The following is a 72,089-nucleotide window of genomic DNA, read 5'->3' on the forward strand; positions in this document are numbered from 1 at the left end:
AGGGACCTGTTGGAGTGAGTCCAGAGGAGGCCACCAAGTTGATCAGAGGGATGGAGCACCTCTCCTATGAGCAAAGGCTAAGAGAATTGGGAGTGCTGAGCCTGGAAAAGAGAAAGGTTCAGGATGACCTAATTGCAGCCTTCCAGTACCTGAAAGATAGATAGAGACTTTTTTTAAGAGCATGTAGTGACAGGACAAGTTAGAATGTCTTAAAACTGAGTAGGTTTCAATCACATTACAGGAAGAAATTCTTTGCTCTGAGGGTGGTGAGGCACTGGAACAGTTTGCCCAGGGAAGCTGTGGATGCCCTGCCCCTGGAAGTGTTCAAGGGCAGGCTGGGGCTGGCCCCCCAGGATGGGCCTCTGAGAAAACCTGGTCTAGTGAAAGTTGTTTCTGCCCATGACAGGGGGGTTGAATCTGGATGATTTTTAAGGTCCCTCCAAACCAAGCTACTCTACGATTCTGTGATACGCAAAATGCTGCAAGCCATCCCTTTGTACCAGGTACCAGAGCAGCTAATGAAAAATTAACATGTATTAGAACATAAATAAACATACATAAATAACAGCATACAGGAGTATGACTACACATAGTTTGTCCAATTTCACTATCACTCAGTGTGTAATTAACTGATGTTGGCATGTATTGGTTTACCAGCGAGAACTGTTCCGTCGTTTCTCCAGTTTTGTCCTCATTCACTTTGAGATAGTGTTCCTCCAAACAGATATGAATTTCCAGGTGTCTTGAGTGGGCAAACTGTCCGGTAAAAATTACAACTACTTCTCTTCCTTTAAAAATGGAAAGAGGCAGCAGAAGGAATCTTCCAGCACTGACACGGAGCAGAAGTAAGATGTGAGGTGCTAAAAGCTTTGATAAAGCAGGACTTTTGGCACGGTAGTATGTAAGTCCAGCCATGTAAATCCCTGAGACAGTGTCTAGGCTAGGGGTGGAGTTCAAACTGACAGGAAACACAATTGTGATCGGAGGCAACTAGAAAAAACACATTCAGGAAGTGTTAGAGTAGGATATTTACTAAGGAAATAGGCGGTTGTTTAAATATTTTAATATCACAAATCCTTATCTTAAACAACAGATTCAGCAAAATGAGTAAGGTGTCCCATTAAATGCATCAGCCTCAGCCTATCCCTGCCTTTGTGGATAGATTTTCTTGTATTTTTTTCCCCCCCGTTTGTATAAAATAAGTAAATGAATGGAGGGAAAAAAAAAGAGGAAGAAACCACGAAATTTCTGAGACCAGAGCCTATAGAACAAGTAGAATCCAGAACATATAGAGAGACAGTATGTGTCTTAGCTAAAGCCGGTGTGACTGAGACCATGTGTGGGATGTTAGATCCAAAATGCTACAATATGTGTTGCTGCTGGCTGCTGAACATGTAGTTCTGCTTTTAAAAATTCTAGTATCGATTTCAAAGTTGGCTCGGTTTAAAACAATGTCTACAATGTTTTTTACAAAATTGGTTTCTTGATTTTTTTGGTAGGGGTCTGAAAAGTTTATTTCTTAGTCTAGATTCAAAAACTGAGGTTAGAAATCTGCTATAAAGACAATCATTTCCCCCTAAATTTCTTGCAAAGTGCATTACAGAAAAGCTTCAACTGAAAAAAAAGTCTTCTCAGCATTTTGTTTGCAGAGTACATAGAAAAGGAAGCTGGTACGTGTGTAATATGTAACTGCTTATGGGTAAGTTCCTACTTTGGGAAACTCAGACCAAATTTGATAATTTGAATGAAGAAGTTCACTTTACGCAAAAAAACCTCAAACCTAAAATTTCGTCAAGATGATAATCTTTGATATCATAGAATCACAGAAAGGTTTGAATTGGGAGGGACCTTAAAGATCATTCAGCTCCAGCTGCACTACCATGGGCAAGAACACTTTTTATCAGACCAAGTTGCTCAATATCTGAAATATGGGGAACGTTGAGCAAAGGAAGCAGCATTAATATTGTCAACTTTGACATAAAATGATAGATTTCATTGCTGCATTTCATAGAATTTGTATGAATTCAACAGGGTTTTTTTGCTCAAGAGTTAGCAAAGCAAGCAGGATGTTTGAGTAAAGATTAGTTTTGCAAATCGAATAATGGGATTAACTGTCTTTTAAATCAGTGGAGCATCTTGATGCTGTGAAGTGAAAATGATTACTTACTTAAAATAAATATGAAGTGGAAGAGCACTGCTCTGAACACTTCTGACACCCCAGAATTGAAGTGGTCATTGAGGGAGGCTTTGAGTAACCTTTCTGTCCTCAGTTATCAGGTGCAGTTGGCAAGAAATCTCATGCTGCCTCAGGTGCCCTGAACAACTGTGTGACAGTCATCATCCAATAAATGTGTCAAAGATCTGGTCTGCAGTTATTTCTATGCACAGAAGTGTGGGAAAAACATCCCAGTAAGGGATAAGTGAACTCAAACCCACTGGAACATGCTTTCTGAAAAGGATGCAGAGCTGTGCTCACTTGAAAGCAGTGGTGTGTTGAGGCCATGATGTTGCTAGTGTGAAATCTAGTTGCCTCCAACTCTCAAGGGAGAAGTTGCATCAAATGGAGGTGGGCTTTTGTTATCGTGACATAGCAGCCATCCATAGTGACAATTACCAGTGGACCATTTAGCCGTGTAGCCATTGATGCTGCACAGAGAACATCACACCATGAAACAAGAGGCCTCACTACGAGCTGTTTTTTCCAGCCTGGCAGTTTGTCCTGCAAGATAGGGAAATACTGTCTATTGGCCCAGAACACGCTGAGGCCAGGTGCATCCTCTGTCTGCCCAGAGTGATAAATGGGCCTTGTCAAGAGTGTTTATTTGGTCCAGGTGTTACAAATGGGCTTACTTTGCAGGAGGGGAGGAGAGGGCTCATGCCTCTCTCTCTGTGTAATGTTCCTGGAACATTCTATGTTTTATGTCAGAGGAGAGGTTAAGTTTCAGTTTGCTGGCTAAAATGGGTTCCTGCCTGCTAAGAGACTCTTTAATTCTCTCTTTATACCAAAGATAAGTAAGTCTTTATCTGTGCTTCTCGTTCTGATGATAAAGGCTGATATGGAGGGAGGTGCAGACTTAGGACTTAGTCTTTTCTGGGTTGCTGATGGGCTGATGCACTAATTGTTATGAAGAGTCTCTTTTGCAATGCAGTCTGTCTTTTATGATGTGCATGTCCCCATAAAATCTAGGCAGGAAGAGCTGGTGCAATTGTTGGACAACAGTATTTTTTAAAAGAAACATTCCTTTCCTAACAAAAGGGCTTTTAAATTAAAAATTCTTTACTGTGAGGATTATGAGGCGCTTGAACGGGTTGCCCAGAGAAGTTGTGGATGCCCCATCCCTGACAGAGTTCAAGGCCAGGCAGGGTGGGCCTCTGAGCAACTTGGTCTGGTGAAAGGTGTTTCTGCCCATAACAGGGGAGTTGGAACTATGTGGTCTTTAAGGTCCCTTCTAACCTGAACAATGCTATGTTTCTGTAATTCTCATTGTTAGATAGATTTTAAGAAACTGACCCTTAGTGCTGGCAGTCTGGCTGTGTGAGCTAGTAGCACATCTTCCTTTCAAAAAACAAAAATGCCTGGCCTTTCTTCCATACCTCTGTGGGTGTGAATTCTGAGTGTAATTGCCAGTAGGAGATGAGCCATTGGTGCTTAGTGTGTCTATAGCAGAACATTTTCCTGGTCTGTGCTCCTGGCAGAAGATTTTCGAAAAATAAGGTAACATGGTATGGTTTTATAGACTACAAAAAATGGCACTGAGAAGGCTTGGCCAGTTTTGTAGAAGCTTGCCTGTTCTAGAGTATGAAAGGCAAGTTATTTTTGTTTCTGCAATAATTTCTGTACTTTATACATAAAGCAGGATACTGCAGACTGTTTCAGATGACAAAATAACCTTGATCTGAAAGAGGAACCTGCCTAATTTTGCCAGTCTGACTCATGGCACCAGTCCATTGAGGCATCTATTCAGCAAAGATTTTAGCTATTCTAAAGATAGACCAATAAATTTCTGAAAATGGGGTCCAAGTGTTCTTGGCTTGTTTGCTTAACAATAAGTGAAGGCTAATATTCATGACTGAGATACTGAGATAATTTCTACATCTGTAGCCTCTAGACTTGGGACTAAGTAGAGACAGACCTGCAAAAAAGAAGGGGAGGTCATACCTTAATAATAGCTTTGGAAATGCCAGCCTGCAACCATTAGTGGTTTTAAAAAAGTTAAATGAAGATACTGGAATGTAAGGTAAACCTATCTTTCAGGTCTGCCAACTAGTAAAACCACAGTGAACTTTATCTGAACTTTTAAATGAAATGTGGCATTTTGATTTAGTCCTGTAAGGCTATAAAACTTTGAGACTGTTGTAATAATGCTGAATTCCTCCTGTGGTTTGTTTTCTTTTGTTTTGTCTTTTGGTTTTTTTTCTTTATGGTTGAAGCTTTTCTTTCACCTTCTGTTTGATTGTAGAACTTCCTTTTAGAACTCATGACAATTTAATTCTGAGATGTCTTGTTTACCAGCAAATTTGCTAAAAATGTCACAAGGAGGGGAAAACAAAGTTATGGATTCTGGATCCATCCACACTTGGACCCTGATCCTTCTGAGTGAAGCCAGCCTTTCTCAGTTCTCACGGTAATGAAAATTCACAGTATAATTGGCCCTGTGCCGAAGACACTATTTTGTGTATGTTTAGAAATTGGACAGATATTCCAGGTTTTGTCTTCCTGGAAAAAGAGGAATATTTTGAATCACCATTGTTGATACAATACTGATAGATCTCCTTTGTCTGGCAACTTCTTTCTGAGTTGTGAAAAACAATAGACAGTTGTGAACCTTGAAAGAAGATTTTGGAGTTATTTGGGGGCAGGAGGAAATTTAGTGATGGTTAGATGTGTCTTTGTTTTACTGTGCTGTCACTGTCTTATCCATAACTGTTTTGTTCATGCTGGCTCTGTAAAAACTCTTCTGCAAAAATGAAAATATATTCCACTTGGAAACATGCTGTGCTGTCATACTTAATGGCACTGTAACTTTGAACCAATATGCAGGCCATTCACTAGGCAGTTCAAGCTCTTTTTAGTAATTTTAGTGATTTCTTTCAGGAAGGGTGATAATTTTCTTTTTTGCCCTTCACGTATTTTCACTGACTTTATAAGTTCATTTCACAGCTCCCTCTGTGCAGTCGTAGTAGGGTCTGTGGTGTGTGAAGGAGTTTTATTTTTTACTGTAGCTGTGGAAAGGAAATATATATTTGAAACAAAATCGGTAACATGTATATAAGTATATATATATGCAAGGCTTTTGTAACTGCACCCCAGCACAGGTTGGGTTTTTTTGGGTTTTGTTTGTTTTTTATTTTGCCAGCATTGGGAAGAAACAATTATACCTGTACTATTCTGCAGTCACTACAGAGCCACAGCTGATCTTGGCGAAGGTCTGTCTGTGCCCAAAGCAGTTAAAAAGTTTGTTCACATCTTGTCACAGCAGGAAAATGGGAGATTAGACAGGAGTCTGCCTGCAGTATCTTGAATGATTTCCTTCAGACATAGCTCATCCCAGTGGTTCCATTATTTATAGGGTAGTTTAATAGGGACTAATCCCAGTTGAGTACTTTGTCCAAAAGGGAGCAGGCTTCCCCATACAAGTGATGCCACCCATTTTAAGTCTGAAATTCCTGCTTTGACGAGAGACATGGTTAGCGAGAGGCAGTGTTTGCATGTGTGACAGTGTAAGAATGGAAAAGGAGGTAAGGGAATGACTAATAGAGCATGATGGATGATGCAGGAAAACTAACAGAGCATGATTAAGGATGTAGAAAAAAAATGTTCATGTTTCTGTGTAAGTGGTTTTGGTTTTTCTTCTTCTAAAAGCAAAAAGAAAGATTGTTTTGTTTTAGGTTGTTTGGTTGTTTGTTTTTGTTTTTAATATGTGTGAAAATCATAGGGTTTGTACTTCCAGGGAAAGAATTATTGTAACCCATAAACACCTGCCTTTTCTTTTTTCTTTCACGGTAGCATTCTGAGCTTTTTAAAAGATCAAGGCAGAAAAACCTTATTAGAAGAAAGCTACGACATGTGAAAAGATTACTAAAGTCATGACAGTCCTAAAAGAAAGGTACTGTATAAGAGAGACAATAGATTTCTAGCATCAGTGAGGAAAGCTTTTTTAGTGATGAATGCTCCTCCATGAGCTCAGTAGAGAAGCTTATACAGAAAAGCCCTGAATAGAACAGAAATGCTGTGGTGCTTTTTCTAAGCATCTGTTTGCCTTGTAATAGGGCAGTAATTGTGTTGACAGGTCAAGTAGTTTTTCCTCAGGAAATATTTCAATAGCTAGAGTGCCTGGAGTAGTCTGATGATACCAGGATGTCAGATGCAATTTAGAGTAAATGAGGGCATTTCTGGCATGTTTCAGTGGAGAAAAAACCATCTGTCTATCTGTCCTCAGTATTGATTAAGATGACTTAAGAAAGTAAATCTGTAGGAAAATATTTTTCAAATCACAGTTTTTTGAAGCTAGTAATAATTTTAGGTGCGTTTGTGATATTTCTTTTCATTTCTTTTCATGAATGACTCCTTGATACAGGAGGGGAAATAAATGGTGTTTTCCCTAAACCTAGTAGATGAAATACCAGTGCCACCTGTTTAGTAGGCAATTTTTTACTTATAAATGCTGAGGATTTACGGGAACAAGGGCAAACACTGTTTTCTCTTAAGTTCAGAAAGATGCTACCTAGGCCACTAACTTTCATAATAATGATAAAACAGGAACCTATTACAGATTGGACTATCCCAAAGCTCACTGATCATATTGTTAGATCCAGGTTTTGAATTCCCCATCAGAAAAATACTGTGGGCCCAAAGCTAACACATTCCCTATTTATCCCAGACAGATTTTAATTAAGCTATGTTTATGGTACAGAATATATCTCGGTGTTTAAAAACCCTAGCTGGAACACTATTGTCATCCTAAAAGCATCACATTAAATCAAAACTATGTGAAAGAAAGAAAATGCTTCTGAAACTGAACTGTAACAAAGTAAAATATGGAACTTGGTGCCCAAGACAAGTATTTTTACTAGATAGACGCGCTAAGGAAAGAGCCCAGTGTTGAAGAGATAGTAAAAATGAAACTTGCTAAGAACTAACACATGCTTCATGTGTCTGTCATCACTGGCCAGGAGCATAATAGGAAAGTCTTTAGAGACGAAAGAAGGCATGCTTTTGGAGTTTGAAGTACAAGGCAAAAAACAGTGCAGCATAGCTTAGATCGTAGGTGAAAGGTTGCAGAATTCAGAGATCAGTGTTTGATGGCATGAGGAAAACTTTCTGTGGAGAAGCTGGAGAAAACATGTGGAGGAGGCCCAAGCGTGAGTGATGGAAATGTTGCTGTAGGCTGTAAGCTGATTAGAGACACCGTAGGTGCAGACTGAGATGAAGTGCCCTAAGCATCAGTACTCAACAAAGGCAGTTCCCTGAGGAAGGTCAGCAACTCAAAGAAATGTGTCACTTTTCCCTTTTAGACAGTACTACACTACATCTCCTTCTGTGTGATGAATGGAACATTGTTTGGACATGTCTGCAAAAGTTGAAAAAATCACCAGTATTACCAGTTGAATTACACAGGCTTTTAAATGTTTTTCAGTAGGTCAGAAAGTTCACTCTAGTGTCCTGATCAAACTCTACTTTGTTATAATTACTAGATAAAATTATATTCTGCTTCATTTCCTGCCCTAATGACTTCTACACACTTGCTGTGTTCTTCCTTTGTTTCTGCATAATTTGCTCATAAAAACTCCTAAGGTCTGGATAGAAATTAAATCTTCATGTTTATGCAGAAGGGTAAAGGAGACATTTAAAGGTAATCTGATGTTCCAATTAAGACCACCATTCTGCTGCCTACACACATTGGAAGGTGATTTTAAAAGTGCAAAAATGAGAATAGAACAGTAATTCAAATCCATTTTCTTTGTTAAACTTCTTCAAATTTGGTTTCTTTAAAAGTGGTGCAGTAACAATGGATTTATAATACTTTGATGGTAATTATGTCAAAGTGTACATCAGTTTGGAGTATATCTTTAAGATTCTCCTTAAACTCTGAAACCACTAAAATATTTGATATAGTACATCAAGTCACCATCAAATGTGTATTTCTAATTCTATGCATGCTGAATTTCTCTTAGCTTTCAGGTGTGTTACATAAGTTGAAAATGTAGAGAAGAACCTTAAAAAAACTTGTACTGCTTTTCTCAGAGGCACACATCTTTATTTCAAGAATCCTAATTAAATAGGAACTTAAGAAAAATGCAGATTCATATCATTCTTTTATTATTAATGTTTTTCTGTGTATAACTAGAAAACTGTTGATGTTCTGTGGGTTCTTAAACTATTACCCTGTTCTAGAACTAATTGTTTTAGTAAGCATATTTTCATCATTTGTATCTGTCTAGTGAGTCTTATACATATGTAGGCACACAAAAGACATTTGCTTTAAACCTTGCTTCTTTACTTTCATACCCTGCTCACAGAATTCTGCTTTGAAAAACAAGAAAAGATAAAAAAATAACTGTTCAAATAAGGAACATTTTTTGTAACACTGCTTCACCACTCATGGCTTTTGATCTGTCATATTTCAGTCATTTTACCCATGGAGGAGTAAACTAATCAATCATAAATCCCTAAGTCTCCCTCCACATTGCTGTTTGGTCTTTTTAGAAAGATTCATACTCCTATTCATATTTTTTTTTTTTGTTAGAGTGGAGATCAGTACCTCACTAATATTATACTCTTTGGTAGGCAAACTTTCAATACAGCAATTACTCTCCCTTTATCCTCGTCTAAATGTGAGATTAAATAGAATTAAGCTGAGGGTAGTAGTATGGCTAGCACAGGTTTTTTCTAACACCTTCCAGGTGAGTTTTCCTGAGTTTTGCTCATCTGTTTTGAGAGAATGCTTCGCTTCCTACTATGCATGAATCGTGTGAGAAACTAAACGCTCATGGTATGTCTGGAGTACCCTGCTGAGGTGATGAGGAAGCTGCCTGAGGGGAAGTGGGTACCTAATTTTCTTATGTATTTGCGTAATATTTTTTCTTTCATGTAGGATCAGCCTGATATTTGCATGTTTTTGTAGCTTCCTTAAAAGTCAAATTAACGACTAGGGGGAGAGTTGCACTTACGACCCTCTTTTGCTGTTATGCTCAAGCTCCTCTCTTGGGTAGCCAGCCGCACTTCCTTCAGCACTCTTAAGTGTAAAGCCTTAAATTCAGCCTTTAGGGGTCCTAATCTCCGTTTTACAGCTTTATGTTTGTAACTCCACTGGCTGGAAAAACACAGCACTACCTGTGCACCTGGAAAAACTTAGAGGAGGAGAAGACTCTGAATTCAAACATTTTCTTCTGGTCCATTACTGATCCTAGAAGGGTATTACACTCCCAGAAAGAAGGCAAGATTTTGAAATTCAGACCAAAGAGAACAGCCATCTAAAATTCAGAAAGAAGATTTTAACCATTATATAAAGTTTGTGTGTTTATTTGGCTCTGTGCATGGCCAGATGTTGCATCAGTCTAAACATTTCCTGCCATTGCTAAACACTGAATATTCTTCACATATAAGAGCGTGGGGTAGAGAAACTTTGCTTGAAATCTACCAACTGTAACCTGTTTTGCCTGTTGGCAATGTAGGTCATTGTTTGCTGAAACAGTAATAAATAATTCATGAAATCTAAGAGATCATAAGAATCCTGCTGCTGTTCTTTCCATAATTGAGAAATATTCTTCATATTTTAGAAACTTCCTGTATAGCAGGCCCTCTCATTCTGAATATTTAAGACAGTCCCTCACTAATTCCATCACTGACATTTGATCTAAATTGCAATCAGTGGATTTTTTTTCCCCTTCTCTTTTAAGAACTTTTTCTGGGCAAATCATCCTGAAGCTTCTGTAGAAAATACTGAGATTAATCTGAGACAAAACAATACTCTGAGGAGTAGCCTGATCTGAAATACATGGTAGACAAAGCAAATTTAAATTTTGGTAGCCATAAAGGTTTTTGTAGCCAGGGATGATGAGTTTATCCCCTCTAACCCTGTCCCCCACCCCACTTTTATTTTATTAGCTGTTATTTTCATTCTTAAGTTCTTTATCTTTTTTAGATCCTAACATTATTTTAAGTCTGAAACTAGAAGTATGGCAAAAATGAACTTTAATAGAATACATTCATGAAAATAAATTTGTACAGATGAAGAGTGTGGTGGTATTTTTCAGTTTGATATTTGTTCACTACATTACTGAGGTGTTTTGAGCAGGCACTGCAGTGCAGTACCATTCTTGGCATGAGATGCATTATGGTATTATTTTGTCCTTCTCTCCAAGTGGTACAGTGCTGGTGAAGAGCCAGTGTCGATCAGTCATGCATCCAAATTCTTGCCTTACTAAAAACCTAGTAGTAAATCAGTTTTCTTCCATCTTTCATGAAAGTGGTATTGAAGACTTGGTGCCTGCCTTCAGGACCACTTTGCTAGAGGTGGGTGATGTATGTTCATCTCCTAACCAGCAGTATATGTGATGCATAGTGGAGTGAAAAAAAATTACATGGGAGCATGTGAGGGAAACAAGCAAGCAGGAGTGAAAGAAACAGGAACTAGAGCATTCAAAACATACATATTTGTAAAGACTTTCAGAGTAATAGAATCAAAGAGTCATAGAAACATTTAAGTTGGAGAAGAACTTTTGAGATTGAGTCCAACTGTAAACCTGACACTTCCCAATCCACTACAAAACCATGTCCCTAACCACCAGTCTGTAGGTCTTTAAATTCCTTAAGGGATGGTAACTTAACCACTTCCCTGGGCAACCTGTTCCAGTACTTGTTAACCTCCTCAGTGAAGAAATATTTGCTGGTATCCAATCTAAACCTCCCCAGTACTACTTGAGGCCTTTTCCTCTCATTGTCTCACGCAGGAAGAGACTGACTGCAGCCCTGCCTGGGGTGTCTGGCCCATGCCGCTGTTCCTTGCAGCAGAGTTGTTCTCCCCTGTGCCTTCCTAGGTGCCTGATGCTGTCCTGCCAGGAGAGATACACATGTGATAGACTCTGGCAAGACGTGAGGAGGGCCTGGGGGAAGAGCCTGTATACCCACAACCCTAAGCCCCCATACCATTTGCCAATCACCACCAGGTTAGGGCAGTGTACCTGCAGGAGGCGGCCAGAGAAGAAAGAGGAATGTTCTGGGGGTATTCCCTGCTACCAGAGCACTGGCACTCTTGCACCCACTGTCACAGGACAGGCTCCTGTGGAACCCACAGCACTGGGCAGGGGAAGGGAAGCACCAGCAAGGGCTGCCCATGTGCAGTGCCCCGACCTGCTGCTGTCCCCTGTGCGAAAGCTGATAGAGCAAGCCGGGCATCCTGATGGTGTGTGCACCTGCAGGGGCCCTGGCCAAAGTGTGGGCAGCCAGACCCTGCTGAAAAACATCATGGTCACAGGCTGTCACAGCCCTTCTGTGGTGACATCACAAGGGTGAGAGACACCAGCTAGCCAGGAAGGCAGATGATCCAAAAAGGGGCAAACTCTGCTCCACAGGATGTTTCCCCTTATTGAGCTTCATTAAATTCCTTTCATTTGAATGTTTTAGCCTTTTCAGGTCCCTTTGAATGGCATCACAGCCCTGTGATGTTTTAGCTACTGCTGTGTTTTGTATTATTTGTGAACTTGTTGGGACTATGCTCTCCCCACTGTCCAGTGCCTCAATAAAAATCTTAAATATTGACCCCAATCCTGACCCTGGGTTACAACACTATTAACTGGCCTCCAAATGGACATTGTACTATCAATTGCAATCCTCTGGTGCTGCATTGGGTTACTGGATGAACCTATTCCATTTGAGGAAAGCTTTGTCTGGTACAGTCAGAAAGGTCATTTTGCATAGTATTTCATGCGGAATCAATGCTTGGTGGTGACCTACTAAGGACCACATTCTGCCCCTTCAGATACGGCTTCCTTTTGCAATTAACAAGTGCAGGTTGTGTTACTAGATTGGTATGGGAACTTAAACCACTAACTTTTAGTTGCAGATCACAAGAGTAATAAGTAACATGCTGCACAAAGCTCTATTTTGTAGGGTTACAATATCTTTGCAACTTCGGTATCTCCCTTATTTGCGAAGGTGGGAGAAAACCAGAAGATCTGCACAGCGTGTGGTTTGTCATGACTGTGCCCTGTCTAGTTTTCTATACTGTGAGCCTTGTTGATTTGTGTTCCTCTCACTCTTTTCCTCCCCACACCAAACCTGCCCGTATTCACAGCCGTAGCACAGGTGTTTCTCTACTGTTTTTTGACAAAAGCACAAGTGATAGCAGATCAGCTATGATTCACTGATGGATCATAGATGAGCTAAGCAGTAGGCACAAACAGCCTACTGCAGGACTGCCAGGGAAGGTGTCAGTCCAAAGTGCTGTGTGCCAAAAGGCCCTACATTAAGACTCCCACTCCTTAGTTACACCTTTGCATTATAGACCCTCCCTTTTTACATAGTTATCCATAAAGTCTTCTACTCTTTACCTCCATTGCATACTTTGGCCAGCTACAAGACAAATGGGCTGTTAACTCTGTTCCCACACAACCTGAATTGTTTAATGTTGATTCCACAGATTGCTTCCCTAAAATCATGCTTCATTTTATTGTGAAGGGCTCATATTTTAATTCCTATGTGCTTTACAGCAATAGAAGCAGAAACTGATCCTTTTGTCCACTTCTAGCCAAGATGCTGGGAAGTGGGAAAAGAGCTGCTGGGATTTAGACAGACAATGTCTAACAAGATAAAAATAAAAATGCGATCTTCAGTTTAAAATAATTTCTTAAATTGTCAACATATGTATCACCAACAAATGCATTACCAAAATAGCCTCAAGCTATGCCAGGGGAGGTTCAGGTTGGACATCAGGAGGAATTTCCTTGCAGAAAGGGTTATTAAACATTGGAATGCTTTGCCCAAGGAGGTGACAGAGTCACCATCCCTGGAGGTGTTCAAGAAACAACTGGACAGAGCACTTAGTGCACTGGTCTTGTAGGCAAGGTAGTGATTGTTTGAAGTCTGGACTCAGTGACCTTAGAGGTTTTTTCCAGCCTAAATCATTCTGTGATTCTGTGAACATACTGCGTGTGAACTGCCATCTTACTGGTTTATCCTAATTTTTCTACTGATATTCATGTCTCTGTCTTTGTATTTTCAGATATAGTATTCTAGGTTTGCTACTTGGAGAAGAAAAGCCATGGCTTCCAGCACATCAAACCCTGCAAACCATTTGCCATACTTCTTTGGTAATATCACACGTGAAGATGCCGAGGAGTATCTGATGCAGGGAGGAGCAAGTGATGGACTATATTTGCTCCGCCAAAGCCGAAATTACCTGGGGGGCTTTGCCTTATCCTTGGCCCATGGAAGGAAGGTTCACCACTATACAATCGAGAGGGAGCTGAGTGGCTCATATGCTATCACAGGAGGCAAGTCGCACGCCAGTCCTGCTGAACTCATTAACTATCACTCAGAGGAGGCGGATGGCCTCATCTGTCTACTGAGAAAACCTTTCAATCGGCCACCAGGCGTCGAACCCAAAACAGGACCCTTTGAAGATTTGAAAGAGAACCTCATCAGAGAGTATGTCAAGCAAACATGGAATTTGCAGGTAAAACCAGACTGATCTTGCCATAAAGTAGTCTTTGATCTAGGAGAAAAAGAGAATGCAGTGTTTCTTTGCAGATATTGCTGCTGCTAGGTAGTGTTTTTTCACAATGAAATCATAGCGGTTTGAGTTTTAACAGTGAGGGTTTTTTCTCCACAGTACATGCAGTAACTTGGCGACAAGTTTAGCTTTCCTGAAATTTAAATCTTTAGAATTTCTACCATGTCTTGGGCTAGCATAATCTTTATCTACCTCTGCACTAACATATGTCATCGGATTTGGACCAAAAATTAATACATGTAATGAACAAGATCAGAAATTGTTTGTTTCATTGCTTTTAATTCTGATTTTTTATAGATTCATATGCAGGCAGGCATGGTGACGTGATGACTTGTTTTACATCTTACTCTTTTAGCTGACCTTGTTTCTGTGCTGCTAATTTAGATTATGTCCAAAACAGAACTTGTTCCTGAAGCAGGCCAGTTTCTGCATAGCAGAGCACTGCCTATACACCTTCAGTGCTGCACAGGTCAAGCAGGAATTTTCCATACGGAGGACAAGAGGTTGGATTTTTTCCTGAGAATGACTATGAAGAAGCCAGTCTTAACATGGAAACACGAGTATAGGAGACTGCAAAAGGAGTATTATTTCACCTTGAGATGCCATGAGTTACCTTTATGAACTCAAGAAGTTAACACAAGATTTTTAATCTCATTTGCTGCTAGCAAATAACGCTATGAATTCTGCACTGTAAAGTATATGGAGCCATCCCCAAATTGGGAAAGCCTGAAACTTACACAACATTTCTATAACTGCTGATGCTCACAGTATCTTTTCTGATCAGTCTGAGCTCAATCTAGAGGGAAGCTGATGAACTTTAGTTAAAAACTGGTGAAACTAGTGAGGAATGCCCTCAGATTCTGGGCCCAATTTAGAAGTGGTAGGTTGAAGACAGGGTTAGAAGTGTCTAAGTTAATATTACTCTAAATAATTCACACTAAAATGGGGACTGTTCTGTCTGGGAAAATTTGCATTGATGTCTTCGACATAGACATGCTGCAACAGTGCAAAGCATGTTTGTTTATTTTAGTACACTGCCATAGGATATGTAATTTGGAGGTACGTTTGAAATCTCAGACGATACTAACTCTATTTAGCTATGTCTCATTAGCATAATAATATAACTTTATTTTAAGTTTAAATAGTGATATATCAGTGTTTTTATTTGCTGGTTAATTTTCCTTCTTTTTCTTAGACGTAAAGGGAGAACCCTCATTTTGTGATGTTTAGATTACCATATGTTAGTTTCTGGTTTAAAATCTTGTCAGCTACTGGGCCTTTTCTTCACTTGCAACAAGTATGTGCAGATTTTGGATGTCCCAAAAGCAGTCCCAAAAGACTCTGCTTTTATTGCAGAAGATAGTTTAACTGTTTCACCATCTTTTTACCGCTGTCTAGGGGCATGCTCTTGAACAAGCCATCATTAGTCAGAAGCCTCAGCTGGAGAAGCTGATTGCCACTACAGCCCATGAGAAGATGCCATGGTTCCATGGGAGGATTTCTCGGGAGGAGTCAGAACACCGTATCCTCATTGGGTCAAGAAACAATGGAAAATTTCTGTGAGTGCATTCTTCTTTGATATTGCTGTTTGCCTCCAGTGTTACTGTACAGTTCTCTTGAATAAATCTCAAATGAGCTTATGCCCTGAAACGTGGTTCATACACAGCGAGGGCACCCAGTTCAGCATAATTTACATGATGCGATGCTTCCTGCCCTAAGCAAGTCCCTCACTTAACTAAAGATGGAAAACTATAACAAAAGCATGAAACACCTGCAGGGGTGTCCACCAGGGCCTGCTGGAACCAGTTGTGACCAGCCCAGGGCAGCCACTGGCCTTTGCAGCCTCACTGTCAAAGCCTGACGACCTGCACCCAGTACAGAGATTTATTAAACTGGTACAATTATATATAAACTGCCTGTGTTAGCAGCTGTTGTGATGTGTCCCCAGTTCTCCCAGGGACAGTGGTGGTACTTTGTTTTCTAGTTAAGCAACAGAATGAATTGCTTCTACCTCGACAGCACTATTTTATGTCTGTTGCTTACCCTCGGCATTTACCCAGCCTGATGATCTTTTGTTTTCTGAGCACGTGTCATTAGGATAGTGACTGACAGCTGTCATCTTGTGAGGACCAGACCCAAAGTCTTCTAACAAAAAAGAGGTTTTTTTGGAAAATCCTTATTTGAAAAGTATCAGTGTTTTAACAGAGCCATCTTTTGTCATTCCCACCCCCCACCCAGAAAGCATTGATATAATGATAGATAATTAAGCTTAAAAGTCATGGCCAAGTAAGGATCACTTAGAGCTATGTAATTTCTGAGGGAAATTTCATCACCTACCTATGTAGTCTTTAGCACTCAGCCTTCTTTGGTTGTTTTAGAGCCAGTCCAAAGTGAAACCCCACAAGCGAAGTGCAGGAAGGACGTGCTTCTTCAGTATCAACTCTTTCACTTTCCTGATTTTCCATAATTGTGCCATACTAATTGCTGTTGTGTGTGCAACCCTTGAAAATTTCCATGTTTCAGTCTTAATTGACAGGAACCAATAATTTCTTTAAATGTTTCCTGTAGAGTGCATTCCTATGAGGTCTTAACCACAAATGCTTTGACTGTAGTGACATCTCATTTCTTGAACTCTCTTTCCTTCCCTCAGTCCTTGAACCTTTTGTGTTTCGTAGCCACTCTCACCCAAGTTGCCCCACATGCCTATTTTCAGCCTCATATTCCCGATTGGCAGGGATCACATCCAGAGACTCATTTACCCAGTTGCTTTTTCTGCCATGTGTAGCAAAAATATGTAATGAACTCATTATGTTACATTACAAACTCATGCTTCTAATAAAAAAACTGTTACAAAAGTTACAAAGATTTGTGGAGCCATAGATGTCTTCCTGTTGCATAGGGTTTAGAGGAGTTGGTGGACGTAGTTGCTGTTACAGATTACCAGCGCAGCATTACCACATAACCCATCTTTTTTCTTGCCCTGTGATTTTGCTAGTTTCTTTTCCTACTTTTTAAACATAAGGTCTGGTGGATACATAATTGAAACAAAAAAGCAATCCTTTCTTTTAATGATGCTTTCGTACCAAAAAATATATTGCTTTTGTGCTTTCTGTTTTAACACCTTTCCAAATCAGATTTTTGTATCAGCTGCATCATGATCATGTATTAAAACTGGCAGCTTTTCCAGTTTGCCTCAGGTACACATTGGTTTCTCTGTGGCCAAAGTACTTCTCTTTGGGGTGAGGGGGGGAAGGGCAGAGGTGGGGGAAGGGGGGGAGGGGTGGAAAGGAAACTAGTTTTTCTTGAAAGAAAAAGATCCATTACCTAACATTTCTTAGCAACAGGGATAGGTTTTGGAGTAAGGGAGTGAAATTTTTTAGGAGACTTGACATTTTTAGCCTCTATTATAAACACTGGTCTCTTTTTAATCTTCTATGAGTGTTCCTACTGCTTTGACTGGAAATATTTTCCCAGCATTTTCCCATGTTCCCTAAAGATGGCCTAGGAGGCATTTCTGCTACTGTTTGCAGTGACGTGCTCAATGAGTTGTGGGGGAGCATTCAGACATTCTCCCACGGGACTGGTTATGTCAATGGATCCGTATTTTATTTAGTTTTGATGGAACTCTGGTGGCTTCTTCCATATCAGGTAGAGAAACCCATTGAGGAGAAAATGCTGATTTTAAGGCTCTGTTTAAACCATGAGAAGTGCCACTGGAGCTTAAATAATATGAGCTGCTAGTGTGTTGAGCTTGGTTCCCTCTTATTAAGGACAAGACTGTCTACTTCTGCATCTGTAGGATGCTTTCTGATGTATTAATTTCTCTTGTATAGACTTCCTATCTGGCCATCTTAGACCATAGTAACCACTCAGCTGCCATTTGCTCTTATGGTCTCAGGGAAGACACAGAGAGAAAACTTCATCTACCCCATAGTTCAGTAGCCAGCGCAGCAAGAGAAATAACGTGTTGTTCATTTGTGTTGTAATCAGTTATTTTACCTTCCTGAGCCATTCTAATGCTCAGACCCATAGACTTAGAGGCTCATCGCAAATAACAAAAGAACGGTCTAATTCAGAGAGGTTTATTGTTCTCTGCAGTGGTTTGCCTAACATGGGCTGGCTCGGCAGGCGTTGAGAAATTAACCACTCATTTCTGGCTAACCAAAGCAGTAGTGGCAAAACTGCTGAATGTGAGAGCAGTGCATTGTTTCACATTTCAGGCACAGACACTGCATAGTTTTACTTACCCAGCAGCTGTGCTTGTCAGAATATTCCGTACGTCTGTGAATTGAAGGCTTTGAATTTGTGACTGTGAATGTAGGTTCTCAGGGACTGTTTTCTTACACTAGTTGTGATACTCAAGCCCAGAAGCTGACTGAAAGGTAAAACTTTAGAACATTCAAGGTCTAAGATCTGTTTGCTTGCTGAGGTAGCAATTGGAATCTGGGAACAAACTGAGAAACTAGATTTTCAAAGAGATCAGGTACTCTGAGGTTATTTAACAAATCCACAAGCAGTGCTTGAATATGACAAAAACCATATTGTTTATTATGGAGAAAATAATAAATATTAGAAGGCTAGAATATTTCTGTATATTTTTAACAAGGGTCTCCAAAACTTCATTACACCAGGAATCTTCTATCCATCTGACCTACCTACCTTGAAACAAAATCCAGTACAAATGTCTTTGTAATAATACAAGTAACATCTAGATTTCTTTAGCACTACTTTGCAGCAGTACAAGATTGTCAAATCTAGAATTTTTAATATATTAAATATGGAAATAGTAGAAAAGCTTCCTGACTGCAATTCAAAATACCATGAATAGCATCATAAAGATAACACTACAATGCATCCAAGGAAAAATTCTGAGCTAACTGTGGGTGTTTTACTAGGGAATTTTCAAAGATCTTTTTAAAGTTTTTGTTATGGCTTAAAAGTCAGTGAAGTATATATGTGTATGTTAGAGAGTTTGTTTTCAAACACAAGCACAGAAACCATGTCATGAAGTGGGAAGTAGTGCCTAGCTCTTCTGTGAAGAATGTTTATGTAAGATTGGCCCTCTAGGCACAAACTTTGGAGAAAAAAAAAATAGCAGTGGAACAGAAGTAAAATACCTCTAAAATTATCTGAAAAGAAACTGAAAATAGAGAACTTTGTGCCTGAAGCCCCACTTAACTTCACTGTTTTACATTCTGTATTGGATGATGGTTCTTCACCAGATTTCTGGGGTTTATTACATTTTTCCTCGTAGAGAACATTGATCATAGATCAAACTATTAATATTGGTAATAATTTTACTAATTTTGTAATAGTATTTTTGCTGATAATGCATTGTTAAATATTTATAATATCATTGATATTATCTATGTGAGTTCATGCATGCATGTGTGGAACAATTGAAAAATAAATTATGACTTCTTGAGCAAAATAGTTTTCTCTGTAGTTTCACATAGGAAACAACTCTGGTATGTGGTAAGGGTTGGCGTATCTTGATTTATCACCAGTAATGACCACTTAAGTTAAACAAACATGTGATCTTGCATATGTGTTAAAAACCAAAAGTTCTGAAGTTGGTGGAGGATAAAGAATATTCAGAAATACGGTTTAACATTCAATATTAGGGAAATTGTGAGTGAAGACATTGCAGCTTAGCAGTGTAGTCTATATAACTTCTTACATGTGTTCATAGCTGTATGTAGGTCACATAAAATATGAACTGTTGTGTAAAAGGAAAGCAGGAAACTATTTTGGTGTCATATGAGTGTCTTCAGTATGTAATGAGAATATTAAAGAGGACAAATCTAGTTTAGACCATTATAATGAGTTACAGTAATACTCATCATGGCATTCCATGGCAACTAGAAACTAAACTGTCTTTTATATGTCACAATAGTTACTATGAGTAACAGTATTTCAAAATAATGTTTGAAGTGCAATTGTCGGTAAGAGTTTTCTTGTCTTTTGTCTCACCAAAAATTTCTGTTTCTGGTATATTTAGCAGTCTATATTTACGCTAAGATTACTGCCTTCTTCTAGGAGTTTGCTGCTACTGGACTGCATCCTGAGCTAGGTCATTTTTCTGACCTTGTAGAGAATTCTTTAAATAATTCTATTAGTATTATCTATCCATAAAAGGGACTGGACATTGTTGACACCATAGAAGATGAAAACAATCCTATTAAATGTGACCTTAATTCAGGGATATTAGTTAATTATGAAGTTCCTCTTCAAAGTGCCAAGCAGTTGCTAGGCTTAGATGACCATAAGAATTTTTCAAGATAAATGATAATATAAAGACAATGAACGGTGTTTCTGGAGGTGCTGTCTTCCTCTCCACAGCAGCCTGGATGATGCCTGTGACTCTGGGAGAGCTGTTTACTGACCTTCAGTTAGGTATGTGTTGGGTGCCACTGGCAGACCAGTGTGGCAGGGCTGTGGCTCCTCAAGGCAGGCTCTGCACTGGGTGCTTCAGCAGCAGAGTGGGTCTGATGTGTGAAGAAAAGCTGTGGTCCCTAACTGAGACAGCTGTACTAAGAAGATCCCCTACTGCGGGTGTGGTTTTGCTGCAGAGCTGTTTGTTAGGGGTTTGGCGGAGCATGGTGTATTTTGCTGCCAGGGTGAAGTCAACTAAATAGACTAATGTGATGCAATCCTTCCCAGAAAAAGTATTTTGTAACTGTGCAGCAGACTCACCAGGAGATGAATTTTTAGGTTCCACTGTAGATAGCCATAGTGTGAAGCTGGGATATCACCTAAATTCTGTAGTGTTCTGGCATTTCTGAAACAGCTTTAATGTGTTACTGAACAGGGGAGAAGAAATGATGCAAATGAAGATGGCAGTCAATCCATTTTGGCCTTTATATGATTCTTTTACTGATGGCACCAAGTTCATTTCTTGTTACACTCAAACTTGGAACATATGCACTGTGCAGCAGATCTTTGAAGTGATAATGAGTAGCCATGTTGTTAATAGCATTATCTGGGAGATGGTCGTGAGGGCAGACAAGCTGGGGCTCGATCAGCAGTGGGGAATGTCAATATCTCTGGCATCAACAAAGCTGTTATTGCTGAGAAGGCAAATCAATGCCGACAATAAAATTTAGCATGCCTTTGGTTTCAGGAACAAGAACTATTTCACACCATTCCTAAAGCAAGCATTTTGCTTGTTTATTTTCTTCATAATTCTCCACTGCTGCAACTTCTATTTTTTTCTACACAGTCAATGAGGCATATTGTAATAGCAATTTATTTCTTTGACCCTCAGGGATATTTTTCTTTAGAAAGAGAGGGATCATTTGGGTTTTCAGTTGGAAACAAAAAAAATTGGGACATTGTTCTTTTTGTTTCCAAATGAAAATACCAGAGGAGGGACTGGATAGCTATTTGCACTGTCTGCAATGATGCTCCAAATTGTTGTTGGTTGCCATGTATGTGGTACTCCCAAAACCATAAAAAGTACTCAAACACAAATTGCATGAAATATAAAATCAATACCTAAACATTCTTTGCATTGCATCAGTTAACAGTTTGAATTTCTACATCCCTTATTCTGCTGCTTTAAAAATGTATGTCATAAAAAATCTAGAAACTTTAGCACTTCTCTAATATACATATGTATTCAAATCTGTTTTCAACGAAGTTCTTCATATGTCTGATTATTCTCAGTGGATGAAATCACAATGTTGTTTATTTACAGGTGTTTATTATTTTTATGTTTTTCTGCTGTACCTTTGTGATTCTCTGCAATAGCATGAAATGGAAGACAGGGTGATATCTCAGTGCCAGCTTTGGCTTCCTTCCTTGCTAAAATGCTTTTTAAAAATTTTTTTAATAGCTTTGTTAAAATGAAGACCTTCTTTGTTAGCAGTTTTTATTGAAGAACAAAAAATACTGTTTTTCATTTCAGAGCACTTTAAAGCAGAGAGTGCAGTTGGCATTTTGAAATTTTTTCTCAACATTCTGAAAATTGTTATTTTCAATAGATGGAAAGTTCCATATCTGAAGAGAGCTCCCAGATCTGATGTGAAGGCCCTGGGTAATACAGGCAGCACCATCAAAAAGATGTGAAACTTCTATTTCCATTCAAAGAGATGTCAATTTACAACCTTTTAGTTTGAATAACATTTTCCTTTGACTCTATTTTTTACAGCAACTGTTGACATCAAACTGGACACTGTTACCCAGCTGCAGTTCCGGCGGCTTAGCCTAACCTAGGCAGTCATTACCACAGTGTAAAAACCAAAATAAAATTGTGAAACATGGCTTGGGGCAATCCATGTCATCCAGTAAGGGTTCTATTTGCCAAAACTAAGACTTAGGCTGTCAATTCAATGCGCTCAATACCTGTGCTCTTCAGACATGTTTGGAAAGATGGTAGTATCTCCTGGTTTTGTGTTTTGTAGGGATCCACGTTGTGCTGGAGTTGACTGACTGCAGTTTAAAACCCACCTGCTCCATAACCCTAAGAGAACAAGGCTCTCTCTGGACCCTGATTAATCATGAGTGTTAAAACGGAGTTGGTTTTAGGATGTGCAGTGATAGAGCTGTCTGACAGAAGCTGACATGTCTCTGAACTGCAGATGGCTCCAGAGTTATGTAGCTGTTGGATTAGGGAAAGGAGAAGCTCTGAAATGCAACTACAGCCTTGTAAACCTGAACTCTGCTGAAATCCTGCACTGAAGAGTGATAGAGCTGTTTGGATGGTTGCATATTTCTTTAGAAATCAGGATTCTTTCCTCCCATGGGTGCCTGTGCTCTCAAGAAATGCTTCTAGTGAGAGTAACAACTCTTGCAAATGAGAACCAGTTTCAGTAGAACGAATTGTATTGGAGCCACCATTTCCTCATGTGAAACATGAAGGGTATTTGTTACTGAGAAACAATCCATTGCATTTTTATAATCCTATTTGTGCTTTATTCTGAACAGAAGTCGATTGCAATGAAACGCCATGTGTTTGTGTTTTAGAAACAATTAGTTCTATTCTGAAAATATTTCTCTAAGCTTTATTTGCTTAGAGCAAATCAGAAGAGGACAAAGTAAAAGTCGTTCTTCATTTTAGCATTTAGTTGCTCTTCACTGGTCACTCAGCACAGGAAATCAGCATGCTAAGAAAACACCTACATGTCATGAAGAAACCACAATGTGTTTCAATTTGCTTTAGAGACTTAGGCAAGTTACTTTGGTTTCAGAAAATAAAAACTGACCCTACTTCCCTTTCCTTTTAGCCAGTGTCTTGTTCACATCTTAGGCAACAATAATCACTCTACTTGAAAGAAATAGGTGCATGAGTAATTCCGACAAAACACAGTTTTACTTCAGCCTTGAGGGAGTCAGCTGAGGAGAATAGTTTTATACTTGGCTCTGCAATCTTCTGAGATATTATAGCAAGTACCAGTGTTGCACCAGCAAAGCTTCTTAACACCTTAGTGAGCATTACTGCTGTATTTCTTTTCAAGGCCGTTCAGAAATTCAGTGGAGAGTAAATAGATTTCTGTGCACACCAGAACAAGAAATGTTTTAATGTTCCAGAATCTAGGCTTTTCATTAAAAAAAAAAAAAAGAAAGAAAGCCAGAGAATTTTATTCTAATTCTATTGCTGTCTCACTGTCAGCTGTAAGTGAGCAGGGGAACTCGCCTGACAGAAAATGCCTTCTTTCTAAACTCAGAAATGTTGCACCAACTATGATGGAGCTAGTAACAAATTCTGATCCACTCTGTGTCCAGTCATCAGAATACGCTGGTGTCAGTGTCAGCTAGCCCTGAGTACACGTAAAACAACTCTGTCATGCTTCATAGGCATCCCAGAGGGCACTCACTGGTCTTCTGGAAGAAGGAGATCATCCTGGCTACCTATGAGTGTTAGACAAAGTTTTTATGTTACATTTGATGATCTCTCCATGGTGAAGTTTAGATGAGATATGTGCATGTGAAGTTTCATATGAATTTTATGTGAAATCTGCAGCAAAACCTTAATGTCTTTACTGAAATTATAAGAATTAATGATTACAGATATATTTTCTTTAAATTCTCAGCCATACAACAAGCTATTTCACACAATAATGTTGCCTTTATTTGATTTTCACATTACATTCTTTTAGTATTTTATCTTCTGTTCTGTTCTTCTATCTCTTTATTTCAAGATAAAAGATACAAGAGAGGTAAGCCCATACTGCAGAAGCTTTCAAATGCATATTTGCCCAGAGAGTGCTTTGTGCAGTGCACAGTGTTCTGTAGCTGCCTAACAGAGTGCCTTACATCACTGATTTTTTGTTTTCATCTGTTGCTTTTTTGGAAGAAAAAAAGAGAAACTTTAGGCAATTTGTCTGAAAATTAATTACACTAATAAATAAAGGAAAGACTTAACAAAATGTGTTCAGAAGTTGCAGTGCTCATTTTGTTTCATTTTTAATTCTGAAGTTTTAAGGAAAGGGTGATATAAGAAGAATGCTCATTCCTAGTAAAGTGTAACCCTGAAAATCTCTCTTATTCCTACAGCATCCGAGAAAGGGACAGCAGTGGTTCCTATGCCCTGTGCCTACTGAATGATGGAAAAGTACTGCACTATCGTATTGACAGAGATAAGACCGGAAAGCTCTCCATACCGGATGGAAAAAGATTTGACACCCTGTGGCAGGTCTGTTAAATTTATATCACGTGGATATCTGTCATCACGTTTCCATATAACTGACCAGGGCAGCTTTGTTTTGCTTTGCCTTGTGACAATTGTCTTTGGCTAAAATGAACACATTTTGCCAGGTTATTTGTCATATGTTTCCAATGTGTGGTTTCTATACACGAAGAAAATATATGTTAATGTAGAAAGCTGTGTGATTACAGTGTAATCATTTTTAAATGTGATGTTGCAGCCCAGCTGAGTTCAAAACTGTGATTAATTATTCAGTTAGCTGAACATTCTCTTGAATGAAAGTCCGTTTACATTTGCAAGTAACCATGTTCAATCATGCGTATGCTTGGTTTAGTCTTTTGCTACTGTCCTTTATGACAGCAACCAGCAGAATTCAAAGAAGCAGAAAGGGGATGGTTTAAGATGCTGTACACATAATGCAGTCTTTAGCTTTGAAATTCTCTACCTTCAAGTCTGCAAAAGCATGGCTTGCTGAGGCTTACCACCAAAATATGCCTGAACCCTGGTAAAGGTTAGGCAGTTAAGAAGTCCATAGCTGACTATGCCATAGTTGATACTAAAACTGAATACTGGTGAAATGATTGTGTAAATTGAAAATACTAAGGAAATTGAAACCCCTGCAGAAATCTCTTACATCCTCTTGCTTAAAAATCTATTAAAACAAGTAAAATGAGTCACAAATCTAAAATAGGAATCTTTGCTCGCAAAGAATGCTAAGATTATTTACAAATGCTAAGATTAATTCTTAGCATTTTTGTAAATGTCCTATGTATTTCTTTCCTAGTGTCACTGGAAATTTAAAAGCAGCTCTGCTATCTTACAATTTTTGTGAATGTCTGCAACTCTTACACTCACGTACCTTCTCCTTTATACCCAAATGGAAAAAAGCAGTAACAAACCTGTAAAAAATGACCTGGCGAGGACAATCCAGGAGCTCAAATGGCCACAACTACTTGTGCTATACATTTATTAACTGTGCAAATCCTATAGCAATTCTGAGGTCCAAATAAAGCATTGCATATTAGGATCATTCTTGCACTGTAATTATGCCCAAAAATTTAAAAAAAAAAAAAAGAGTGAAAACTCAAAGATATCAAAATAAATTATTTGCACAGAGCTATAAAGCTATTTAGTACCAGAACCAGGGGGGTAGTACTGACCCTTACTAATTCAATTCCTGGATCATGTTCCACATTTATCCACAAGGTTACTTCAGAAACATGCATCCCTGCTAAAAAAACGAAAAGTAAAGAACATGTGCAGTAAAGATCTGCTGTATGCCAAGGTCATTTGTTGTAATATGTATCGACTGTTGTACATATGCACACAGTTCCAAAGAGACAATATATTTAGTGATACCACCCTTATATTTTCATACCTTTTACTCTCATTATTTCTTTTTTTTTTCCTCCCCTCTCATTCTACTAGTTAGTTGAGCATTATTCATACAAACCAGATGGATTATTAAGGGTTCTTACCATTCCTTGTCCACAACATGGCTCAGAAAATGGTGAGTTATTCCTATTATTTTTATATGTATAAAAAGACATGAAATTTATGATAAATATCTGTGCAGTTTTTCCACTTGCCATGTAAGTAGGTGCAGATTTGTCACTTTTCAAATGAGTTAATATCTGCCGGACTGCGCATGATGGAGGCAGATCCTGTAGCTTAAGGCTACCAAATCAAATTACTGCTGGGTCTAAATTATTGTCAGACCAGAAATGTGCTTTGCTGCTCAGAGTGGCAGTGCATATTACTTGGACCACACACATGAATAAGGTGGTCTTCCCAGCACTACTGCAGTGGTCCTTACTCCAAGCTGAAGCAGGCACAGGAGCAATGGTGCTACAGGAGTTCAGGGTGGGTGCAGTGAGTCATGCACCCAGGAGTTGAGTTCCCGTGTTGGGGGGAGTAGGGCAGGACAAGGCATTGACTGCACGCGACGCTGAAAGTGGGGGTCAGAGGGGCATTCTGTGATAACTTGTGGGAAAGGAGGAGTAGAGGTGGGGGAAAGTGTTGTGAGGTTCAGTGTGCTTTTATCCTGTTTCTTCTTTAATGTCATGTCACACTGAGGAGACATTGTCCTTCATCTTGCCCTGACTGAAAAGGGAAAAGAGATGCCTCTGATTGTTCTGTGTCCAACTTGTGCTCTTCCAGAAGTGGTTTTCTCTCTCTAAGGCCACCTTCTGTCATTCTAGCTGGATACCAGTGCCATGGTGAGAGGATATAGAATAATAGAATAGAATCATAGAACCATTTATGTTGGAAAATACACTCAAGTTCATCAAGTCCAACCCTGAAGTTTTTACTTTTTCCACTCCTTTGAATCACTACATGCTTTTTCCACCATTCTTTTTCTGCTCCTTCAAATCATTTAGGATCTGCACATACTTTGGTCTCTGTAGCCAGAAGTACCAGAGTCTGCTGCGTATAAGAGACAAAAGCAAAGAAGGTAGTCTAGGAGAAACACTGTAATGTGATTTAAAAACTAGACAGTTGATCCCCTCTGTAAAATTCTGTGTTCTTACACAAATTTCTCACCTTGCTCAGTATCATTTTGCATTTGGTTCTTTCACAGATAATCTTGGTTTTAATACTCATCCTTCTTCTGGAACACTTCCTAAGGTAAGTGTAGGTGGTGGTATAGCAATAGCATTCATTTGGGAAGGCTTACAGTCACGTACTGCTCTGGGAGTCCTAATTCTTGGATATTATTTCATCTGTGAGTTTGTTTTTCTAGTGTTGTAAACAGTGAGCTGAAAAGAAAATTAACATATTCTGGTATGGTATTGCTTTCATCAGTGTTTTGTATGTGCTCATCATAATTTAAGTTTGTTAACTTCTTTTACACATAAAATGTATGTGAAAAAAACAGTATTTTACATAGGCAGAATGCCTCCTTGATGGTCGTATTTATAGTGATTGTGTCAACACCAGGAGGAGAGATACCACATTGCTTACATTGTTCACTTTGAGAATCCACTGACTGAAGCAGACATGGAAGTTCAATTTATTTTCATATTTGGTGTGTGCAGTTAACATCAGACTTTGCACAAGGGTTTCATTTCTTGTGCACTGCATTAGGGGTGATTCTTTCACCAACTCCATGAAGAGTGAGCAAGTTCACCTGCTATTATAATTACCTAAGTTCTTGAAGTCCATTGACTAGAGGAGCCACCTGAGGTGTGATACATCCACAGAATCATATAATATTGTCTTGTTCAATGTAGTTGATTTCATCTGAAATAGGGAGTTAATTTTAATCATTTCCCTGGAATGTAATCATCTAGGTCATTATCTTGATGCAGTCCCACATTATAGAAAAAAAATTTTTATTCAGATGGGCAATTACCTTTATTTCAGTACTATTGACTCCTAGCAGGCCTGTGATCAGCCATTCTCATACTTTCATTTCTGAAAATCAGGTATCTTTTTCAATCATTGGAAATTAAGCAACCAAAATCAGTCCCTTTTTTTGTTAAAAATATTATAAAATTTATTATTTTCTATTAAATATATGTAATAATAATTATTTATTATATTTATTATGAATAATTAATAAAAATAAATAGTTAAAATATATAAATGCTGCCTTGAGGTTTGGATCTGTGCCATTTGCAAGCATGTCCATGAAGTTTAAGCACACAAGACCACATGAATATATATCTCCTGGTATACATGCAGTTGCAGCGATAGGAAAGCACACTCAGTGTGGGAATACTGTGTACATTTCATAATATTCACGAAAAATTCACTAAGTGTAAATTTAACTACTACTGCTTAAGACTTGTCATGATAACTAGAAGGAAAGTCACCAAAGCTAAGAGTGAGAGTGCATATTTTGCAAATAGTGTACTAAAATATTGTTAATATTTCTAGGTCCTCGCACATTAATACCTTTGTGCAAAAGCAGTAACTCATGAAGATTTTAATATGCCTGAAATACAATTTTTCAGATTACACAGAAACAAACAAAAATAACCACCAGCCTGAAGAGAATGAATACAACCACAAACATATGTAATACAAACACAATCTTATGTGGAGGATGTGCAATCTGTCTTTATATTATTTACACCATGATAATTAGCATTTCAGAGTTTCTGACATTTCTAGTATACTGCACATTTGTTTAATTTATTAAAAGGTTTGCCAAAATATGTAAATTGGAATAGTGAATTTTTGAACTATCAAAATAATTGTGATGAATTAGAGAAACATTCTGGAAAATAAAAGGGTGAAGCTCAGTAGAAGCTAGTGCAAGATATTGCACTTCTAATAGTCAGATGTAAATCACGGAACGGTGAGCAGAGACAGTTTTTCAGAGGATGTGATGCCTGCAGTGAATCAGAATAGGAACAAGGATGAGCAACCACCATGCTGGTAGAGGAAGGGGAAACATCAATGTGTTCCCAGCTTGTTCAACACTGGCAAGGCCTCAACTGAAAGACTTTCACCAGTTTTTGACACTGCACTGAAGAATGATGTCCAGCAGGAGACAATCCCAAGCAAGGCAACAGGAATGACCATGCCTTGTGAGAAATGATTGATTATAATAAAGAAGCAAAAGAGGGACAGTAGAGGAACAAAATGGCCAAGCCACAATCTAATACTGGTGTTCCCATCCAGACCAGTTTTTCAGTATTTTTTTCATTTTTATATATATTACAGACTAAATTACAGTGGTGCTATTCCAAAGTCTTAGTGGGATAGCATGCCCAAATCTGAAGTTGTTTTGAAGTTAAGAAGGTGCACAAAAGGTAAAAAGACCTGCTTGGTGATATGCAAGGCAGACTGTCCAAATAATTTATCTGTAAACTGTTGGTGTGTAAGGACTTGGAGTAAAATTTACATCAGGGACGTTAATCTACATCAGATTTGTCTAGTACTCGCTATTATTCCATGAACAAACTTGGAGTAACAAAGTGCTTAAGTTTATTGGAATATGGACCATCTTCTTTTTAGTGATACTAATATGCTCCCTCTGCAAAAGAAAGGACTCTGTGATAAAAGTCTGTATTGAAGCTAATTTTCCCATGCAGAATATGGAGACTTACTTGTTGTTGCTTCTCCCAGAACATGCATGGACTGGGACTTTTCTCACATTTCACCATAGGCTCCATGACCAGGTTTAAGGTGATTTTGACCCCTTTCATTTTACAAATTACTTTTTTCTCGCTGCAATCAATTTCATCCCAGTATGTATTTAAACCTGCAGAGGAGCTTTTGAAATGAGTCTTCAGTTCAGTTCTCCAGCTCCTAAGCTGTCCTCTTAACCTTTCTCAGTATTTTATTTGTTTAGGTCACAGTTTTTCAGGTAATAATAATAGACCTAAATTTTATGAGTACAGCCTAACTGTAAGTAGTACTGTCCCTATGCCTGATGAAGTATTCATCTTAGCATGCATCTGTAGGTCTAATACAAACGTGTGAGTTAAGCAGTATTAACATCAAGGCACTACGGGTGGTTGCTTACTCAAGTGCTGGGAGATAGTCTTGTTGGAAAAGTATAATGAGAACCATCCATGCTCAGCTTGTGCAAAGGAGCACTTGACCTCTTAGAGAATGTATCTGTTGCAAAACTGTAGCTAAGTATTCATTTATTCCCAATATGGAAAGAAAATTTCATGAAGTAAAAGAAAACAGCTGACTCGGTAACCTTTTTCAGTATGCAATAACTGAATTTTTATGTATCACAGCTATGAAGAATGTCAAGTGTCAAAAAGGTTTGTGTTCTTCTGGCAGCAACAGGGACCACATGGCTATTCTTGGTGTTTTGAAACAAAAGACACCTTTTTAATGTGAAATCAAACATTTTCTTTTAGAAGAAAACTAGGAAATACACCAATCTTATAAATTTAAAAAGCTATCTTTTCAGAAAATAAGAAGTCCAAATGGACTACTAAAATGTTCAGAACATCAAAGTGTGTTCAAAGGCTGTTTAAAGTGACTGATAATGTGGCTCAGTTTATTGTTTCTGCCTCATCATCAGTCTAAATGTTTGAACAATAAGTACTCCATCTACATAGTTTTAAATAGTCAGGTATGATCTCTCAGTGACCCCTAAAAATGCTGATTTGTCACATTTAACTTAACTAGTGTATTCTTGTAAAATATATTCACATATCTTTTAAAGGTATATTTACACAGAACGTAAGTCCACGTGTAAAATGTAGCACCTGTTCTTTTTTTGTTTGGAATTAGTATTACCTGTGTGCTTTCTGCTTCAATAACCATATTGTCTGTTGTATGACCAAGGTGTGCTTCAAATTTTGCTCAATACATTAGTCATACTTCCAGACATGAAAGTTTTCCACTCATCTACATTGCTAAATATGTTTGGGGGTAGGAGGAGGGGGCTAAAGTTCAGTGACAGAGGAAGGAGAAATATACAACATACTCTATAAATAAAGATCTGGAGAAAGGGCATTGTGTTTGAATTTAAAAACTGCTTTAAGGTATGTTTAGGATGGTTTGAGAGTAATACAGATGAAAATTTAGTACTAAGATTTCCTGTACTACATTTGTTTGATGCATCATGTGTGTACGTGCAGGCACACGCAACAGAAGAGTTGAGAGTGTTTTTTTTCTTGTAGAGTATTTTTGTTTTGTGAAAAACCTTTAGCTATGTTCATGACACATTTACTATTCCTCTTTGACATTGTGGTTTCTAGAGTTGGGCAGGAGGTGGAATTATCTCAAGACTCAAATCGTACACCTTTCCAAAGGCTGGCAGCAAAAAGGTGCCTCATATACTTTTTTTCAGTTAAAAATACTTACATTACTAATTTCACTCTCTTCTCCTCCTGTTTTCACTTGCTGTCTTGACTACTAACAATTAGATTGTGAAGATTTTGTAAGCTTTCTGCATCTATCCTAATCCCCTGCATAATTATGGGCTTGATTTTGTAACTGAAGCAATGGGTTTGGAGGAGTTTTAAAAGTAGAGGGACTCTTCTTACGTAATTCTGGCCACCAATATACTTGAAATGTAAGTGATAAATTACTTTTCAAAACCATTCAGTTATAGCAGAACAAAATTACGTTTCTACTCTCCTTCCTAATCAGAAAATTGTCTTGCTTTCACAATTATGTTATTACTGAGCACATTTAGGGTACAATAAAAACAACAAAATACATACTTACATAACCTATGTGCACAAACCTTGTTATGCATTCACTTATATTTGGGCAAGTGTAAGATGTCAAAAGACCAAACAGAATGGGAAAATTGGTAAGGTGCCAGGGAGCCAAGGGTACCCCAGCCCTGTCCTGGTGAAAATGCCCTTGCATGGCCAGAAAATGGTGCTGTCCAGTAATTGATGTAGCTCTGAAGCGTGTAGCTATGAGTTTGTTTGCATGCTGAGAATAACATGTATGGCCCTATTCGATCCATGAGTCTCTCTTTATGTTTATTGATTTATTTCCAGTTGCTCTTCAACTAAAATGAGCAGTCATGAAAAGCCCTAGAGGTACACTACTGTTAGGAGTGCAAAGCTGTGTTTTGATATATACTGTATTTGATAATCCTGATAAATAACAAATACTCTTTTCCTACAGCTTCAGTTCACTTTTATGCTGACGTACCAACAGCTGTTGTCAGTTGTGTATCCCTGGAGGACCCACATCTCTTTTTCATTGTGTGTTTATCACATACAAACACAGATGCAGTCTCATGATCTGCCCTAAACCATCTGAAATACAGTGCCAAACTATCACACAGTCTGGGTTGGTTCAGAAAAATGAGTGTAGGGTCTGAACTCTGTGGACATGTTTTTGGTCACACTGCTTTCTGTTAACCTGGTAAAACCTGTGTCTTGCTCTGGTCACTTTCTGCTGTTAAATACCTATTTCCTGCCTTCTGGGCAACATACACAGAGTAGAGACTGAAGCATATTGCCAGAGAAAAAACAGTCATTTAAGGAAGTAGTTTAGGAAACCTGATTTGATCACCACTTACGTGTACTTAACCCTTAATACTCAGACCCACATCATACTGCCAGATTTTAGACTCTAGACAAAAGTCCTGCTCTGAACAATTCTAAGATTGACCATTTGTTAACCCTAACAAGCAGAGTTTACTTTAGACCTGGTTAATTACACAATCACTTCTACTATGTCAAAAGCTTTCAGACAGTAAACCAGAAAAATTATACTTATTTTAATTGTTATGTTATATTTACTCGTTCCTGGGATTTTTTGGTTTTTTTATTTCCCAAATGCACTATTTGTATTAAATTTTAGGATCCAGATCGAAACTTACCAGTCTGTTTTACCAGTGTAAAATTCTTAATTTAGACAATTTAAAGGAAATCCTGCCACCTAGTGGCAACTGGGATGCCTTCGCCAAAGCTCATTGAGGTTATGGCTAATGAGATGCTTGTCATGCAGTATTCCACTATTAAATTTTAATAAAATAAGATTACTTTATGGTATGCATTTTTTCAATTAAGAATTATTAACCTGAAAGAATATTGCACTTGCCGTATAAGTCAGTCTTCGTGATGAACACAATCTTCATGAGAATATTACTATACTATTTACTGTAAAATTATAATCTGTACAGTAAAAGTCAGATTTAGAGTAGTTGGAGCCATTTCATTCTTCTGTCACGTTTTTAACAGGCTCCTCTAGAGAACTCTTTTCTTGTATTCCTTTTCACTGGTTGAATAAACCCATTATCATTTTGCCCATTCTCGGTTTCTTGTAAGAATACAAGAAGTAATCAGTTATCCTATTCCTTAGATGTATTAAAAAAAGATCCTTTTATCAAAAAAATATATACAAAATTAAACTTGCTGTTTTAAAAGTGTAGGGCAGAAGGGACTCTTCATTTAAATGACAGTTAAATAAAAAGGAAATTTTATTTTACTAGCATTCAGATCACTGTATATGCAAGGATGCATATCTCCTGCCCCATTTCTAGTCAGTCTTCTTGACTTTAAGAGAAAAAAATTCCAATTCCTGGTAGAAAATCCAATTCAAAGTTATGCAAGGTGGGTACATGCTGTGAGTACATGACTGGCAGGACTAAAGAAAAACATCTGAGGTTTTCTGAGTGCTGCACAATTTTCCGAAGTTGCTAATAGGAGCTGAAAAGGTGCCTGTGAAATAATAAATTGTAGTTCAGCCAGAAATCATAGAATCACAGAATGTTAAGGCTTGTAAGGGACCTTAGAGAACATCTAGTCCCAGCCTCCTCTGTGATGAGCAGGGGCCCCTTCGACTAGACCAGGTTGTTCAAGGCCTTATCCAATCTCTCCTTGAACACTTCCGGGGATGTGGCATCTACAACCTCCCTTGGCAACCTCACCACCTTCATAGTAAAGAATTCCTTCCTATTACCTAAACTGAATTTTCCCTCTTTCAGTTTGTACTGATTACTCCTTGTCGTATCACTACAATTCCCAATGAAGAGTCCCCCTCCAGCTTCCCTGTAGGCCCCCTTCAGATCCTGGAATGTTGCTATGGAGTCTCCACACAACCTTCTCTTCTCTGTGAACAGCTGCAACTTCCTCAGCCTGTCTTTGTAGGGTAGATGGTCCAGTCCCTTTATCAACTTTGTGGCCTCCTCTGGACTTGCTTCATCAGTTCCATGTCCTTCCCATGGTAGGGGCACCAGACTTGGATGCAGTACTCCAGGTCGGGTCTCACCATAGTGGAGTTAAGGGGCAGAATCTCCTCCCTCACTTTGCTGGTCAAGCGGCTTTGGATGTGAACTTTTTCATAACCCCCAAGTCCTTTTCTCAGGGCTGCTCTCAATCACTTCTCTGCCCAACCTGTAGATGTGTCTGGGATCACCCTGACTCAGGTGCAGGACTTTGCACTTGGACTTGTTGAAGGTCATGAATTTCACACAGGCCCACCTCTCATGCCTGTCCAGGTCCCTCTGGATGCCATCCCTTCCCTCCAGTGTGACTGCATCACACAGCTTAGTGTCATCAATGAACTTTCTGCACTCAATCCCACTGTCCGTGTGACCCACAAAGATGCTGAGTAGCATCAGCCCCGTCCCTGCAGGACACCACTCATCACTGGTCTCCACATGGACATTGAGTCCTTGACCACCACTTTTCACATGTGATTATCCAGCCAATTCTTTATCCACCAAGTGGTTCATCCATCAAACCCACCTCTCTCCAGTTTAGGGACGAGGATGTCATACAGAACAGTGTCAAGTGCTTTGCATAAACCCAAATAGACAATGTCAGCTGCTCTGCCCCATTCACCAGTGCTGTAGCCCTGTCATAGAAGGTCACCAAATTTGTTGGGTATGATTTCCCCTTAGGAAAGTCATGTTGGCTGTTACCAAACACCCATTTTTTTCTCCATGTGACTTAGCATAGTTTTCAGGACCATCTGCTTCCTGACCTTGTCTGGTACAAAGGTAAGACTCACTGCTCTGTAGTTCCCCGGGTCTTCTGCTTTCCCCATTTTAAAAATGGGAGTCATGTTTCCCTTTATCCAGTCATCAGAGACTTGACCTCACTGCCACAATTTTTCAAAAATGACAGTGGCTTAACAACTGTCTGACAGCTCCCTCAGTACCCTCAAATGAATCTCATTGGTCCCATGGGCTTGTACACATTCAGTTTCCTTAGATGACCACAGACCTGATCCTCTCCTTAGGACTTAAGTGTTCATTGTTAACTTAAGTCCATTCAGTGGACTTAGGGTGTTCGTTCTCCCTGTCCCTGCATTTTCCTTTCTTAGCTTGGGCAATGTGGCTACAGAACTTGCCATTGAATACTGAGGCATGGAAGTCTTGAGAACCTCAGGCTTCTCTTTGTCCAGGGTAGCCAGGTCTCCCATTTCCTTGAGACAGGAAAAAAAGAATATTAATGAAAAAGACATTACTAAGCTATTGAATCCATCTGCAACAATTAGAAATAACACTCCACATATATTAACCAAGTTAAGTAATGATAAACAAGACACTATGATTCTTCTAAACATGAGCAGCTCCCTGAGAAAGAGAACCCACTTTGTTGTATTTGGTGTCACTGTGTGATTTCCAATTCACAGCTGCAGAGCTTTATTTACAAGCATGGAATTGATGTACTTATTTTTTTAATGCAGTTGCTGAGCAAGAGCATCCAATCCTTTCTGATTTTTTTTTTTGTTGTTGTTCTTGAATTGCAACGAGCAGAAATGTCTGGTGTCAAATTTAAGGACTCATCTAGGTCTTGGCCAGAGCTATGTTTTTACCAGCCGTTCTTCACTAGTGAGTGGATTCCTGAGGTGTTCAAATTTGGTGTATGTTAATTACATTTGGCCAGTTAAAAGTTGACTTCCAGTCTTAATGGGGGTTTGGGGTTAGTGAATTACCTGTGTAAAATAGTGACACAGGTCTTGGAAAGCTGCCAGGGTGAATCAGTCTAGAAAAACAAAACTAGAGCTGAGGATCTTGGTTTATACCTTCATTTGTCTCCCTTGTTCTCAAGAATGATAGATCAGACAGTTTGTTCCTTGATGTATCCCAGAACTCTCCAGAGTTTTGTGATTTGCTTGGACAGCAAATGGCCCTTTAACACTGTTCCAAATACTAAGCAATTCAAGTCAGAAACATTACCCTTACTGTGCCTGATTTCACTGTGCTCATCCCACTAGGCCAGAGTATTGCTGAAAACTGGCTTCCTACACATGGTTTACAGTAAAATCTGTGTAGTGAAACCTTTTCTATTTCAGCCAACTGGGCAGATACCATCAGGATTTCAAGGTCTGCAGTTCCCAGGTCAGGTGTTTCCCCTACTAAATGCAGTTTCCAAATGATAAAACTTCTATTGCATCCAATAGTTCACTATAGGAAACTTCACAGAATGGTTTATGTTGGAAAGGACCTTAAAGATCATTTTGTTACATTCCTTTTGCTATGGGCAAGGACACCTTCCACCAGAGCTTTGTTTCTCTTTACTTGAAAAGAAGCTAATGTGCAGAAATAGGTTCTGTAATTCCCGTGTTCCCAACAGCTCACAAACAGAAGTGACCAGATTAGTAGTTTCCCTCATCTATGTACTTCATTGTGCCGTACCCAGGTGAAGAGTTCCAGAACAAACAATGGATGAGACGGTTTGTGTACTCCATATTATTTCTCTGACAAGAGTAAAGGCAGAAGAATTGTATTTGAACCAGATGCTTAATTAATTGGGTAATCTTCTCCCTCCTTAGAGCAGATGTCCTAATATCTGGTCCATTATGTTTGTCCCTGATGGTTACACAAGCCTATTAAAGTAGTAACTTTTTACTCCAGTTTCTTCCACTTCTTTAAAATAGAGTCCCTCTGTAATATCCACAAGTGAAACAGGAAATTGTTTTTTGTTTTCATTTTTGCTAGCAATTTCTCTGTTGCCTAGGTAGGGGGAGAGATAACTTGAAGAAGGAGGAAGGATAAATTAAAGAGAAATCCTTCTGACTATTTGTGTTACATGGCAAATTTGAAAAGAGGATGTAAATTTAATATCTGCAGAATAAGATTTGTGCATGACCCACTACAGTTAATTCTCTCTTATCTAATGGTCTGAAATATTTGTAATATCTTTCTATGCTTTTAGCCTGCTCTAACAATAGCCTCCAGAATGAAATAACCTCTTCTGGTTCCCTTTCTTTCTGATTCTTATGTATGGGTGTCTTGCAATCATTATGCCAAAATCCTTGGGGAAAAAAAGTGCTTTTGACTTACCTATTCATTGTTAAACAGAAAAACTTTATTTGTGTGCTACAGCTTCAGTCAACTATTAGCCACCCACAAGAAGAAGCACCTTTTAATCCTTATGTGCTGCAAAGGAACAGAGGTATTACAGGAGCAGAAAGAGGTAGGCAGAGTAATATATAGCATTAATGCAATTTTCTTCTTTATGGCAGAGATCTCTCTCAATCCATATTTCTTTTTTCTTGCATATATTTCACATTCTGTTACATATTGGTGTAGCCACTATCATAACTCAGTCCTGGTAGCTGAAAATGTCAGATTTCACCATCTATAACAAAAATCTTTTAGCAGAAACCCTTTTTCCATTTTGAAGTGGAATATTATTATTTCCTTGACTCTAAAAACTATATCCTTGCACATCATAAAAAGATTTGTTGCATCCACAGTGCCAAGCATAATGCAATTAAAGCGAGGTGCCTAAGAATGAAGTACATGTAAGGCAGCATTCTGAGTGAAGAATTATGTGAGGTAACTAATAGGAAGTACTAAGGAGAAGGGCCAACTTTTAACCCTCCTGTCAAGGAATATCCTGGTTTCACCCTGCACAGATATTCAGTAGTTACAGCATGTCACCAGGGGGAGGCCACTGTCTTTTGGTGTGTTCTAAAATGCTTATAATGGGCTATACGGACTATATATATGTGGTTTCTTAATAATGCCCTTACAAGTCAAACACACTGATGATCTTGAACATAGAAAAGGTGAATATATTAGCTGTGGCAGCAAAAATGTCTAAAATCATGTCTTATTTTTTCATTGTTTGAACTGCAGGTGATCAGAGAGAAGCCTTACCCATGGATACTGAGGTCTATGAAAGTCCATATGCTGATCCAGATGAAATTAAACCAAAAAATGTCACTCTTGACAGGAAATTGTTAACTTTGGAGGAGGGTGAACTTGGCTCTGGCAACTTTGGTACTGTAAAGAAAGGGTTCTATAGGATGAAAAAGTGAGTGTTGCCTTCTATTTTCATGGAATCTAATACGTAAAAATTCTAGCCTTTACTCTTTGGAGCAGCAGTAATCTTTGCATGTCATTTGGGGTGACAGACCGTAACTAATTTGGGCTAATATTCACCAGTTTCTCTCTTTGTACGTACATGTATGCACTCATTTTAGTCTGTAAAGTGCGAAATGCTGCTTATGACTATATTCTCTCCTGGCGGGGATAGTAGAGTGGGAATTCCACTGTGTTCCTCAATAGTTTGCAAAAGTACAAATGCTACACAGTATTTCCCATCTGCACAACATCTCTGTCAGAAAATGTGTAGAGTGCCATGGACAGTTTACCTATAGCAAAGAGAGCTTTGCCTAATGTAAGTGTGATAAATACCAGTTTTCCTGAAGCTGGAATGTTGATTTTCAAGGAGACAGAACACTTTTTATCATTTTTTACCATGTCATGTCCATAGGAACAGACCCTGTTTGTACTTGATTTCATGCATTTTCATAGTAAAATGTTACCAGTATGCTGTTTATGTGCATGGACTGATTATGTACACACTCCCATCTCTTGAAGTTGGAGGGTTTTCAGAAGCAGGAAGGATTTTTATTTTTCCAATATAGGCTGTAGGGATTTGAAGGGCTCTGATCTTGGCTTGTGTATTTTTTAATCTTGTTTCACACTTGAGCTCTGTTGATCTCATCAGTCACTCCTTCAGTTTGCTATATGAATGGGAGGTTGCAGAAGTAGGCTTAGATTCTCAGGATTTCAGAGCACTGCCTTGGGGCCTGGCAACACTGCATGTTCCGATCTCACCCCCAAAACACTCCAGTGCTTAGAAAGCTCTTTATAGTTTTTCTTGCCAGAAGAGCTTTATGCTATTCTTGCCAGAGTGGACAAGAAAATTTTGTCTGGTATACTTTTTTTCAGGCTTCTTAAGGCATTTTTATGACAAGCTGTAATTATCTCAGGTTCTTTTCATTCTTGCTCTTTTGCTTAGCTGTCTTCTGAGCATTTGATGGAGAGATGTTCCTGTTATGGCTGGTTTTTTTCTCCTCTGAGTGTCAATTGTGTCTTTTGTCCCAATTTGTACTATGTGAATGGAAACATCTGATGAAGATTGTGTGCATTAGTGCACAGATTTTTTAGCAACTAGTCCCAGAATTTGATTCTTTTTTGCAGGGGTGCCAAGCCCGTGGCTGTAAAAATTCTGAAGAATGAGAGTAATGATCCAGCCATAAAGGATGAATTACTGAGAGAAGCAAATGTAATGCAGCAACTGGATAACCCATATATTGTCCGAATGATAGGTATATGTGAAGCTGAGGCCTGGATGTTGGTAATGGAGATGGCTGAACTTGGGCCATTGAACAAATTTTTGCAAAAAAATAGGTATGTGAACTTTGATTCCATTCCATAGGATACAGGTCCTTTCTTTTATTTTTTATTTTTCTTTTTGGACAATTAAAATTTATGTGGTCACTGTAATAATTAATGATTGTAGTTATTCTTCACTGAAACATGTTTCTGAACTGTCAAATATTTCTGCCAAAATAGTGTATTTTCAATAAATGAGAGAATTTTCACATATCCTTCAATTTCTCCTTTATTGATGTGGTAACACAGCATCTTGCCCAGGACAGGAGCCTAGATTGCCTTTTCTAATTGAAGCTTAGCTAAATGTAAGTGGATCAGGTTCCCAGTGTAATGTGGACAAGTTCAAAGTAGAGACTTGTATTTGAACTCCATGAAAAGTCAGGAAAATGAGCTACTGACCTCTTTAAAATTCAATTGTGATTTTCAGACATGTCACAGAGAAGAATATAACAGAGCTGGTACATCAGGTTTCCATGGGGATGAAATACCTGGAGGAGAATAATTTTGTTCATAGGGATCTGGCTGCAAGAAATGTTCTATTAGTCACCCAACATTATGCCAAAATTAGTGACTTTGGACTTTCTAAAGCTCTTAGTGCTGATGAAAATTATTACAAGGTAAGGTTTTAACCCAACATGGAAGCTGTGTAGTAACATAGCTTAATAAAGATATTTTCACTTGAAATGCAATTGGTTTTTCAAGTTGAAAATCTGAAATATTATGTGTCATTCATTGTTTTATAGCCTGATAGTAGATTGTCAAATTCAAAATATGTGATCAACATTTAGAGACATGTAGGGAGGGAAAAGCTCATCCCTCTTTTTACTTGTCTATTTTCATTTACTTTTGGTACGCTTGTCATTAGAAAATTGAAAGTTATTGTGGAAATGAGATACTACCTTACATAAAAGGGGGAAAATGTATTTGTTGCAAAACAGTTCTTGTCATGTCCAAGGAAAATGTTGGCTAGCACTAATACATTGTCTTATAGAACAGAATTAGGGAAGGTTTTTGAGAGAATAGCATTGTTAAATAATAAAGTAACCTAAGCAAAATTTGTTTATCTTGGTTTTAAATTCACTGGACCTCTGTACAGCCAAAATGATTAGAATAATTGCATCATTTAATAAGGTAAAAGGTGGGAGATAAAGGCAGTTACATGTCTGTATTTGTTTTCCTGGTATATCCCTCTTGCAATTAAAATTACTTCTTCCTTCTGCCTATGCCCTTTTATCAGCTCTTTGAAACTAATAATCCAACCCATGAAACACTGCAGAGGAGGAGCAAGCACATGCTCCCTTCTGATGACCTTCCTGTATAGGAATAGTAGTAACTGCTGCCAGAAAAGGCATCTTAAATCACTGCCACCAGCCTAGCCAGAGAAGCTTGTCAATCCCAGCCTCAGAGCCTTGAGAATTAGTATCAAAAGTCCATTTTCTTTACAACTCCACAGGATGCAGTAGGGTCCTGTCACTAGATCTAGCACTGTGCTCATATAGCTTGACACTTCAGTGGGCATAATGCAGCATTACAGCATAATTCAGGTAAACTGCAGTTTGCCACAAGGCAGTCACTGTGCTTTGAAATAGAGCACCCACTTCAACCACCTGGACATGTCTCTCTTACCCTCTGTGGAGAGCCAAATGGAAAAAACTATTTTTAAAGAGCAACTTTAAATTAAATGTCACTAAGAACATGACTCCAAGTCATCTATCTAAGCCCCTTTTTTTACCACAGTTTTCATTTCAATGCATTATTTTGAAAGTTGAAGATTAGTAACAATTTTGTAACACTTTTGAAGAAGTTGTTACCCATTCTCTCTAATGCTAACTGCATAAGAAATGTTATGGTATTTAGTACAAATTTGTGCAGATCTAAGTTAACATGAATTATGTGCATTCAGGTTGTGTTTACTACTTATTGTTGTATCTAGCCTGATTTTTCCTTTCGGTTATGACATATTTTAGGCACAAAGTCATGGAAAATGGCCAGTCAAATGGTATGCTCCAGAATGCATGAATTTCTACAAATTTTCTAGCAAAAGTGATGTCTGGAGTTTTGGGGTTTTAATGTGGGAAGCTTTCTCTTATGGACAAAAGCCATATAAGGTGAGTGGTTGTATTTGGCCTTGTTTTATCTGTAAAAATTCGGAGCAAATTTGAACCAATATCTTTTCCTAACTAAAAGGAGTTGTTGCAACAAATGAGTCAAAGCATAGCCCAAAAATCAGTTCCAAGCCTCTGTTTGATTTATGCTGTCATGTGTGCTGTAATCATTTGCAGCTTGGATGACTGACTGTTCTGGTCACCCTGTTCCAGGGAATGAAAGGCGGTGAAGTTGCACAGATGATTGAAAGAGGAGAACGAATGGAACGTCCTGAAGTCTGTCCAACAGAAGTCTATAGTCTAATGAAGTTGTGTTGGACATACAAGTGAGTGTGAAGGGTTGCTCTTTTGATAGAACATTTTAATCTATATGGTTAATAGCCAGAAGGGGGGTGGGTGGGGGTTATTTCAAAATACATCAGTTCAGCTTACAACCATACTCAAGCTAAAGAGTCAATTGGACTTTCAGGTGAAAATTATCTGAGTTACAGCGTGTACTACAAAAAGCCAATTTTGTAGAACAGAGTTTGCTTGTTATAGACAGAATACAGGGTATCAAAAAAAAGAAAGTCCACAAAAAGGTCAGTCTAATGCATTTTGAAAAGAAAGTTTGAAATTAAGCAAATATTTTTGTTTCATTTGGGATTGTGTTTTGTTTAATTTTCATTTCCAAGGCTTTAGCTTTACTGAAATTTCAAAGTCATATTGCCAAAATGTTTATTCCATTCCTCAGTATTTAATTGTTTTGAGCTATTTTTCTCTTCTCTCATAACTGAATATGTTGAAATTGTATCCCACACTGACTTCTTATCAGCGAGAGGTAAACCGTCTTTTCAGGTCATACCCAATATGTCAGAACCATTTTTTTTCTGTTTCATAACCATTTAGAAATTAGAATTATGAACTATAGAAAAAAATAAAGCCTACCTGATTTTTTTTAATTAGTATACTGCAAAAATATATTAAAATGGTTTTATGATTTACTGTTTTAAACTATTTTGCTGGAGTTACTTTTAGCTATAGGAAGTCTCCAGAAAGCACCCAAAGTAGACTGTAAGGTCACTTATTCTTCCAGTTCACCATCTGGAGAATAGACCTGTCCAACAAAGGTCTACATTAAGAAGCTGTAATACTTCATTTTTAGGTACCTTGCTTCTTTGTTAGCTTTATTAAACCTAATACTCTAGAACAAATGTGCAACTAAAAAGTAATTCCTGCCTTTTGGGTTGACTAAAAGAAGGCTCTAACAGTTCTCCAGTGAAAGGGATCAGGTTATTATTAACAAACATATCATAAAGCATGCTGATTTTTATTTTTTGTACTCAAATATCTTTATTATTGGAAAGTAATTTTAAAAAGGTTCAGGTCAGGCAGAGTAACTATCTCAATATGTAAAAATTGTAAGGGCTTGTTGTCAGTTTAATTCTGTTCTCCAAATAAAGATACAATTGCAGATATACAAGAAAGATGGTACAGTCATATAGTGTGTGGGTAGACTCCTCTGAGGGGTTCTAACTACTCTGTGTGATGGTACTACCCATTATAAGGCAGAATATTGCATGGCAAATATTCTTTTCTCCAGACTATTAATAAAGTAAATGAAGTAGAAAATTAAATTGAGCTGATTTACCATGTCTTTCTTCTATTACCTTTACCAATCCCAAAGTAACAAGCATGATAGTAAATCCACTGACTGGATGCTCTGCAGTAGTATTTGCCACTTGGTATTAATTTTGTAGCATGATTTTGGTAGTCTGAAAATACTGTGAGCATCTTTAAATGAGCTATCACTGAGGTAGAGTCCCAAGGGCAGTAAGGCCCATGCACCTTGACATCTCTCTCCTTCCTGTGCAGTGACATTTGTCATCTTTCCACAGTGTTGACGACCGACCAGGATTTGTTGCAGTGGAGATGAGGTTACGTAACTACTATTATGACATCTCCCACTAACAGCATGGAGAACAGCAGCTTCCTCATCTCCAGCCAGCACCCTCTGAGAAGCAGCTCATTTTCCAAAACCAAGCAATCTTGATTTTTGTACTTCCATTTTCAACCTGCTAAGTTCAAAGCTGAGCCTTGTGTCTATAAGGTTGCCTTTTCTCACTTTCTGCACAAAATCCAGCCCCAAAAGAGTATTGGAAGTGTAACAGTCTCAAAGTGAGCAGCAAGGATGCTAGAGCAGATGCTTATACTTTCGCTACATTCCATTTTATTTTATTTTCAGCTTTACTAGCATTACATTTTGCAGTTCCTGTAAAACCTACTTAATGACTTTGAGCCCTCTTCCTCTCCTGTATTGGAATGCACATAGGAATTTAGATTCTTCTCTTTAATATTCTTAGCCTTTAAATCTATTGAGTTGTTCCAGCCTTCTCTTTCCTCAAGGAAGAATAGTGTAAAAATTTCTCACTGTGAAGCAAATTCACTGTGCAAGTGTGTCAGTTGCTTTGACTGATGGTGTGTTTGATTTTATCACCAAGCCCCTTTAAACCAAATCACATTCTTCTTAGTAGTAAAGTAGGCAGGGGGGAATCAGGAGTTTTGACTTTCTAACATCATCACATCCTTTAAATATGACCATCTATTGTTCCTCGTCTCATGTGTGGAGCCCAGCTGTTCCTCAGGGAGTTACTTTTTTCCCCCAGTGAAAACTGGGAACTCAGAGGCTTGATCTTGTCTTGGAAGAAAACATATCAGCACCTAAGATGATTCTGTATTTTAGCATAAACTCCGATAGTGCATTCCTGAAAATACAACTTTGATGGAGCAGCGCTTACCTTTCTCTGTGCTTTTTCATCCTTCTCCAGACATACCTTTTCTATGTATCTATTAGGACATACCATAGCTCCTTGTGTTGTGTTTTGAGCAGCAATCATTTCTATCTTTTCTTCAAACCTTTCTTAAAAAGCATCTGTGAGAGTTTCACCACACCTTATCACCTCTAAAGTTAAATTTCACTTGTAGTTCAAATATTTTATAATGGGCATATGCATGACAACATTACTTTTGTCTGCTCCAAAATCTTAGTATTTGTCCTGTTATCAATCCCTGTGGGCATCTCAGGAAAGGGCATTTGCTTTATCACTCTTCTGTAATGTAGTGTGCATCTGCATTAAATTGGAAGTATAGTAATAGCAATAACAAATAATATAATCAACTTCTGATTCTGTTTTTACCCTTAGGCTTTGCTTGTTCAATGTCATTTTAAATATTATCAATATCAACATTTCTATCACTTACTACTCACAAGAAGCTACTTCGTTGTCATTTGCCTATATCTCAGGAATCTACATACATTTTGTCTGCTAGATATAGAGATTTTAGAAGAATATAAAGGATAAGATTTAGAGTTGGATATATTTATTGCATATGGCTGGTTAGAGTATACATGTTTAATTTTTGTGTGAGCAGGGTATTCTTAGAGATGTAGTGGTATTTTTTTCTCTAGCAATGAAATTGTGTGAGCAATTAAACTGAGAAAGTGTGAAATAATTTTCATAAAAGACAGGACTATAAACAAATGTAGAAGCTACTGGGGTTTTTGTCTTTTTACTAAGTTTATGGTCTATTTGTTAAATAATACCTGGTGACTTTTGGTAGTTTAGTCTTGGCCATCCACTGCAAGACACCACAGGCTACTGAAAGATACTGAGTGCAATAGACCGTGTTTCAAATGTGACCAAACATGACTTACCTTGGAGATGATTTATTTTTTGTCTTGTTTTTAAGAAACACTTTTCTACAAGACCAGCTTGAGTAGAAGTTAGCCATAGTTATATGTAGGTGTTTTGTCACTTTAGCTATGTTGCAGAGAATTTGTTATCTCTACATGTGCAATTAGTACATTTATGGGGATATTAGTTATAAACAAATTGCACAAATCTCTATGAACCAGCAAGTGACAGTACTCAATTTCCCAGAATGAGAGATACATTACTCTGTATCTCTCATGCTTTTTAAAAGTGATGTCTGATACAACAAACCTGGAGGATTATGTCGCCTTCTCTCTTCTGAGTGAATGTCAACATCACTTTCTGGAGTTACTTGATTATTTTTAACTTCACTATTACATAATAAAAGTTTACAATGAGAATATAAAGTATTGTGAAATAAATGGATTAGGTTTTAACATTTTAATTAAAGATACTTTTACAAAATATGCTGTCTTAACAAGAATCTTTTCATAATTACATGCTTTGTAAAAAATCCTGATGCTGTGCAGAGTGTGTATATGTACTGAGTTACTGTGACTTTTCTGGAAGACTGAGTCTTTCCTGTTGACAGTGAAAGGTACCCAACAGGACAGACAAGCCCAATGAAGCCTGAGCTGCTTTTGGAGCAATTCAGGAATAGCAGGAAGTTCCCAAAATATGCGTGTTGTTACTGCATCTAAGTCTTCAAAGTGCTTTACAACAATACTGTTGTTAATTATAGTTAATTATATTATTGTTAGTTAACAATACTGGAAGATTAGAGGTGCCCAGAGTCAGTGTAGTGTATCAGCTAGCCAAGAATTTCTGCCTTACAGATGTCAGCTATGCAGGATTTAAGTCATGTTATATGACATGGAGCCTCCCACATAGATACAGACAGCTGTTCTAGGTATTCTAAAATAAAAACAGCAGTATCTTATTCTCATTCAGCTTTTTTTGCATACTCAAGTTCTCAGGAAAGCTAAGGCTAGATCAGTGTGAATGTGAATTTGAATAATAAACAAGAAAGGCAGAAAGATAGGCATCTCTTCAAGCAGGTGCTTGCCTTTGAGGGGATCAGTCAGTGACTGACTCTGTTCTGCTGTGATTGTTTTCCTGCGTAGCAAATCTGGCCTAATTGTTACACCTTCCCACTTGTGGGACTGCACGAACCGATATGAAGGGACTTTTTGTCTTTTGGCTGTCTGGAGCCAGTTGTCTATTTTTAGATTGCCTTGTCTCAGAAATGTTACTTGGTGGTGTAGGCCCACAAGTAATTGTCATGACAGAGTTAAGGAGTAGAAAACTGCAGCATGTAGTTAGGGAGGCTGGTGGAGAAGAAGGACCAGGTAAGCAGAAGGACATGCTAAGCGGGCTTTTCACTGGAGGAAAACAGTCTGATTACTCCTTTGGTTAGGACTCAATTTTACTGAATTTTTTACTGATCACTGAGTTTTTTGAAGCATGAGAAGCCATGTGCCTTTTCCCATAAAGACACACCCAGATATCTTAAGAGCCCTGTCCAGCCTGTCCTTGCTTCTGACTGTGTGCAAAAAGGGGATCTTTAATCAGACAGTGAGAAATACCCATAATTTTCACCCCTGAAGTCGTCACAGTCAGCACTACCAGTTTGCTGAAGAACCCATCTGCAAGTGGTCTGCACGGCCGGGTTGTGCACCAAGGCATCAGTGTGTCCTCGCCCCAGCCCTGCCAGGAGGTGGCAATGCCTGAACACGGTTGGAGTGAAGCACTTGTCTGGCCATTTCTGGCACTCTCCACTCTGCCCCGGCTGTTGTTGTGCCTGTGTGTTACGGAGGACACATTCTCTTTGCTCCTTGCTGTGAAGCAGTGTTGCATGTGAGGACAAATCATCATTTATTTATATTGTGAATGGTCAGCTGTGGATGATGAACAAAGGCTTCTGAGACTCGGTGTCTATGCAATCGCAGCAGTGAGAGATTGCACACAGAAAGATACAGACCACGCCCCACACATGCCTAGAAGGGAGTGAGGGTGCCATATGGATTGAATAATACAGGGAAACATTAAGCAAGCTATTTTAATTACCGGTCCTGAGTTTAGTGAGGACAGAAGGACTGAAAGGCATGCAGAAGAAGAAGAAAAAAATGGATTCTTGTTAAAAAAGTCAGAGAGATGTAACATAAATCCTGATAACAACAATTGTCCAATCACTCAGAGTTCCCTGAAGTCAGGCTAGAGATGTGCATCTGTCTCCAAATAGGTATCTTTTTCTTTTCTGTCACATATGTGATAATAGAGACGAAGGCTCACTGGGTTCCTTGGCACATAACTCTGCATGTAGTATAACCACTGCTTCCCTGAAGCAGTAGAGGTGTGCACATTTCTTGATAACAAAAGAGAGGAAACAAGAGGCAGCTGGGGAAAGCATTACACTACTGTCAATTAAAATTCATGACTTCAAATGTAAATAGCCCCTAGATGACCAGTCCAGTGTAAATGTGCAGAGATCATTAACTCCCCTTGTCTGTCGACCATTGCAAATGCCTTAAAATGTCAGGTTAAGAAACTGTTAGGTCCAAGTCTTGCTTAATTGTGTCAAAGTACTTGTGGAGGAATGCCGCTGCCATGCCCCTGCAGCTACACTGCCCGCCTAGCAGCTCCGTGTGTCAGAGATCAGCTGAGTGCCGGGCTCCCTGTGCCTCTGTCATGTTAGAAATGCAACACATTTCTGCAACGACAGAAAAAAATAGAAAAGATTTTGCAAAGAGCAGTTCAATGACACTGTCGTGTTACATTGCCACCTGCCAGTGGCTGCATTGACATCAACATCTGTTCTTTCTCCTTCCTGCTTTAATAAAGAGTAATTGTGCCGGTTTCAGCAACAGCAAGAGTGCCGAGACTATAATTGCATGACCAAGCAGCAAAACAGGTAGCAGAGAACTTTAATAGCTGTCTCTTGAACAGCTTGAAGATTTTCCTTTAAAAACATTACACACTTAAGCACACATACACATGTATTTTGTGTAATTCTTTCGTACTTGAGTTCAATAATGACTTGTCCTCACTTTTTACCATACAGCTATTGTAGCTGTATCTTCATGTCTTGTTCTAATTTATGTGCAGATTTCACCAGTGTTACCGAACGCTTTCTCTCTGACTGGTGTATCAGGTTCCACCTGCAGTAATCTGAGGCTGAGACTAGCTGGCAAGAATTAATAATGTTGGTTTTCAGTGATAGTTCTAGAAGATAACAAGAAAACTGCATGGATACATCAAGAAATGCTTGAGAGATACAAGCTCACTGAGCTTGTCAAAGAGCAGCACTTTGGGGCATTTTTTCTTTTTTCTACTTGAGCAGTTGTAAATTGACTGTTTGGCTTGGTTTGATGTTTCTTTTCCCAAAAGATACGTATCTAGAGTCAATGTTTCCTTATTTTTCCCTAGTATTGACACACCTTTATACCCATAGTTGGGTATAAAAACCTAGATTATTGATGTCATTTTGTTTTAGCAAGATTTCTTCTGTTGCCAGTAAAGCCCCCAAACTGGGCTGTTTCTGTGCATACAGCTACATTTCTGTTCTAGCAGCTTGCCCAAGCCTCATTCTGACCACTGTGCAAAAACTTGCTTAAGTTAAAGAGGAGCACCAGCAGACAACCCTCTCCCAAAGCCCTCATGCTCCCTCTGATAATCAGAGGACAATTCAGAGAAGCAATGCACAATAAAGTTCAGCCACCACCATGAGGAAGGTTCCCAACCTCCTCCTCCCAGCGTGTCTGGTTTTCTAGACAATATAGACTCTTTAAGACAGCAAATACAAAATGGTACAGATATTTATTATCAGATTACACTGGTGTAACAGGACGCCTACACACACACCTTGCACTCAGGAGCCACCTCATTTTTTGTAGATGTCTAATGCACTAGAGCAAAAATACTTTTTTTCTCTTTTTTTTCTTTTGTAAATGTGTTGTTGAATCTCTCACTGATACATGCATGTCTTTGGCTATTTTAAAATTTTATATTCACTGGTATTACTGCTTCCCCAAGGGCAGGCAGCAATGAGGTACTATTTTTAAACTCTTCAGTCAGCCATTACTTCCTTTTTGTCTATCCACTCTGTAGCTGCCATAGGGAGTGAGCATGGCATTCCTCATCTTCTTGTGGTTTCTACTTATAAGGAATAAGCAAAAAAAGTAGTGGTTCTTGTTGGTGCTGGAGTACTACACAAGTTAGATTACAGGAAAAAGCACAGACTGAATCACGTCTCAGAAATTCACCCTCCAGTGTCACATTGTACCCAAGTTAATGCAAACCAGAACTCCTGCTATACAAGCACAAGTACAAAGCTCACAGTTTGTTCCCAAAACTCCCACAGCTTTTTCCATGCCAGCTATATAAAACAACAAAAAAAAAACCCCAAAACAACAAAACAAAAAAACCCTAACCAAACATCAAAACCCAACAAGATTTAATAATATGACACATTCTTGTGTTTGTTTGCAGAACTGTATGTGAGCAATTTTATGAGTCATTTAATTATAAGGAAGCCAAGGCCTGAACAAAGAAATACACTCAATGTTTGCTTGGGTTGAGGACAGTCTCTGTCTTTCTTTCCCCCAAAATGAAAAGGTCCCAGTGTGTTTGAAATGCAGCTAGAAAGAATGAAGACATCAGATGCCACACCAAAACTGGAGTCTGAGACAGTTGTGAGACTGGTGGTACCTACATCTTTTGCTTGAAAACTGCCTTATTTGGTGGTAGTATGTTGCCAGGCCCATGAAGCCAGCATGGCTTCACTGCTTGGCCCCAAGCATCAGCAGGAACCTGCTGATTACTACACATTAACAAGCATTTGTGGAATAAAACCCCAAATACCGCACCCTCTTCACCTAACATAAACATCATACCCTGAAAATGTCATCCAAACTGGGACATGTACTTGAAAGGGAAGGAGCATTTATCACTCTAACCAGTAAATGCAGCCAGTCCTTGCTCCTTCTTACCCAAGGAGCTGACCTGCTGCCAGCATGCTTGTGTCCTGGCTAGGAGATGTTATTGCATACTCTTTGGAGGTCACCAGGAAATGACTAACTTCAAAAGGCAGGGTGGGATTAGAAGGGAAAGGGGACAGACACTACACTCATCACTTGCAAAAAACCTATGAAACACACTTTCACTCATAAGCTAAGAAATTTAAAGTAGTTGGAAACTGGGTCTGGAACATTCAGGTCACCAATAAGGCTCAGCTTGCAGCCTAGCAAGTAGTACCATGTTTGTAGAGGCAATGTGATACAGCACAATTTTAAAAAGGCCTTTCATTTTGTAAAAACAATGTCCATGTAAGATTAAATTAATGTGCCTTCTTTGGTTGATTTATTTATTTTCCTTAAGCTGTGCTTAGCAACATGCAACAGTGTATAAATATACCTTACTTCAGAAATATTTTATTCTCACCACTAATTAACAGGCACGTACCTTCCAGTCTTGCTCTTGGTTGCAGCAAGCCCACAGCAGCAGGACAAACTTGGTCCAGATCTACCCATTTCAAGGAAGAAAACCTTGCAGATCCTGCTGCATGCTCACTGCTCCTATGCCTCTCTATGGCCTTCTGCATGCCCTTTGGGTTGACCATAACTTGTCAGCAATTCCTCTGCCACAGAGAGAAACTCCTTTGACCCTTGGCAAGTTGTGTGAAGGGCACTGGACAGCAGCCAGCCCTAAGAGACTTCTGTGGGAAAATGCTCCAGACAATGGAGAAACAGCAAAGAACACCTGGTACCACCTTCTGCCTCTACTGAGGAACAGGATCTGGGATCCTGTTCCACTGAGGTGGCAACAGCCCTGGCACAGCCACGCAGCACAGCTGTTCTGCAGTACCACTACCTGCTGGTGAGCCAGGGGCAGAGACTGGGGATGCCAGTGCAAACCTCAGATGGAGGGTTGGTAGCAGTGCAATTTCTGTCTTTTAGACCAGTGCTTATCAGCCTAATTAATTGTTTCCTCTTTCCTGAGCTGTCAGACGAGTTCTTTTGTGGCTCTCACAGCAGGAATGCCAGTCTACCTGTCTGTGTAAAGAAAGCAAGGGAAGAAATTAGGCTCTATGTGTCATCACAGGAATGATGATGTGCAGAGCAAGTGTTCATGTTGATGGTGGGCATTTTTTGTTATATTCTAGAAAGGTGTCTCTTTTCTGTGGCAGAGTGTGGGGTTTGAACCGAGCTTTACCCCCATTTTAGTTCAGATTGAAAAACACATACCTAGCTTTAGATGACCAAGTGAAGCTAAAGGACACAGAAAGAAGTCTTTTACAGTGAATAGCCAAGTGCCCATAAATTTCAAAGTCTTTTTTTTTTATTATTTGACCTGTAGCTCAAAACCACTTCAAATGGGTTCTATGATGTTTATTTGTTTCTGTTCCTCACAGTCTGCATGTGACAATGAATAAACCAAAAGGTCACTTTCCTTAAAGCTCTCCAGGAAATGCTCCCCAGTCATAAACTCAACAAGGCCACAAAGAAAACCAGCTCAAACCAGCCAAGTTTCCAAAACTGGTGAGTTGACAGGGGCACACACCTGTAGATCTGAGTGGCCTGAACAGGTGGTCTCATCCAAACTCTCTCTGACCCAAAGGACAAAACCCCCTTCCAGATGAAGAACTCTTGGGTAAAGTGAGTGAGCAAGAAGCTTAGCTCACCAGAAGTCACAGAAGTTTAACAAGAAAGAGAACTGTGTTATTTGTATCTTTGTGTGCGTGCACATACACATACACGCACACAGACACAGTCATCTCTGGTCAGGGCTACTTACCAGCCAACATGCCTAATTAAGAAAAAGGCAAGTAACAAGACCTGGTTCTGAAATTTCCTGCCTTCTCTATATTCCTATTTCTCTAGCAAATCTGTGTTTCTGTTGTCATCTGCAAATTTGATTACAAGCAATTTTTCCTATATTTTCGACTCTACAGTAAAATAATGAAAAGGCCTTGGGCCTTGATGAAATGCATCAGATTCCCCCCATAAAGACGGAAAGGAAAAGCATCTCCTGTCATCTGTCACTTTGCAGTCACAAAATTCATTTAAACTAGAGGAAAGGGTTTTAAAGACCCTAGAATAACAGCACAGAACTGACAGATCACACAACAAAAATTTTTTAATATATTCCAGATGTATTGCTTCAGTGAATTTAATACAAAGACTAATCTGAATTACTGTTCTTATGGTTGTCACTCTTCAATTCTCTCAGGGCTACATGCCAAAATTTTTCTGCTTTCAACTGCATGGCTTTCAACAAAGTCAGGCCAAGGGAGTACACAATTTGGTCTCAAGTAACTAGTTAAAGTATTTGAAGCTGTTGCCAGACTTTTATGAGCTCAGTTCAAAATGACATTTAGGGAGGTTTGAAGCATCTTAGATAAGAATGATGCTGAAGAAATAGAGGAGGATCATCTGCAGAAAAAACAACAAAAAAAAGGAAAATCACTCTCCTACTGCAATAATAGAAATTACATCTATAAACAGAAATGCACACATTATTCCCCTATTCCCAAAGTAATTGTGCACCATTAACAGAAATTCTCAATTTATGAAAGGATATGCAAAGTTATTTAAATCCTAAACCTTCAGTTGTAGGGAAGTGATTTATTCTGTATCATTAAAATGTTTAGCTGCAAAACAGAGAACAGAATTGAATGTTCTGTTCAAATACTTCTATAAATCCACAGTAAAGTTGGAAGACAGCTCCGATACCATCTTAATGGAATCAGTATTATTTACTTAAGGAAAAACAGTATTTTGAAAAGATTAAAAAGGACCAAAAAAAAAAAAAAAAAAAAAAAAGAAGTTTAGGCTATGGCAATGGTGAAGCAATCCGAACAAACAATCCAAACTACCTCTGCAAAAATAGCAGAAATTCAGAAGAAGAGATTAATGTCTGAAAATCTTTTGTAAGCAAGAATATTAACTTCTGCTGTTATGAATAAATGAATTCTAAATTATTCTTTGTCTGATGGATTTTATGAACTATTACCATAATCACATAAACTTCCTTTTTTTATATGAAGCTATGTATAGCATAAGACTTCCTTTTCAGTGCCATGATCAGAGAAACTGTTTGAATGAAGACATTAAAGCAGTGAGATTCCAATTAACATATGAAACATTCTAAATCTGTCAAAATGAGCTGCTAGGATTACTGCTAAACCCAGAAAACCCTGAATGATAGAAGATGAAGGTGAATAGAAACTCAGATGTAGAGCTGCACCCATTCCACAAGCCCCTCTCCCCTACCCTGTTTGATCCCAGAGCATGTATTTTGCAGCCAAATTGTCCTTTTCCTGGTCTACAAGTAGATAAAGAACCAAGTTTTATTCAAAATAAGAGTCAAGGAGAATGTGTTACATAGCACAGGTTTGAAAGGCAGTGACCCTAGCTGTCTTGCTGAACGAGTATAATCTGTCTGATGTAGATGTATGTGGAAAGAGGAGAAAAGAGAGCAACATTGATGCCTGGGCTTAAAAGAGAAGTTTTACATAATAGCTGAAAGAACAAGATTCTTGCACTGAAAAATTTGAAGGTTCTTGTCAGAAATTAGCATAAAGCTAAAGAGACCTGACAAACAGCTGTTTCATGTGAAAATGTTTTATGGAATTTCTTTTCAATATCTTCAGTTCTTTACTGCATCTTTTATGTTTGTCAGGCATGCACACACACATATCAGGAAATGTTTTATGGACACATAGATTAAACTGTTGTTCAAAGGAGTAAATTAAGACAAATTTATCAACCCTACACTGAACTGACACTCTTTATGCCTCAATGCATCCCACACAAACTCTAGGGTCTTGTCCTTTACTTGAAAACAAACATATGGAAAATTGTGTTTCTACACTGTCCTGGGGTCTCTGGTGAGCCACAGACCACTCAGTGAGCCCAGAGAAAAAAATGGAGAAATTATCCACTCTTAACCCTGTGCTGAACCACTGATCTTACTGAGAATATCCATCTAGTGAAAATAAATATTTACAAAAAAGCAGATTCCTCGTCCATCTGTGAAAATCACCTCTCTTTTCATAAGCCAAAACCAGATAGTGTTGATGATGTCTTCTTTGACATGTCCAGGAAATATGTGCTGGGGGGGCAGACATGAAAATGTCCTTCTCCTGGGAATCTTTGTAGGCTAGGTGACATTTTATGGTCATTGCAGTGGGAAATGCCTGGTCCTGGCACAGCAAGGCTCTGTGCTGATGAGGGCAGGAGCCAAGGTGTCCCCAGCAGTGACAGGATGGATGGCAGAGGACAGGCGCCAAAGCCCACAGCACCTGTGCCAGGAGCCATGAGTCAGGGCAAGTTGCCCCTGTGGTTTCTGGCTGCCCTCTTTGTCTTCCTTGGCTGTCCAACACGTGACACTCCGCAGCTACTGAAGCCACTTTGGCCATAGCAAGGCTGAAAAGGAGGAAGGCCTAGTGTGGAGGGAAGGTAATGCTGCCCAAAGCAGTATTAGACTGCATGTCTTTCACACTTCTCATTCGTTATTATCTCCTTAAGAGAAACATGCACTCTACCCTCTTTATGTGTTTAGAGGGGGCCGAAGCAAAAGTGAAATAACCAATTTTCACTATCCTCCCTTCAGATTCTGAGTACTGAGACATTTTTCATATTTTCTCAGTGTTGCTACTAGTCTAGTAGTCATTCTGCAGGTCTGACAGCTCATGGAGGCACCGAGCAAGATCATGATCAGTGCTTGGTACAGACAAATGGTAAGTATGACCTGTGTCATCACTACCCTTCAGAGCTTCGGGCAGTTCTTTATAGTATACAAATTTTATCCTAGTTTCACTTCAATATGCTCCTTAAGCTGTCTGCAGGAGGAAGTGGATTAAAAAAGGTACATAAACATAGTCATTAACAGAAGGATAATCATAAACAGAAGGATAAGCAAGTTTCAGCCACAAGTCTCTCATCTTCTTGGGTACCTTTTGGATCAATGTGCTGGCTGGAACAGATCTAAGCTGGAGAGATGAAGAAGATTTGCTCCCCAAGCACCATTCCCACACGAGGGCTCTGACACAACCTCCTCTCTTGATTACTGATCTTAACATGTTTCCTTCCTTCACTTTTCTCTGACAGTAATACTAGTGTGAAATCTTCTGATGGTCTAGAGGCATCTCATAATCTTGACCTCTGTGAAGCAGTTCATTGTTTAGATTGAGTAGTTTTATACAAGTAGTTGGTTTACACTTTATTTCAAGAATCATTGCTAAGCCTAGACAATGTATTCTGGTCAGAGCACAACACTTAATTTTAGGGACACTGAAGCTGTTATTTGTTATAGGGACATTGGCAGAATAATATCCTCTCTCAAGTTAATTCAGAACATACTGTGGTCTATGGTATCACTTCAAAATGCTGTAGTAGTAAGCAGGTGTGCCACTTTGCTGCACCTCTCCCAAGACTTTAAAAAAATTCTTAGGGAACTGTTTTTACAACACACTAGCTAACTCATTGGGAAATACGGCATTTAATAATAGCATTATTGAAAGTGATTACTAACATATTAAAAAGGTCTTTTTCATATATATTGAAAAGGTTGCAGTCATATATCATTTCTATATGATAAGTTGAGTCATATTTATTGCCTGGGTAATATCCACCAATCCCACTGAAGCTATATTAGGAATTAATTTTGCCCATGACGTCTGTGTTCCTATTCTATATTAGCTACATTACATTATCTCCCTCCACAGGCACAATTGCATGTACGTCAACCTTGATTTGATGCAATTATCTAGGAATAAATGATCTTGTTTTGGCTTGTTTCATCAGCTTGAGCCATTTCCACCCTGTTCCCACAAGGTTTTTCTGCCTGCAGAAGTCTCCTGGCAGTTCTTCAGCTCTGATCTAAAAGTCAACCTGAAAAAGTACAAATCCTTTGTGTGTTCTTACTGTACAAACACTGTTGTTGCTGCTTTTTTTCTTTTCTACAGCATGTCACAGCTTTTGCAGGTGGTTTAAGAGAAACATTTTTTAGGATTAATATGCTTGCATACAAAACGCAAGGGTATCAATGACACTCCAGGTGCTTGTGAGAAACACACCTTTAGATATCTATTGCAGCTTTACCTCCAAAATTGCTTCAATCCTTAAAGAGAAGTATTTGTAAGCTATCAGTTGTGTGTGGTTGTTCATATATATCTTGGTCTATTGACCAAAAAAAAATGCTAGTAGAGGTTATGTTTTTATCATTAGTAGCAAAATTGGCAACCTGCTTCAAAACACCCTGCAGCTAGCAGAGGAAGAGGCTGTGTTTTCTTCACTGTCAAACAATGGTTCAGACTTGAAACCTCTGAGAAGGCAAAGAGCAAAGACAGTTATCTGGGCACCCACCCCTTTAAACTCCTCCGGAGGGAAGCTCTGTGTTGGATAGTATAGAGATACACACTTCTGTTGCCTTTCTGAGAGTCTAGTGCTGACAAGAAAAGAGTCTCAGCTTTGACTGAACTAACACCTTCTGGGCTTATCAGGAGCAGAAATTAATTTGGCAGATACATCAGACAAATCCATATACTTCATCCCAGGGCAGAGGGTGCTTCAAAGGGCATCATAAGTTGCTGAGAAAGCAACTGGTACTCCTCATTTCTCTGGTTATGGTCTAACAGGTTTTCCTTAAACCTGAACAGTCTAGCACCAAATCAGGCATCCAGCAAATACAGAAACAGCTAAAGAAAGGTACAAACTATCTACAGCGCCCACTGAAATCTGCCTGCTCTTTTTCACTAAGTGCTCCAATGGCCAGCTCTGGTGAGTTGAGCTGCCTTTTTGCTGCATTTGAACAATGCAGAACAGATCCAAGGCCTGTAGGTACTGCTGGACTAAAACTGATCAATATTACTGATATCCTAGCAGTCAGGATCTCACCTAGGACCAGGACCTGGCACCAGCCCTCTGTACCATTCTAACCTGGAAGGAAGCTAGCAAACACATTTGTTTAGTAGTAGGTGTTGCTGCTCCATGGCACAAGACAAATCCCACTCTGATTTTCACATCAGTGCTTGGTGCTGACATCCAGTGGAGTTCCCTGTGCTCTCTGTGCTTCCATGCTCTTGCAGCAGGCTGAGGAATGACAGCCACTCTGTCCTAATTTCATGAAATGGAGAAACTCATCACCACAAGATGCTTTGTGTAACAGAATTATAAAGTTTCAGAAAGCCATTAAGGAAAGCCAGGGATGGAAGGTCCTTAAAAGAGCTACTGAAGAGAGAGAGGCAACAACCTCCAGCATGGCAAGTCTCTGAGCCTGACTGGTAGCTAGAATGCTAGTAGGAGAATGCTCTAGGAGTATGTGTTTTTTCTGGTCTAAGCTCTATGTCAGAGACAGGACACATGAGTGGATGAATTTTTCTTCTGAACATATGTGGTTGCTTTTGTACTGTCAGTTTAGTTTTCTTGCTTTCCAGACCTAGTGAGATATTGCAGGAAGAAAATTAGAAGGGCCAAAGGCCAACTAGAATTTAATCTGGCTGCAGAGGTAAAAGACAATGAGAACTGTTTCTATAAATACATCAGCAACACAAGGAGGGCTAAGGAGAATCTCCATCCTTAATTGGATGCAGGGCAAAAACTGAGAGACTAAGGATGTGGAAAACACTGAGATGCTTAATGCCTTATTTGCCTCAGTCTTTAATAGAAAAGCCAGTTGTGCTCCAAGTACCCAACCCTCTGAGTTGGAAGAAAGGGATACTCCATAATCCAAAGAGCAGTGGTCAGCAACCTGCTACATGATTTTCATACACAAGTCTGTGGGACCAGATGAAATCCACCAAAAGATAGTGGGGAACCTGGTGAAGCTTTTGCTGGGCCACTGTCAATCACTTACCATTGGTCCTGGTTAACCAAGGAGGTCCCAGTTAACTGGAGATCAGAAAATGTGATGCCCATCTACAAGAAAAGCGGGAAGGGGCACCCAGGGAACAACAGGCTTGTCAGCCTGATCTCAGTGTCAGGGAAGGTCATGAAACCGATAATTTTGAGTGCCATCATGCAGTAAGTACAGGACAACCAGGTGATGAGACCCAGCCAGGACGGATTTAGGAAAGGCAAATCCTCATTGACCAACATGATCTCCTTCTGTGACAGGGTGACCTATCTAGTGGATGATGGAAAGGCTGTGGGTGTTGTCCACACGGACCTTAGCTAAGCATTTTACACCATTTCCCAGATACTATCCTGGAGGAACTGGCTTCCCATGACTTGGGCAGGTGGTCTCCTTGGTGAGTCAAGGTAAAGGGATCACCAGGGTGACCTGGGTAAAGGGATCACCCTCAGTAAGTTCTCAGATGACACCAAGTTGGATGGGAGTGTTGATCTGTTGGAGGATGGAAAGCATCTGCAAAAGGATCAGGACAGGCTGGATCAATGGGCCAAGGCCAAGGGTACGAGGTCCAAAAAGGCCAAGTGCCAGGTCCTGCACTTGAGTCACAGCAACTCCAGGCAGTGCCACGGACTTCAGGCAGAGTGGCTAGAAAGCCGCCCAGTGGAAAAGTACCCAGGGGTACTGGTCAACAGCAACTGCTCATGAGCCAGCTGCTCCTGGGGGCCAAGAAGGCCAATGGCATCCTGGACTGTGGCAGCAATAGTGTGGCCAGCAGGACCAGGGCAGCGATGGCCCCCTGCACTCGGCACTGGTGAGGCTGCACCTCAAATCCTGTGTTCTGGATGCCTCATAACGAGAAAGACATTGAGTTGCTGAAGCAGAGAAGGGCAACAGAGGCAGTGAAGGGTCTGGAACACAAGTTCTGTGAGGAGCAGCTGAGCAAGATGAGGTTGTTTAGCCTGGAGAAAAGGAGGCTCAGGGGTGACTTTATCGCTAAAACTGACTGAAAGGAGGGTGTAGTGAGGCGGGTGTCACTCTCTTCTCCCAGGTGATGAGAAAGGGCAAGAAGAAATGGTCTCTATTTGCACCAGGGGAAGTTTAAATCTTATATTAGTAAAAATGTCTTCAGCAGACAGGTTGTCAAGCAGCGGAACAGGCTGCCCAGGGAAGTGGTTGAGTAACCCTCCCTGGAGGTATTTAAAAGACATGGTACTTAGGAACACGGATTGGTAGGGGACTTGGGAGTGTTAGGTTAATGGTTTTACTCAATAATCTTAAAAGTCTTTTCTGACCTAAATGATTTTACTACTCTATTAACATATTACTTTTTCCTCCCATTGGTCATACTCTCACTCTTGTCCTATAGTGCTTCTTGTAGAAAATATAAAAATCTGCTGTGGTTAAAGATTCTACTAAAAGAAATAAACAAACAAACAGCTAGCACACCATAAAATACTGCCTCTTGTAGGCTGTGAAGGTTGTAAAAGCTGTGTGCACATGTGGCTGCAACACATTTGAACTTCCCAAGGGGAAGTTCAGTCTGCCTGCAAATCAGGCAACATAGGTTTTGTTACAGGCAGAGCCACAGGTGATGCCATCACTTTGCTGATGAGGGTGCAGGGTTATTGCTTCTCTGGGTGTGGTGCCTGGCCCATTTGCACAGCTCATTTTGACAGTACACATCCCATAAAACCAAGAACAACAAAGACACCAGAGACAGATTTCAGCCAGGTTTGAAACCCCTTAAACAAAGGGGTTTCCTTAAATCCCTTAAACACAGCCTCTTCTGCCTAAGAACATTTTGTTTTCGAAAGCAGCAGTTTTACATGATTTCACAGATTTGAATGAAACTGGGAGAATTTGTGGCATGATTTTTATAGTGAGATTAGCTGAAAAATATGTGTATGTGGTGGTCAGTAATGGTCACCATCTTCAAATTCTGCAAAGCACAGCTCTGCCCCTGGCAAGGCTAGGAAAGGCCACAGGTGGGAAGCACATGACACTGAAAAGAGAAGAATGACCAACAGCAGTCTTAACACTAGAAATGCTCAAGTGTGCAGGCTCCAAATTATCTCATATTCTGCAGTGCAAAACACTGTTCTTCTGCAGGGCCAGATGCCCAGACAGTGTAAATCAGCTTCCCAGTGCTGCCATCACTGGTCTCTGCCAGTTGGCATCAGCTGTGGGTTTGGCTGTAGGTCCTTTCTTTCCTGAAGCCAAATAACACCCTTAAAAGTAGCCAGAAGCCTTAGGCCTTGTTTTTCTTCTCCCATCCCTCCTGGTGGCAAACATAGATGCCAGCAGCCTGCTAGGAAAATGCATGTCAGTTTTCAAAAGCATAACTGTAAAAATTAAGGGAAAACTCATATTTCTTCCCTTTCTCATTCTCACACAGAGGAACCTCGCCATCCCATGGAGAAAGAAGGCTTATTGGACAGAATCCACAGCCCAAGTGGGATATTTCAAAGCACTCAGTGAAGGGGAGCAGTCCAGCCAATGCACAAATATTTCACACAACTATTTTTGTGGTGGGATCTAGTGGCTTGGTATCTGAGACATCTGCTGGAAACCAAACACCCTTTGTACACAGCTCAGCCAGCCTCACGCTGCTGGTTGCAGAAGCCACAGCTCTGGACTGCTTCTCAGGTTTTGTTAAGGGCACAAAAAAACAACAAACCAGCTTGCTTTAAACTGGTATCAATCATGCTAAGTGTTACTATGTCAGGTACACCTTTTAGTAGAACCAAAAACCTGCAACATCCCCCACGTCTTCTGCTTCCATCCCCCACATCTCTCTGCTTCGCCAAATCCTATTTTTGAGTGAGGAGACAAAGTGAAAGCATGGTTATGGCAGAACCTCGTGACCTGCAGCCTCTAACTGTAGGGGAGTCCTGATCTGCATTAACAGAAAACACCCTGCCCACACACACACACATTCACACTCACTTTCTCAAATGCAACCATTCAAGTGCCAATTTCAGGCACTGGTTCCTTCATGTCAACACAACAGAAACATCCAGTAATAGCCTCAATGTATTTTTTTTTTTCTTTTTCTTCACTTTAACCATTGCATTATTTTCATAGCTGATTCTTAAGGTCAATTTTGTGATGTGAAATCAAATACTTAGGGCCACCGTCTGAAATCCAGGTACCCATACTCTTAAACCAGTATCTGTCAACATCAATGGGTGCTCCAAGCACAAAGGCTGGGCAGTAGATGGTTTTTCACTATACTTTTGATGAGAGAAGGAAAACCTTGTCACAATCTAATTGCTCTGCTTCTTACAGAAATGGCACTTGTTACTTGTGCTTGCAGTGAGATAAAACACACAGATGTTTTGTATTCAGAGGTAATGCTGTTTGAGGCTTTGAGAAGGTAGTAAGATTTGTAAGTACTCCTGAGGCTTTTTGCTTTATCTGTGGCACATATTCAAAATGAAGTCTGGGGACTATGTGTGTGAGAGCTGCAGCACCCAGGGCTGGCCTAGGCTTACTTAGCCACAGACATATTCCCATATATGTACGTATATGTGCATTATAGAGAGAATAACCTTCCAATTCTACTCTGGACATTTTGTAAAATTCCTCAAGAAAGGGCATCCAATGTGTCCGTGCAAAACTATTTTTGGAGAATATAATTTAGCTTTTCAACATCACAGGGGAGCAGAGTGGTTCCTTTGGCTTCATGACTCAACCACTTGGCTTCAAGTGACATGCTTGAAGGGCAGAGTGAAATATGTTGTTTACCTACCATGAAAAGAAGTAGTCTTCCATTTTTTCACTTGCTCATCTGCCAAGTGAGGATTTGCCTAGTCTGCGAATCAGCCAGGCTGAGGCATGAAGACCACCCAGATGATCCCATGGTTAACACCCTCCCTACAATCCAACCCATATACTTTGTGGCTGAGGAGATCGTTCACTGGTCTCTGAGAAGCTTCTGAGGACCCTCACCTCAAACATACCACATTTTTCCTTGGCAGGACAGTGGCATGAGGTTGGTTTGTTCTCTGTTGAACTCCAAATCCAAATCTGCGTTCTTTGTTCCAAACTATGGTTTACTGAACTGCAGTTTAACAAGGTCATATGCTATTTCAGATATGTAACAACCAAAATGTAGTTGGAAAATCAAAGAAAATGAAAAACAGCTTGTTACACTCAAATATTCAACAATTATATCTGAGGCCTCCATAATACACAGTTAAGAAAATAGAAGAGGGCAGGCAGAAACCCCAAGGAAATGTAAATCACAGGGAAAATAGAGGAGAGGATGGCAAGACTCTGGAAGAGATTTCAAGAAGCCATCCACTCATTTTCCTAGGACAAAATCACTGTCTCTGTCATTCTCTACAAATGCTTGTTTTATTTCAGACAAGATAAAACAAACATCAAACACCAGTAATGGGGATTCCGCAACCTCTCCAGGCTGTCTGTCCCAGCACTTCACTATCTCTGCTTTAATGCCCTGCCTAAGTCTTTCATCCCTTACTTCGATTCTGTTCCTTCATGTGATAACCAACAGGGACAAGAAAATGAGTAGGAATCAATTTAGAGAAATTACGCTGTGTTTTGAATAAGGGATAGCAAACAGTTTTCCTTTACAAGTTCATTTTAAGTAATTCTGGTTTACAGCTATGGATTTTTCCCTTTTCTTTTAGGGCCAAATTTATTTCCACATGCTGGCAAAATTATCTGCTTCAGAAAACCAATTAGTAACAGTAAATCTATATAAAGATGTGAAGATGAGTACCAAAATCTTTCCTGAACCTATTTAATAGTGTTACTGTTAAAGGTTGGAATCAGTAAGACCTAGAGGTGTGCTGGGGTCTTCAATGCCAACACCTTGAAAGGTGATATCATATTCTTAACTGTAATGATATGTGCTGAAGTTTTTAGATGTATTCTGGTTTGGCCAGATAGTTCCTCTCAGGCAACAGGAGTTTTACCACTGATGTAATTTGAGAGCTTTTAGGAAGAAACTGGTAAGAAATAGAGCCTGAGTGCAGGCTGTAGCATCATTGTATTGCATTGCCAAAAAGAAACCAGTTCCTATGCAGCACACAGTAACTTTGCAAAAGTTATGGTTTTCACAGCAGTGTCCTATTCCCATAGGAGGACATTAATCACTGTGGATGGCCACATTCAGCTTGTGCCACATGATCCATACAAAGACACATTTGCGGAAGCCAAAAGGCAGATCTGCTACAGGGAATGAGCTGTCATATCTTCACCAGCTTCCAGTGGGCACCAGTGAGTTCCATAAATTAAGAAACTTGTTCCCAAACATCTGCATGTTTGATTTCCTTCTCTGTTTTCAGAAATACTCCCCACTAAATACGCAGGCTGGTCTCAGCTCTTTTTGGATGTGTTCCTGAACATCTTATGGCTGTTCAGCTTGGCATGATTATAAATATTTCAGTACTTGCTAGTAGGTACAGAATAGCCAGATCTTTAGCAATTGAATAAAAAAACCCCCTGTGCCTTACAGCCATTGAAAGGAATATATTTAAAGTGGCATTACTACAATTTATATGGAACAGTTATAGCAAGTAAATATTCAGTGTGATGTAAGTTTAGACACAGGAATGGGTTTGATAGTTTGAAGTGGGCAGAACATCTTCAGACTTTAGTGCTTAAATTACATATCCAACAAAGACTAATACTGCTTATACAAAGACTTGACATTTGTCTTTTATTGAGATCCTACTCACAAGATTGAAACTATGGCATAAAGATAAGACTGCCAGTCCATGTGCAAACCTGAGCACTTCAAATTTTGTAGATCAAGATTCTGCATGTCACAAACACTCAGGGTGATGCTGCAAGGCCCAGAGCAGTTGGAGACTCTGCTTGCCAAATCTTCCTGACAGAAATTGTCTCACACCACCTAACTCTACTAATAGCATGAAAGTTCAATGGGGCAGGATACAAACTGCTACAAACCCCTGATCTATAGAAACATGGAAGTACATGTACAACTTACCACTCATGATCAGATCATGTGCAATGTCAAGTTTTTTCTCTTACACAACCCAACTTGAGTCTAAGTTTTGTAAGAACTGACTTTTTGTCTTCTGATATTGTAAATGCAACACATCCATCACCTATATTGCACAATATTTTCCCTAGACTGAGAGAAAGAAAACCAGATACTAAATAGGCTGTTTTTTTCAGAAGAGTATGTGTCTTCTTTCTCTTCTCCATGACTTAGTGCTATTACTTTCCAAAAGAATAGGGGCACGTATCCAAAATCCCATAGCCCTGAGAGACTCTCCTAAGCAAACTGCTCCACTTTATTGTTCTTCAGCATATTGTCTCTGCATAGCTGGAGCAGAACATGGCCTTGAGTTGCTTACTCACCTCCCATCTCTGTTGTGATTCCTCATCAATGTTGAAAGGTACTGTCAGCGCAGCTTTGATTTCTTTTTCATTCCCTGCCTGACACACTTAAAATGGCAAAACCTCCAGATGCATGATCAATTTGGCAAAAAGCCAATAATTGCCAACACAGCTGAAAGGAAATACTTTATACAAAAATTTCCCTGTTGTATTAACGGAGGTCCTAGAAGAGATTTAATTTCTCCTTCATTTCACTACAGAACCCCTGTTTGACCACTCAAGGCAGCCAGATGCTCACATACAACCTCCGAGTTCCATGGAGCATCCCAGGCCCTGTGCTCATGCCCTGCTGCATGTCACAGTGGCATGGGGCAGCACATGCCCAGGAGGCCCTGCTCCCCCACCCAATACTGCCAGAACCCTGACTGGGATTGGCAACTAAGGGAAGGAATGCCCCAGAAACCTCAGTGGGACTTCCCAGTATTGGTGAACCCTTGGGAAGCTCTGCCAGCCTCCCAGGACCTCATAGTGACAGGCAATAGCAGGCCAGATCTAACAGTGTATTTATCACAGTAACATGCAAGGCTTAGTAAATGTTGTATGAGGAAGGAGATACTGCAAATAAAAGACATGTGTTTAGCTCAAGAGGGCTTCTCTTTACATTCAGACAGTAGTTCCAAAGCCAGACTAACCTTTGGGAAAACTACCACAGCTCTGAGAAATATTAAAGATATTCATTCTTTATATTGCTCTTTTCTTTGGTGATTTCATCAGTGTGCCTGTTCACACATCCCTAAGGATTTTCTGTAACCCCCAGATCCAATAGCTGATTCAACCAAGACATCAGCTTGTATCTGTCTGCCTTACTAATGAAATCCCACATATCACCAGCTCAGCCACTAGCAGGAAGATGGCTTTTGAAATACATCTTCGCAAAGGACAGGTGTAGAAGGGTGGCTGAAAATCACAGAAACTTAGAGCATGTTTAAGTTTATGTGCATAACATCTCTGATAAAATCTAGTTATTTATAAACCCACAGACAGAATAAAGAAAGAAGCTTATTAATACTGTGTAATAGAGTTTAAACATAGGGCAAGTAGCTACAGTTTGATGAATAGTATCATTGAAAGGGTGATTTCCAGACATAATTTTCTTAGTAGAAACAGAACAACCAGTGAGTCTCCTTCCATGGCAACACTCTCTTTTACTCACTGAAATCATCAGGACTTTCTCCCAGGAAACCAGGAAATTTCTGACCCATGGATATTCTGTGCCACTCCCTCTGCTGAGGTCTTAGTCACTACTCTTCCTCAAAATGCAGCAAAACATGCAGTTGCCATGTAACCATAAACTTGAGAGGTCTTGTATCAAATTACCCATAATTTGCTATTGGGCTTTTCTTTTCCAGTTGTAATCAAGACTCTCTTCTACAGTAATCAAATTAATTAAGTTCACCAGTAATGTGAGAAGTTTCGTAATTAGCCTCCTCCACAGCACAAACAAAACATCTTTCTCCTTCTGTCCCCATAATTCCTGCCCAACGGGACTTCAGCAGCATCTTGAGCATGTACACCTGGGGAGAGATACTGAGCACCTGATAATTAATATTTTATGACACCTAAATTGGAGATCTCTGACTAATGGCATTAACTGCCATGAGCTAAGTGTTGTGGAGAGCTAGAGGAAAGCTACATTTTATTCCAAGGAATATTGTTTGCTTCTGTTGAGCAGCAGCAATCCTTGCTTATAAGGAAGAGAAATCAGGAGAGCAGCCACCTAATCTCTTGTCATTAGTCAATTAATAAATCACACTTGGATGCTGTTCCTTAAGTCAGAAACTAATTACGAATGTGCAAGACAGTTTGGGAAAAGCCAGCTAGCAGTGGCCTAGGGCACCTGTCCATCTCTCCCTGTCCATCATCCCCTCTTCCAAGTGACACATTTTTGATTTGTCCTCTGGTTTGGAAATCCTTGTCAGGTCTCTTCAAGAAGGAGGGCCTGGGATGGGACAGGAAGTACAGGCATATCACTTCTGCTATGAAGATGTTTCAAGATGTGAAGGAACCTCCAGGCCCCGTCTCTTAGTTTGAAATCTGGGAGAGGTTAAGAGTCTGCAGATGCCCACGTGTGGCTGCTACACAGTTGTTCCAGGTACGTCTCCTATGCCAGCTTTATCCAGTCACTGGCACACAGATGTATGGATTCCAGTTAACATTTCCACACTTAGCATTACAGGAAGGAACTGATTTTACGTTTGTCCTCACTGATCTTCACATTCAGCCAGGTGGGTCTATGGAATAGACTCCTTTCAAGTCCATTACAGGAGACCCTGTCTACCTTAGCCCCTATATATAGGAAGCCCTGTAACCAGTCAGATCCCAGGTACTGGATCTCCTTGGACTCTCCTTGAGCTGTGTCAGCTTGCATGTAAGCAAAACCGACTGCAACACCATAGCCCCACCAGGCTTTTTGCCCAAGCTTAGAGCACCTCCAATCTCTAAGCAGGGGCAGCTCCTGGAGTCTTTGATCTAACAGCTGTGTAAGTTCCCATGTTAACACCACAATGAAAGCAAGGGAGTTTTCTCCAATCAGGGTATTCACCAGAAGATTTCTATGCTGTGAGTCATTAGCACTGTAAACTGCTACCATAACTCTGAAATAAACTCATTTGCTGAATTATTGTGAGAGCATTTCACCCCCACACAGCTTACCTGTAAGGCCAAAGTAAACTAGCTTTTAAGAAATACTGTTAATACTTCACACTAAAGAGCGGTACAATTTTTCAAGGGAGTAATGGCAGCTTTCCCTGTGGCAGAATGAAAAAGTAATGTTACTTGCCTAGGAAACAGCCTTGAAAAAAACAGTGTCTTACATGCAAAGATAAAAAAATATTGTGTAAGATGCAGCTGTTCATTCACAGCCTTGTAAAATTTAATGATATCACATAGAGTGTGGCTGCTAATGTAAACTGTAAGTAATTCATTGGAAGCAATTTATGTGAAGGGACCTTCCAAAGGTCTTGTGTGTTTTTTTCCCCGAGTCGGTCACACTGACTTAGACCAGAACAGCTGTGCACAGGCTTGGGGTTTACTGGGCTGAGTAAGGCCCAGAAAGAAGAACCCTGAGCTACTGATTTTCAGTGTTTTAAGGATGAGACTATTGGTGCACCACAATGCCCGACACCTCTTTGTGTCAGTAAGTCTACTTGATTTTGGGTTTTTTTCCACTTCTCTTCCAGTAGGAAGAAAAGTGTTGGAAGTCCTGACAACTGGCCAGCTGCTTCATGAACATGCATGCAGCAGTGTCATCTTCTATTCATCCACCTGTTTGCCATGGCAGACAAAGCCAAGCTCCAGCCATGCTGGCAGCACTGATCGCCCCAGGGCTGCACTGTGGTGACCATAAAGTTGCTCCAGTTTAGAATTCCTCGTCGCTGTTAATTACAAATACCCCCTTCTGTCACAAATCTTCAGCTTGTGGCTGTACTTGCCCTCCATCACCAACACAAGAAGCTGCATTCTGGTTTTAGTTCTCCTTCCTGTTGTGGTATTCATAACTGATGGCAATTAATGCCACTCTGGAGCACACTTTATTCACATTTCTGTAGCTCTAAATACCACCCAGCATGCAGGCAGGGCACCTCTCACCTCATCACTGCCTATAAACCTCTTAGGGTTTGCATTTTGTGGTCAGAGCAGAAACAGAAGCTGGGATTAGCTGTCCGTGCTACCATTGTTAGCTTAAACCTTCCTTGTGGTGACCGTTAAAGCCCTGTTCCTAAAACTGGAGGTTTTAACAGGAAAAAGAGGCATATTTCAAACAGTGCTGGATATTTTAACTTCCTCTCTTCTCCAAAGCAGTATGGCCTTAAGATCTACCTTCCCCCTCCCCAGCTTTTTAACCAACAGAATGAACACAGAGCAGAAGTCGGCATATCATGATTATTTATCTCTGAGATCATGTTTGCCTTGTGGGGAGGCACCTCATTTTTCCTCTATGCCTCAGCTTCCCCATAATGGCTGTTCAGGTTTCTCAAAGACTTTCCTAGGAAAGCACTCCCTGTGTGTTAAGTGTTATGGTAAAGGCTCTCTGTTCACATTCACTGGAAAGAAAGCTGAGCAGGATCATCTTGCAGATGGTGCTTTTGATCTGCTTTGACACTGACCACCCTCCTTCAGCTTCAGTCCTAGACCTGAGCCCTTTCATTTTCCCAAGAGGCCTCATTTCATATGCAGTCTTTTTTTCTCAAGAGATGTCACGACCAAAGTCTCAAGTGTACCAAGGTTAAAAATGACATTCTGAAAGCAAAAATTATTTTTCCCTGCCATGGTTTAGCCCCAGTAGGCTAAGTACCACACTGCCACTCACTTACTGCACCCCAAACACCAGTGGGGATGTGGAGGTGGGTTTACATAAGAACATTTTAATACTTGAAATAAAATATATTAATAACATAAATGTAATACTAACTGTAGTTAATAGGGAGTCAACAAAAACAGAGAGAGAAATAAAACCCAAGAAAGACAAGTGATATACAACTCAGTTGCTCACCACCTGCTGACTAATGCCCAGCCCATCTCACAGCACATAACAGCAGCTCCCAGCCAACTCTCCCTATTTTATACACTGGGCATGACATTCTACCAGTTCAGGCCAGCTGTCCTTGATTTAGGGTAAGCACTATGTAGCAACAACCAAAACATAGGTGTGTTATCAACATTATTATCACAATGAATTCAAACCATAGAAGGTTTGAATTTTCATAGAATTTTCTAAGAAGAAAATTAACTGTATGCCAGGTGAAACCAAAACCTTTGCTCATCATTTTAAACCTCCTGCCTGTGAATAATGCATAGATTTATATTTTTCCCTTTCAAAAGGATAGCAAATGGATATTTCATCCATTTTCAACCTGGTGAAACTTAATCGCACACAACTTAAAAGCCCCTTTGCACCCCAATCCAAGATCCATCAATCAGACCTATTCTGACAATTTTGGCAGATCTGTTCCAGATGTTCTCTAAAGAGAACTTTGCCTGCCTCTGAAATGGCTTGTTTACAGGGTGCAAATCTCTGCAGTCCTCTCCTTCCTTCCTTCCATGTTACATCCTCCTCCTCCTCTGATGTTCTTCTCTGCCTCAGTCTGGAAAGTGACTGCTCAGATCCCTTGTGGCCTCAGCCAGGATCCCCTTCTGCCCAGGCTGGGCCACTACCTCTGTAGTAGGAGAGCAGGAGGCAAATGTGGGGTAACCTCATTTATTTGACATCCAGTGTCATTCAGGAACTGGGGAGAATTAAAATAATTATGCTTGTGTTTATGTATATTTATATCTACTGAAAGCAACACAAGAAGAATTCTGGCTGGAGGATTAGGTATGTAGAAGCAGGCTGAGAGCCTTCAGGAAGAAACTGAGGGATTCTGTAGAGAGGCAGGAGAGTAAAGACTTTTCCATTCACTGTAATGAGCATCCCCAATGCTTTCATGTCTTAATTTCTAAAGTTAGAATTTTGGAAGGAACAGAAATACACTGTTAGTGTTGGTTTACATATAAGTGCTTAAATTTAATATATGCAAGATATCCGTAAAAACGAGGCGGAAGCATATGTATGTGATAAGACTCAAATCATCAGATCATCCTCAAAATTTAAATATACTCAACACTGCTGAGCTATGTCATGGACTGAACATTTCTACCAGCTGAAAATTTAATTATTTTAATTAGTTAGGAAGCATATCAAGAGAGCTGCGACTACAAATTCCTGGCATCTCATATTATGTGAAGCCTTTATTCACAAGTGTGCCCAGAAAGAAGAGTAATAATTTGAACAGATATTACCCTGCTGTATTATAATACTTGAACCTACTCTATGTGGAACTGGCATTACTGGCAGAAAATAACCAGTTCAAGCCCAGTTGTTGCACCCCTTAACAGGCACCCTTTCTTTGATTTTCAGCAGATTTTAAAGGCCGTAACTCAGCTTAGATGAAGTGCTAATGAAGCTCAGTGCAACAGACCAGATTACATTTCACATAAAGTGAAGTACTGAATCCATGGTGAGGAGAGGAAGAAAAGAAAGAGCAGCAGAAGAGACACTTTACAGCCTTCAGACAAAGAGTTCACAAGGAGAAGCAAATGTTCTCCATATGCCTGTTCAGAAAGCTGCCAGATTTCCTGCAGCATGGGATTGATGTGAGGATGGAAAGCAATGGCCAAATACCAAGAAGGGGTCTAGAACAGGGAGTCTGTCCTGGTGTATGGCTCATTAACCACCAGATACATCAGCTTCACTGGGCTTAGACAATACACAGGAGAAGCAGTACCCAGCACTGCCCTTATTCTGTTCCCTTCACAGACCTGATAATCTTTGGGGTTATTGCTTTACCAGCATGGCTATGTCCTGGAATGCTGGTGCTCACCAGGCCAGGAAGCCTGGTGCAGAACTAACTCCAGAGCTCCACAGGGCTGGGGAACCAGCAGAAATCAGAGCACCAGATGAGTGGTACAGCCCCTATGAAGAAAAAGCTCTATTACAAGCATAGGCAAGGCAATAATTACAAAAGCTAAACAATTTAACATGTATAACTTAACACTTAATCCATACCATTAGTGACAATGTTTAGATATGCCAGTAAAAACTAAATATTTAGAAATAGGTTTGTAGTCACATAAAATAAAATCTTTCTGTGTGAGCAACCCAATTAATTATTAACAATGCAGTTGGGTCCGTAGTTCAGATTTTACTCCAGCGGACAGTGACCAACATTCATTGCTGTCTAGGCTGAATGTCAGTTGCAGATAGCCATGCACAAAACTGTTGCAAAAAGCCCAAAGACTCCAGAAGACCCAGAAACAAAGGAAAAAGAGGACGCACTTTCCACACAAATGCAGAGATGTTGTTTCCACTTCAGAAGACCACTCTGTGTGCCTCCGGAACAAAGCCCAGCAGTGCTCCCTTTCCAGGAGGTCATGCAGTGGAGAAGGAGATGGATGTGAGGTTTGAGCTGCTGTCTACTTGGCCATTAGCTGAAGGCTTGCTGTCACTGGCCTCACAAAGTTCTGAGCTCTGAGCTGCCTTTGACTTCAGCTCTCTTTCCAGCCACGTGCAATACAGCACCTTCAAAGCCTGAGTGAGGCCCAGCGCTGCCTTTACTCACAACCTTGCACTGCCCTTTCTCTTGCACTTCTATGAACAATGTGAGCGAAATGAGCAACTTCTATGAGCATTGCATACAAACCTGTCTACAGTGCATGTGGAGACATTCACACTCCCTAAGCTGATTATCTACACTGTTTAAAAAACACACACACATATTCACAAAATCCTTATTTTTCCCAAGTACTGTATTCAAATTAAATATTCATCTCCCTTAAAAACCAATTAAATTTTACTCTCTAGCAATTTGCAAATCTAAACAGCAAATGTAGAAAAATAATCAGCATAGTAAGAAATCAGTTATTTCTCTGATAAGCTCATAAACCCTTTTAATTAAAGTCACAGTATTTTTAATTGCTAAAGGGAATATTTTGTTTATAATAGCAAAACATTTCTAAGTTTTAATTTAAGTTTCAATCTAATATTGTGATAACTGAGAAATGGCCTCCAGGGGGCAACAGTATCCACCAAACAAAATAATGTGCGTTTAGACTTTATCAAAGGATATTCTTGCATGTATCTTCTTGGGATACAGG

The 72,089-nt window shown here is 39.6% G+C and overlaps 1 protein-coding gene across 1 annotated transcript; it reads left to right on the forward strand.

Moving 5' to 3' along the window:
* The first annotated feature begins 13,247 nt into the window (after positions 1–13,247).
* On the forward strand, positions 13,248–45,654 carry SYK (spleen associated tyrosine kinase). The gene is made up of 13 exons (XM_082301479.1): positions 13,248–13,676; positions 15,132–15,292; positions 24,231–24,369; positions 25,810–25,891; positions 26,963–27,009; positions 31,059–31,127; positions 37,106–37,196; positions 37,865–38,042; positions 39,218–39,427; positions 39,840–40,029; positions 41,380–41,520; positions 41,731–41,843; positions 43,395–45,654. The coding sequence occupies exons 1-13, from the start codon at positions 13,263–13,265 to the stop codon at positions 43,465–43,467; spliced, it is 1,908 nt and encodes a 635-aa protein (XP_082157605.1). The 5' UTR covers positions 13,248–13,262; the 3' UTR covers positions 43,468–45,654.
* The last annotated feature ends 26,435 nt before the right edge of the window (positions 45,655–72,089 follow it).

The sequence above is a fragment of the Coloeus monedula genome (genome assembly GCF_965178545.1).
Source record: "Coloeus monedula genome assembly, chromosome: Z".
NCBI lineage: Eukaryota > Metazoa > Chordata > Aves > Passeriformes > Corvidae > Coloeus > Coloeus monedula.

What these genes read in the sequence shown, in the direction of transcription:
- SYK (XM_082301479.1), top strand. Translation starts at nt 13,263, where the DNA reads ATGGCTTCCAGCACATCAAACCCTGCAAACCATTTGCCATACTTCTTT. An exon ending in CTTCTGGAACACTTCCTAAG is followed by an intron (nt 27,010 to 31,058) that starts GTAAGTGTAGGT and finishes TGTGGTTTCTAG; the next exon opens with AGTTGGGCAGGAGGTGGAAT. An exon ending in GGGTTCTATAGGATGAAAAA is followed by an intron (nt 38,043 to 39,217) that starts GTGAGTGTTGCC and finishes TCTTTTTTGCAG; the next exon opens with GGGTGCCAAGCCCGTGGCTG.